The sequence below is a fragment of the Spea bombifrons genome, chromosome 7, assembly GCF_027358695.1.
Source record: "Spea bombifrons isolate aSpeBom1 chromosome 7, aSpeBom1.2.pri, whole genome shotgun sequence".
Taxonomy (NCBI): Eukaryota; Metazoa; Chordata; class Amphibia; order Anura; family Pelobatidae; genus Spea; species Spea bombifrons.
Genome location: NC_071093.1, coordinates 12,745,705 through 12,817,793, shown reverse-complemented (window position 1 = coordinate 12,817,793; position 72,089 = coordinate 12,745,705). Strand labels below are relative to the sequence as shown.

Sequence of the window (72,089 nt, the reverse complement as noted above, 5' to 3'; positions counted from 1 at the left end):
TTCCAAAATGTTTCACTTTAGACTTCTCAGCATACCAGGGAACTTTTGGACTTCTGCTACCTGGAGCCTACCCTTGCCGGACGCGGCCAGGACTGCCCACTGACATCAGTGGGTGTTCCCGCTGACGTTGATGTGCGGTCCCGCTGATGTAGGGGGTGTTCCCCACTGATGACAGCAATCAATATACTTTCCTCCCTATAGAACATATATATAGAACTGTTATCTATTTGTGCTTTTTTTACATAGTGGTAATAGTATTTATATTTTTTCTATTTTTTAAAATCAAAACTGATGTTATCAATATATAAATCATAATGCCATCAAATGCTGTATGTTGCATAGGATTTAACCCTTTAGGTAGAACAATTTTGTGCCCCTTTAGAAGTCACAAGGTGAAACATGCAAAACAAGAAAAATTCATTGTTAACTTCCTTTTTCCTACAAAATTGTTCACAAATTAGCAATAAGCTACCCCTTCCCCCTTTCTGTCAACATCCACAGCAACAGGATAAATGTTGGCAGAAGGCAGGAGGACTTACTTATTACTGCTTATGGGAAAATGTTTGAAGGAAACAGGAAGCTTTTGTGTGAACAGAAATTATCATGTAAGGCAGCAGCTATAGTGTTGTGAAAAGAGGCAATGTAAAAGACATGTATAGATATATCATTGGCAATTTGTCTGTTTTCCAGCATTGATAAGCAAACACAACTCAATGCACAGCAATGGAGGTTCATACAACATTGAGATGATTTAACACTATGAAAAATAATGCTAAAGTGGGCTATATCTATATTGGCTTTAAACAGGGAGGCAGTTTGCTATGGTACGCTGTTTACTGATTTACTTATTGGGGATTAACTATATAAATAAAAGGTACTATGGGTCATGTGACCACACCATTGCTTTAGTTCTTCTGCGAAACATACCGTAATGATAAAATGATGGTCATTTAAAATATATATAGTAAGTAATCTATTTGTGCACCCATAGCACATGACTGTCCATACCAGGGTCCTGATTATAGTGACCAGCGGCAGATATGGATGTACAGGGCCCAAAATTGCATTGCTGGAAAGCCCCATGGCATCACAACAACATCCATGTAAAATGAGTAAACTGGCAAGTGACCACTCAGTCGTGCACTAGCCTCAGTCCTTCCACCTCAGGGGTTGACCTTCACACAAGATGCTGACCAGCTATAGAGGAAGGCTTGTGGTTCATTCCTACACTTTTATTCTCCACCTTTCTTCCCGTTCTTGCACCGATAAATGTCTGCATTCCCACATCCCTCTTCCAACTTTACTGCACAAAATCTTTATTCCAATGATATTTATTTTTGAGAAAACAAAATGTATAAACATACAATACAATTGCTTACAAAGTTGAAATATCTCTAGTTGAGTTAATACATAGAATAATTGAATACAATTCCATATGTACAAATAATTTCATAATTTCCTAAACAAGAATAGTGTATATTCATTTCCTAGACATTATATATATATATATATATATATATATATATATATATATATATGTGTGTGTGTGTGTGATTTCTAACAGCAATCACACTCCTATCATGCCCAGGCAACCAGTAAATGCTAGAACCTGGGCATGATAGGAGTATGATTGCTGATAGCAATCATATATATATATGATTTTTTTATGTCCAATTTTGATGTGTTACCTACTTTTAATAAAAGTGTGGTTCTTTTTATTTTTTTAAAGGTGGGGTAGTCATTTTTTATTTCCATTTCGGCCAAGTTAATGCTGAATTTTCGGATTTGGTCCAGAATTTTCATTTTGGCGCATCCCTACTATACTAAGCCAGACACTGAAGTGGTAGGCCTACACCACATCAATGTTTGGCTAGTATATAGTGATAGGGGTTATGCTGCATTATTGTCAATGTCTGGCTCAATGTATTATGATAGGGATTACGCTGTACCCCTGTCAATGTCAATGGTAGGATATCAGCTGCTGGCACATCTTTAAGGAGGTACGCAAAAAACTATTGTACAAATTGAGACAAAGCAATGCCTGAAATAGACTCATATACCAAGATTATTTCTTTTTGAATGGCATTCAAGGTTTTATAGCTTCTTTTGGAGTCTAGCAAACTCATCTTTTAAAGCAGTATGTAAACTAAAAAACTCAGCATGTACATTAGTAATTTCATCTACTCTAATTCAGCAGTTCTATCTCCCAAACTTTTAATTTCTAGTTGAATAGCAGCAGTAAAAGAAGCACTATCTTCTCTAATTTGCAATCTAAGATCACTCAGCATACCTTTCATAGCTTCTCTGTAGGGAAACCTTTGTACTGTGTCAGACTCGGCAGCTTTCCTTTGCCTGGATGTCTCTAGCAGGAAAAATGTCACCACCACCTTTGACAAGGCCTGATTTCTTCATCGTGTCCGTGATCTTTATTTGCTACAGAGTATCTCTGCTAACTTTGCTCCCCGGCGGAGCTCAGCTTGCATTTGCTGATCTCTGTGGTCAGACCCCACCCCCTTTTTATCCCCTTTCAAAATAAAATTGTATCAGGGACTTCTGTTTTCAGTGTCCTTACACCTAACCCATCTTGTTAACCTATTTCCACTGGTGTGCTCCTACCCCCTTCAAACATGCCCTTATCTCTCATATGTAAAGAAAAACATTCTCTAGATTCCACTTCCCCATCTAACTACCGTACTGTTACTCTTACTACCTGGCTTCCATCCACAATACTCCAAAGAGACGTGCCATGTCTCCTTGCTTATTTTCTTGGAGCTCTGTGTCCTTTTGACCAGTTACTTGTCCTACTCATGCATCCAAGATTTTATCCATGTTGTACAGTACCTATTCACTGGAATTCCCTATCCAGATTACGTCAAATCGTATCCTACATATTCTACTTTAGAATTCTCTGAAAACCCCACCTGTTCAGAGAAGCCTTCTGCCTTCCTTCCCATTACCCTGAACCTGCATCCTGGGTAAACCATACATCCTTCCCATCTTCACTCCACTGACTTCTCCATGTAACTGGTGCTACAATCAGATTATCACAACCCAAGCGGTCACTTCTTTTGGTCACATTTACCGTAACCTCCTAATAGATTGTAACCTCAGAAGAGAAGGGCCTTTTTCTTCTTCTATACAAAAGGTCAATATAATAAATAAAATTAAATTACATTGCGTATACATATATATACAGTACGTGAAACATATTGTTTACTATAATGTGTTATTTTTTCAACCAATAAAACCTCTGTATGTGAATGCAGCATTTACACTACAATAAAACCCCAGCACATGCTGTATAACTATTAAGTAATAATGAGTAATCTTACTCAGTCTTATAGTGATTTATGCAGATACTTATAATGAATGGCTGTGCTGCATAATGATGCCAAGTATCTATAAATTTATAATGTGAATTCTGCACTGTTCCCGGGGTACTGTCATTTCATTTTTAAAGGTTTTTTTTTTCCTCTGGAACCTTTGCTTGTAATAATGAGACTGGTAAACATGTTAAAGCCAAACAAACTCATAGCACTTAGCAGAAACTTATTCGACATTAAAAATAAATAAAAGTGTAGAGCGTTAACTGCAGGTGTCCACTGATCTTATCCATGGGGGAAAAAATGATTCTATTCTTTTACAAACCTCCTATGACTATGGGCATACCCGGGATCTGCTCAGGAGACTCCAACTTACCAAGATGCCAAGCATGAAAATGGTCTTTATTTTGACTGCTCTCCGAGGAGCCCTATAAAAATAATGTCTCTGTCCTTCTCAAAAGGTTATCAATGGAAATAACACTGGATTATTGTGCAGCACTGTATAATGGAAAATAATGGAAAAGTAGAACTATTACAAGCAGAAACAAAGCATATCAAGTCCTAAATATTAGTTATAAAGCAGTAGGCATAGCTATACTTGGTTACCTATTAGGAAATACTACTAATAATAATAAGATTTGATGTTATGTATACACGATATTTCTATATCACAACAAGGCGACATTTTTTATGAAGAACTGTTCATGAACAGAAAGGTGGGAGGACAAGGGTAGATAAACACATGACTAGTCCTTGCATTAAGGCTTTTGGGATATGGTAAAAAGCAAGTACTGAATGTGGATATTTTTGATTACTCTATATATTTATGTATTTAGTTTATTGAACCATATATATTTAAGGACTAATCTCTAAAGTTTCTAGTGACTTTCTTTTCTCCACATTTCATTAGAAGATTGTTTATTGTTTTGCAAATATTTTTCTGTTCCTATGGCAACGGAATAAAACACATGGTTATTATGCTTAATTTGTTTCATGATATTATATATTTCTCATATTCTCATATTCCTAAAATTGTAGTAGTAATATATTAAAATGTTGGTTCATTGCCTTAACTAAATTAAATATTTACTGAGAAACATTTTTTTTCTTTTAAATGAGGTCAACATTGTGAACGTTTAAGGTAGTTTTGAAAATTCTATCTACCAAATCCTAATGTATTTCTTGTGAAAGTGAGTTGAAATAGCTTCACTTTACCTTAGTTACAGACTCGCAGATGGTGTCTACCTTTATCCCAATGTCTCTGCCCAGTTTAAGAAGGAACTTCAGATACAGACCACTCAGTCTCCCTTGCACCTGAAGGTAGTAGAAATAGACCAAAGGTCTATAGGTGGTGTTCCCAAACTTGACTTGGGAGGACACATCAGTTGAATTCACCTGGATCTTTAAATTCGACAGTCAATAGAAAGTTCACTGGTAGCTTCTGCAAGCTGCTATACTTAAAAGGAACTTTCCATATGAGCAGTCATAGCATGTCCCAACCGAGCTCACAGATTATCATCAGATTTAATAATGAATGAACTCCGTTAAACACAGCAGCGATAGGGGTAACACAGGAACTAGCAAATTGTCCTAGGCTCCTAACCTTCATACCTGAACATAGTTTAAGTGCTTCTCAATTGCCCTTAGTTATGCTTGAAAGTTTGAATTATTAAAAATAATATTCCCCTACATATAATGTAAGATCAGTTAGTTTGAAGGGACAAATACTAATGTTCAATACCTGTTCTGCTTGTGCCATTAATACCGTGTGAGACTCAGAGCCTAGAAAGGATTCAAGCATGAGGTTACACAGTCAAAGAGAGAAATGGTGACACGAGGATGGCATTAACTTGGATTTCCTAAATTAAATTTACAACACTATAAATTATGAGTACAAATGCCACAAGCTAAGATATCTTAATGAACACAAATAAACTGCTGGCACGGATTCTTGGAACGAGGATACAGGAAATGTTCACTAAGGGCATTTTAGCTAGTACAGAGGATTCCTCCTCGGGTTACACATAACCTCTCAACTTAATTAAACAAGATATTTGTGCCATGATGAGAATGAATTACAAGGCCAATTATAACTATGACTGCAGCCAAGTACCTTCTGATATGTTATGTAAGGTTTATGTATTGCCTTCTACGCATAGCTTTTTTGGTGGGATATCCTTTCTTTTAGAGGTATAATCTTCTTTTCGTCTTCTCTCGCCCCGTACCCTAGTTTCTATTCATTCTCAGTAGCTCTAGTTGATGAAGATCATATAATATTGATTGATATTGATTAGCAGAGCATCAAACACTTAATATTTCTAAAGCAGTAATGCAGTTATTATGTCACGTTCTGCCCAGGCTGCGGAGCTGCATATCTGTCTTGTTTTAGTTTTTCTGTTTTGTTTCGATCCATTTCTGGATTTCCTTTTGCTCTGTTCTGATCCTCCATTCCTCGCTTCTGCTTCAGCTCTTTGCTTCAGCTGTGTTTCCTTTATAAGGTGCGCCCCTCCCGTGTGTTCTGTTTGTCTCAGTCTACAGTCTAAGGTATGTCTCAGTGCTATGTGTTTGGTTTACATGTTTGGTTGGTTTACATGTTTGGTTTGTTTCGTACCACTGTCAGCAGGGATTAGCGTTAGGACCCACTGTCATTGGAGTACTTTGGCGTAGTGGTGGGTTAAGCATACTATGGCCGTAAGATGTGACGGAATCTCCAATAGTTATCAGTCAGTCTTAGGCTAGTTTCTGTATTCGTGTTTGTTTGTATCTTATGTACCTTTGCCCTTCTTCCTTGTATCATCTGAGGATTCTGGTTCCTCTCTCCTCTCCCCATGTCCCAGTTAATATGTCCTATCCTTGCTTAAAGGAGAAGCATCCGAGGATTCCGGCTCCTCACTCCTTTCCTTGTGTTCCTCGCCTTGTTCCCTGTCCTTTGTTGTGCCCTGTATCATGTATATCTTGTCTAGTAATGTTTATTCCTTGTCTGGTTCACTGTAGTGTCCTGTAACATGTATGTCTTGTCTGGTTATGTTTCGTGCCTGGTCTCCCTGTCCCTTGCTTGTTATGTTTCTGCTATATCCTTTGCTTAGCTTCCATACTCCCTGCCTGCAGCATCCTGCACGTGACTCTAGTGATATGTTTCATGCCTGCTCCAGGGTGTCTGCAGGATATCACTTTACTTCATTCTGGACTTCAACCGCTGCTATATCAGGGCGCTGGTGTTTGGCTGCACAACCCTAGGTGCTCAACACCTGGGTGAGTGTGGTCACCCTGCAACCAGGCCCTGTCCAACTCCACTACTGCACTGTGACTCCTGCATACAGTATTCGGGCGCGCTGGGTCCTTTCAGTCATCTGTTTGGACCCAGTCCATGACATATTAGCATGGTTTATGAAAAAAAAAAGACATTTATCAACCATGGAAGTTATTATGATTTTAAATATACACACCAAACCTTTTTATTTTCTGAGAGAGATTAACCAATCAGGAAGACATTTTTGTGTGAGTACGGGTAAATATTATCAGACAAGATATTGAGAGCATATCCATTTTAAATATTTCTTAAAATCTTATTTTTCTGGCAGAGGGGTCCAATACCATTATATAAAACATTTAAGGCAGATCTCCCGTTGACCGGTAGTAACTGTCGGCGTTGGTGACCAGGGTCTTATTCTCCCACTGCCAGTGCAGCACTGTAGAATGTTTTGTGGTTAGTAGGTAAAATATAGGTTCCAGCTTCTACCCATATTAGAAGAGACAGATACAACAGTAATAGCGTGTGTTACGGCAACATGTGTTTACGGTTGAAACTTTTTTTTTTTTAGAAAAGTGATTTAATATGCACCCACGCACACACACTAAGTAAAGCAATGCATCTCCCACCACATGGAAATATTCATTATACAGATAATCGGTTCCATTTCTTCTCGGATACTGAACTTTTGCCCTAAGTTAGGAACCCCTCTTCATAAACAGTGTTGGTTAATTCGCCCTTGGAGAAAGGTATGCAGCTTATCATTAAACAGTGATATTCCCCTTGTCCGTGAGACATTCCATTGCAGTTATTTTCTCAACATGTCCACAAGTGGCACTGGTGTGCTGTGTTTCCTCTTTCACGAGCAAACAGCGCTGGTAACCTTTAATAGATACAGTCCCTGCATCACGTGGAGGATGAGACTGAAAAACAGAGAACCAGTTTAGTTGCCTATGGAAAACAAAATAGTTTTTTTGTAATTAACTAACCAAAGGGAATTTTCAAGTAGAGTATCAGTCCTCTGGATCAGGTTTAAACTCCAATATATGTAACCCCAGAAACATTTTTCCCAATAGTCATGCGAAGCCTAAACAAAAACCAGTATGAATTAGCATGTGTACCATTATAATGTAATATTGGGCATTGGTGGAACTCAGATTATACTGTATAGTGTCTATTCCTAATTAAACCGGATCTGTCACTTTTCCCAGTCTTTTGACAGCTAAGTCCATTAAATATACTCTTGTAATGGTGTTTATAGATTAAAATAGAAAATCTAAAGAAATATAGAAAACATATAGAAATGCATGTGTAGCATTAGAGCAGCAACTTTCACTTCATGTTCTTGGGGTCTACATGGTTTTTCATTCCCAGTAGGCTCTTAAAACCCCTTTGTTAAGTTGCCCATGCATACCAGAAACAACAAACCCAGGCATATTTTTCAACCTTCATGGGTCACATAGTCAAGTGAGGGCAATGAGTTGGTATCTCTCTAGTCACAGTGAGAAAAGAGGTCTACATATGGAATTTTTTTGGGCTATATGAGCAACAAAAATATGCAAATGATCACAAGACTAACTAAACAAGAACAGGCAACATTTAATAGATTCCTCTAATGGGAATCCAGACCCAAATGCAACTCAAATATCACTCATTTATACCATCACAGAGAAAAAAACATATCAGCATAACAGACAAGTAAGAATCATAAAAGCCTCAAATTGATATTGGATGCAATTTTCCTCTGCATAAAAAACTAACTACATTTGTCAGCCTTCTTAAACCTCATTAATGAATTGCTGTTGGTATTCTACAGGCACAGAAAGCAGGGAGGACCACGTCTGGACTAATATTTTCTCTTATGGAGAATAATTATAGGCAGTTGAGTATGGGACAACCATGCTTGTACCATGCTTCCACTTCCACTGTTTACATTTAGTGTATTTATAAATTATATATTATATATTATATATATATATATATATATATATATAATATATTATATATTATATATATATATATAATATAAATATGGGTTAATTATAAAGAGAGGTCTTGGTATGAAGTTCTTCATAAATCATTTTTTGACTCATCATTTTCTAAACGGGTATTATACATTTGTTAAAACTATATATATATATATATATATATATATATATATATATATATATATAATCAGGAGCAGCTAGATTTGCACTATGGGTTCTGCGTTAATTTAAAATGGCTTTGTCTTCGTTGCAGAAATGTGAACGTTCTGTACATTTATCTTTGATATTCATCAGCTACGCAGAGAGATCTTACACTGGATGTCTTATATTTAGTTGAAAGCTCCTTAAAGCTGACGCCGATTCAAAGCCAAGATTAGGGATCAAATTTCTGAAGTATCTACTCTATAACAAGGCATTGGACAAGGAAACATACAGCTTCATAACTCTTTGTAACTTGATAAATAGCTTTTTAATCGCCAACTCTTGTTATGCCGTGCTGTGGTTATGTAACATGTCATATTTTTGTGACTCGTCAATGTGTACTTTAGTGTATCTCATGCTTTTTGTAAGCACCTGACAAATTTAGACATGACTTACAATGGCTGTGGGAGGTATTTTAATGAAATATGTTGAAGGCCTCTGAGATGAAGTTCTAATGAAATAAGTCATGTGCTTGACTTGTCCCAGGGCAGCCCTGTACTATGAATGTTTTAGCACTTAACACAATGCTTAACTATGAGCAGTGAATAAAATCTGGGTCTTAAGTATTTATTGGTTACTCAGCCTTAGGCTGATTGAGCACAATGGGATTTGCAATTCCCTGCCAGTGGCATGCTTGATATAATTCAGTCTTTATAGGCAGGAAAACCTTATTTTTTTTCTAACAAAAAACGCCTATGGAAAATGTATTCTACAGGGCTTTGTTAAAATATTGCTGTCCTGCAAGATGCTTTTTATGTATTCCGATTAAAAGAGCCATCTTGGGTTTTACTTGCAATTCCATCTTTAACCACTGGGGATCCAGAGTTCCAAAGACCTTTATACCCTACCTAGATACTTTTTGTGCTGCTTTTATGGTCTTTCTATGCAGTCCCTTTTGATGCATGTGAGTTGGACAAGAATGAATGGTGAGAAGCAAGTGTGCTGTTTAAGGGGGATGTCCACAAGTGGTTAATATCTTACAAGTATACGTTTAAACAAAAATTTTACAAATAGTTCTGGTTTTATATGATTTTAACAGCTTCATATTAGCCATTCTGTATGTGTATTAACTCTGTTATCTTAGCCCACTTTACAAGACAAAAGCCATGACTCCATATCATGTTGAGGTTAACAGTAGAATGGCTCAGTCTTAATCACATAGCCTAACGAAAGTTTATGAAAGGAAGGGTTCCGTTGGACAAGCAGAACTTTATTAGCATTGTCATAAACAGTCGACTCAGCGTGACGTTTGAGCAGGGAAGATCGCTATAAATCTCAGTAAATTTTCTTTAGATAAATTATAAACTTTTTGGAGCACAATTAAATAAAATCCCATTTTCTTCAATGTGTATCTACATTAAAGCATTGTATAAAGTAATCATTTTAAGGAAAAAAAAATGGTCCTCCCATTAGCCAAATTTCTTTGGGTTGGCTTTCTCCTGGGTCACTGAACTCCTCAGTGAGAGAGATAAAGAAGAGGTGTTGTTAAGAAAGTGTGGGGGACGCTGAGCTAAAATAGATTGCTCTTAGAGATACAGTAAACAGAAGCTTCCCAAAGACATATTAACAATAAATATGACCCTCTATGTAACTGGAACCATCTTGCGGAAGGACTAGAGGTGAAGATATGTGCAAATCTAGTAATATTAATAATTAAATATGAAATTAATGTAGCAAACTTGCTCTCAGACACTAGCCATGAATAACATACCACCAGCTGGGCATCCCTCCTCCTGGCTCCCACCGTGATTATGTCTATCACAAGAAATGCCGCAATGCCTATGCAAATTAGTAATATATCACAGGCTCAGCGTGAATACATTATTTGTAGAAGACATTGTGGTAAAAGACGTAGCGTGGTATGGCGTTAATAATATTAAACTGTCCATGTTGCATCTCAACTCTGTCAAGGAACTTGGAATATTGGTTATTTCATTTGCCTTTATTTAACCCTTGCAGCAACAAGAGGCCGATTGTGCATGTCTCCTTATTTACTTGTAATTGTGTCGGTCAAGGGAAGAGTTAATCTCTTTGCTCTGCCTCTCTGACAATACTGTGCATCACATCCAGGCCTGGACAAAAGCCTTAACTTGAGACTGTATCACCCGACCTTTCAACTGCCCTTAACCTCTTGCCTAGTTTGTGGGATATGAAACAAGCCACTGATACAGAGCCTTCGACAATGGGAAGGCTATATGATAAATTAATCTTTTCCTCTGGCCAACCCATGGCTGGGGAAGTCACTGCTGCTTTCTGTGAGCTTGCAGGTCTCTGCAATAAAAAGCAGCTGCAGTATCTAAATGAGTCTCAAAGGAAATAAACCAAATAAATGACTCCTCTCTTACCCTACAGAAGGAGATAGATAGATAGATAGATAGATATGCAGATAGATAATTCTCTATTAAGTGCACAGCCTCATGTATAGCTTTTTGTTACATCTATTACTCCCCTCCCCCACATCGCTTCACACCCCTTTTCCATGCAAGGCTATTTTACCGTTCATTTATCTTTTAATTTATTGTCTACGTTTTTACTACAGCTTCGCAGAAAAAGAGTCAGAACTCATACTGGCATGAGATTCACCCAGCTTGTAGAGCAGCCACGGTAGAACAGTAGATCACTAGACAGATTGGGGTGACAAAAAGAGAGGTTAGCAGCTTTGTGGAACATTATTTTCTAAAATAAAAAGCTGCTGTAAAACAAATAAGGACTTCTCTTTTAAAAATGCATTCTGGCCATGATTGCCAATAAGAAGACAATTTTGTTTAGGGAAGAATAGCCCTACACAATGCAGGTGTGCTCTGCATTTAATGCATGAGAAAGAATTAAAACATATTTTAAAAACTGCAATTACACAAAACAACCACAGGAGGCACAAGGAATTGAGTAAAGAGAGTTTCATAGGCAGCATTTGTACCCCAGCTGGATCATTTCTGTTGTCTGGTAACTGATGAGCTTGAAGAGAAGTTGGGGTTTTAGGTTTCTAACATGTGGGATTAGCTGTTGTACAAAATTCGTTTTACACTGGAAATTCCTGGGTGTCAAATCGCTTCATGTTTCTTGGCCCCGACCATTTATATTTTGGTTATGTTTTTTCTATTCCAATAAAAATCGACAGTTTGGGCTAACAGAGTTGCAACTCCAGATTTCACACATGAAAAAGGAAGAATATCAGTGAATTTATTTTGTCTTTGCACTATTGTTGTGTCATTTCTATCAAGGCTTTATTATTCCATAGTGACCAAAATAAATTATTTCCATAAAACTTCTATTCAGCCAAACTTAACACAACAACTCTCTAGCTTTTGTGTTTCACAAAATATTGGTTCCCAAGATGTGTCATTCTCATGTTTAGGGGAATTCAGTGGATTACATGAATACTTAGTTGTATTGCTGTTAAATTTTACCATGTTAGTTTAAGGCCATCTGTTGCTAATTAATGTAAATTCGACCAACGGCCAATGGTTCAGTGACAGTCAATGCTCTTACAGTCTGGGAGCATGTGGCCGAATATATAGATTTCCAGTAGTGAATGGCCCTTTTTACTATAGACATGTGAGCTCAATGTATGCTTCTGGCACTTACCAAAATTAAAAAGCCAAACACTGGAAAAATTAATATTATCTTAACATAGCTTTATATTGGGACTTTCATCAATCTACGCAAATTACTTGATGACCTACACATTAGGATGGTTTATAATATGTATATATTGCTTATTTTATCTGTGAACACCACTACATTGGTTTATTTATTATATTTCACTGGAAAACATAGGACCTACTTAAAGAAAGTTGCTTAGTATGTTTTACTGTAGCTGAATATCAAAGATAAGGAGGGACCGCAATCTAAAGGCAGCCACTAGTTGGCGCTTTTTGTTAACGTAAGATTACTTGCAGTATTACAGTGTAGTTGGCTTTTTTCATGTTTAAAATATTGTGTTTCTATATGAGGAGAAATGTTAGAACAATAGATCATAGTCTAAAACTAAGGGGTTAAAAGTAGGGTAAGGAAGTGTGGTAGATAAGTGGAACAGTCTCCCAGCAGAATGTAATTTGGTAGTTTAGCATAAAAGTTCCACGTAAGTATTGCAGAAATGTATATCGGGTGGATGGATCACACACCTTTTACAACCATCTCAGTGCACAGGGGTATCAACCATAAGTCCCTTATATGAGTTAGGACAAGATGTTGCATCGGTCAATTAATGCCAGTTAATGAAAACAGATATTATTTAAAAAAATAGAATGGTTAACTCAAAACATGAATCATTATTATATTTTATTCATATAGAGCCAACAGATGGTGTAGCTTTGTACAATGTGCTTATACATACACATGACAAATCAAGGCAGAAAAAGAAGGGTTGCCCCTGGTTGCTTTTGCTTATATTATTTTTATCCATTGACAGCTGAACGGTGTATATTTTTGTTGTTATTATTATTGTTATTATTATTGTTATTAATACATGTTTTGTAAGACGCAGCAGAAGGATATGACAAAACTAGAATTGACAGACTAAGAAAAGCTAATACGTTAGGTAAATAGGACCCTCCTCATAAGCTTATACAATTCAAATTGCTCCTGTAGGAGAAGCAGCATCTGATAGTTTTGAAAAATATTTATGTAAATGTTGGCATAAGTTGATATAGAAATAGAATTTGTCGGCATTGGTTCATCTAGTATTCACATTTTAACATATTTCAAACTACATTGCTCCTTTCCAGCATGCAGAAGAAAGCTTTGTTGTGTGGTGTGATCATGCTCCAACCACAGTTTTTCTTTTGCATGGTGTGCATCCCCCACCATGAGACAAGGTTCCTACCTTCACCTGGGTTCGGAGACAGGGAGACACTCACCACTTTTGTATTAGATCAAAAGGTAAATATTCCCCTGAATCTCACCTAAAGGTTAACTTTGGCTAACCCCACCCTTGCCTATGGCTATACTGGCTCTTGAATGAAGCCATGCCCCCCAGGAAGATGGAGAGGCTACTTTAGACAACCTTGGGAAGTTCTTAGGTGCTGAAGTAGAATTTGACAGAAAATAAGAACCATCTAGTCTACCTGCTTTTCCTGATGTAAAGACTCAGACCTTAATCAGTCCTTGGTCTTTTCTCAGATTCAGGATAGTTTTATGTTTACTCGGTGCCTTGCTACCACTTTTGTTGTGAGGCGTATCTACCAACCATCCTCTTTGTAAGGTAAAACTTCCTTCCATTACATCTAAGCCTCTAACCTGCTAATATTAGATAATGACTTCTTGTTCTAACATTTCTCCTCCTTTGAAATAAAATTCCCTCCTGTACCTTGTTGCTAATAATGGCCCTCGCTGTACAACCCAGCCCCCTGCTTGCTTTTTCACATGGTTGATTGCATTGCCTGCTTACCTTTAAGTCCTCAGAAATAATTAATCTCAGTTCCTCTTCTCTATTGTAGCTGACAGAACCTTCTATAGATTTATTATTGTTATTATTATTGTTATTATTATTATTATTATTATTTTGAGTCATATTCTGTAGTGCTGTACAATGAGTAAAGAGGAGATAACAAGTAGTATATAAGATAACAATTTGAATTACAGAAACAAGAATTAAGGAGGCCCCCGCTCAAACCAGTTTACAATCTAGAGGGAGTTAGGGTGTATTATACAAGAGAAAAAAGTGACTGTTAGTGATGGACCAACCACACTAGTATAGTCCAAAGGCAGGAGAGGGACCAGGAAAATGTGGGAATAAATGGGTAAGTTTGTAGGTGTCCTTAAAGAAGTGTATCTTAAGGTCTTCACCAAATGCAGGGGGATGACAGATAGGCCGGGGAGGACATTTTATGTGAATATAATTTTATGTGAATTTCCTACAGGACGTTTTCATTCTATTCATGTTGTGTGTATTTAAGACTCCCCATACACAAAGTTGTAAGACCCAGAGAGTCACATTTATTTGTACCTCATTAAACCTCAGATATTATTTCCCGTCATTATTTCTAGAATAACTGATGGTGCTCTGTTTAAGTTCCTGGTAGACACCTAAAACATACAACAAAATTTCATATCAACTCATAAAAAAATGAGGGTTGAAAAAAGTCTAAGGACGCCTTTATTTTGTGGTTATTACACAGTTACAGGAAAGCAGAAGGATAGAAGTTTTCCACCCACAGAACAGGAGGCAGGAAAGACATTGGAACCTTCCTCTCAGTAATATTAGCGTAGGCAGTAAATGCATTGGAACTAGATATGATGACATAATAAAACCATGTGTCATGCAAAAGATCTGTGCTGATGGAATTTAACAAATTAGATCATTTTTTTCTATTCCTGTAAACATGGTGTACATTAGAACAAGAACAAAAGTTCAGTAGGTAAGTTTAAGTTAACTAGTGACCACTGCATGTAAATTAATTAAAAGGGAAGCCGGTTGGATAACCATGGGCCCTGAGATAGCAACCAAATGGTCCTTATATAACCAGAACTTCTAAGGAGAATTGTAAAAATTAATCCCCTGTATTCAAGCAGGGATTTCGATATACAGGAAGAAAAACACTGGTTGGATGCCCAGATAGCAATAAACCACAGTAAGGAATCATCTGTAGATCATGTGACCCTGGCAGTCAAGCCACTCATCTTGAGACCCTGTAATTTGGTGTAAATCCCATGATGAAACCCTGAAAATTGCCAGGTTTGTCCACATAAGGTATATGCCAGATGATGCAAAGGTGTTTTTCTACAGTGAAATGATTAGGCCTTAGAACACTAGTGCTGTTATCATTAAAGTGGCATAATTCTATAAATATGACAGCATGTGGCCCTTAATGTCACTGTACTATGATGTATTATGAGGATATTCCACCTCTAAGAAATCACCCACCCTAAATGGTCATCGTAAACACTGCCAGATGCATTCCTTACAGGTCTGGAATACCCCTAAAATACAATTTACGATTGTATGGAACAGTCGACATTTAAATGCCATCCATATTCCCCTTCCGAGTTCAAAATTATAGAAGAAGGATGAATGCAAAAGGACAATTGCTCAGAAACACTGCTTTTTATTGAAAGATTAGTTCTATTCATTGTATTGTGATTTTTAAGCACATGAATAACCTCAAAAGAAAATTTTCATTTATTATGTATTAACGACTGAGGGAAAAGATATGCAAAGGTGAATCAAAAACAACCACTACTCATCTTAAACCTCAGTCATAAATATTGACAACATAGAGAGGGGAATGTCATTAAAATCATTATCTTTATTTAGCTCTAGAGAAACTATTGAATAGAGTATTGTGTAGCATCAAATTTACAACCACTGCAAAAGAATCCTACTCTAAAAGGATTTATTCTATATTTCAGAATTGATGATGATGATGTTTAAGTTGAGCAATAGAGTCAAACTCTGGTCTGCCGTATATTTCAATGGCAGATGTTGTGCATGAAATATTGTATTGGGCCAATAACTTTTTATGGTTACTTAGTGATGAAAACCTGCCCTATTCATGCTTTTGATTCCAAATTTAGAATACAACCCTAGAGAATAATAATCTCATCTTAAAAAATATATGATCTATTGAACTTCTGAGACCTTTGCCAAGTTTTCAGCTCAACTCAAGTTCAGCTGCACCCTTGTGCTCTTAAAACAGTTACTGATCCTCTATCATTCTATCAGTCAGGACTGGTTATTTCAGATGCCCCCTTGTACAAATAACACTAGTATACCCACACAGTGAGAAAAAGTGTGGTAGGCACACCATAGGCAATGGGCATGAAATGGTTGGGTTATGACTGAAAGTGTACAGAAACTGGATATAGCTTCTACTCTTTTATATCAGCAATATATGCATCACATAACATCTGACAACCTTTCATGGTTAGGTATGCCCACTGCTATAGCATCATGTCCATGGAAACTAATGCCCAGATTTGAAAAAGAAAGATGCAGAACAGGGCGATAATACTACAAATTAAAATATTTATATAAATGATCAACCATACATTATATGTTTTACAACAATAACTAATAACTGGTTTTAAACAAAATATGAATCTGCAAAGCCTTACACTTATTTAATGAACACATAGTTCGTTAGCAGCAAGTAGAAGTGAATGGGATAACATACAAAAAATATATTTTATCCAAAAAATCAGTCTGGGTAACAAGTCTATTACCTTGATATTTGTAGTATTAACGATTTCTGACATATTTCTGGCTCATTTAGTGAATTCAGCTCCTAGATTTGTAGAAATTATCTCCATGCAGTTAAGGCTATTTATTATATAAAAAAATGTCTAGCTGCCAAACCATTGAGGGAAAACATCAACAAAATGATGTGCCTAAAACATGCCACTTCTTTCTATATGATCAGTTTGTTATTTCATGGGATGCACCAACAGGAATGCTGGAAACCTTGATGCTACCAGTAAATCATGAATCTGAATTATCAACTTCACTGAAAGTAGAGATGATGATGATTTATGATCCACAATCAACAGCTGACATATTTACCTTCTCGTGAAAAACACTGGAAATAGGGTGGCTTTTTTTTAACATATCATTGTTTTGTCTAGATTCTAATGAATAAACAGTGCTGTAAAGCTAATAGATGCTGTAAAAGCTTTTGGATATAAACTTTATCAGTCACTAAGTTACTGGCTATAAGTAGTTTTTGATACATATGACTAATGTCATAGAGTTCACAACAGCTAAACTTAACATAACAGCTTTAGTATTCAACATTTTAATATTACGCAACATATGTTCCTGAATGGGTCATCACCAAAGGGCTAAGCTTTCTTGATTCTAAACTGAGTTTGTTTTTGTCCAGCACCTTTTTCCATTTGACTCTTTAGGGTCCACCCTAGAAGTAAAAGGATAGATCACATTTGAACCGCCTTTCTCACCATCTATGAACATATATATAAAAAAAGAGCTCACTGATGAGGCCCAGTAGAGTCTATATTCCTGGGCTGTTGCTTTGTCTTTCGTTTCAGATGTAGACTAATCCTAACCCATATGTGCAAGGCTGTACATACTAACACCTTAGCATGACTGGCAGTTCCTATGGTGAGAAGGCTTTTATATGTATAGAGATACACACATGCATAAAAACAGCCACAATATTAAGGATATGTCTATTCACTGATAAAGACCTTACAGACAACTGCTACAATGTATGATGTTTCTATGCGTAAATGTGGTGTTAAACCCATTATCAGGATTTATCATGCTCCTTAAAACTGATATTTCTGTTCATTCATCAAATGAATACATCTTAGAGTATGTACAATTGATCCACAAAATATGTCAGCTGAAACATCTTACAATTTATACATTGACTTTGCCAGTTTCATGACAAACGCCTCTCACTGGTGCTGAATATAATGATATTGTGTGGAAAGAGAATACATTTGTAATACTCTAAATGTACTATTTAACAAACATTACCAAGTGTACTCCATTCAATAAACCGAGCAGACAGTGTTCCAAAGATGGAGTATCAAGCTCTTAATTACTATAATTACCAAGTGATGTGGCTCTCCTTGAAGAGAATGGGTTAAATATTTAATAATTACAGTAAGAATCTTGCTTTTTGGCATACAATAAGTGGTATGACAATTACATTTCTCTTCCGTATGTTGCTTGTTTCTGTATCTGCTTTTGTTAAATATTCAGTCAATAATATTTGTTTATGAGGGGCAGAGTATTCATCAGCACAGTGCACAACATGATAGAAATTAGGCAGGTCTTAGCCAAAAATTGGAGGTCTTAGCCATGGGAGGCACAAGCCCACATATGTCCATGCTTTGGAACATTCAGGGCTTCACTCCACCCACAGATCTGTCACTTCTGCCCTCTATAGCCTAATGTATATGCAAATAGCAAAAAAAGTAATAAGAGAATATACTTGTCAACGCTTGCATTCTAGTAAACGAAAGGATTTGTTAACGTATAAATAACACATGCTTGTGGTGGTCATTTGTTTGAATGCCGAAGAAACCGTAAACATTAGTATAGAAACTCATAAAAAGAAGAACATCTGGAGATTTTATTCCCTGGTGAAATCTCACCTTCTATCTGAAATGTATCTTTAAGTTCTCCTTGCTTGCATAATTGACTTCATGTGCACTTGGCGTCTGGGGACTGCACTTACTACTCTGTCCTATTGTGTGCATAAATCCCCCTATTATTTCTAAAAGCAGAGCTGTCCCTTAAGGGCCGTCGACCTACCATATTGTTAACATGAATCTGAAAATGTGTTGTCTGATATATAAAGATGCACAACCTGTGGCTTTCGAGCTGTTGGCAGACTACAACTCATGTCACACTCAACCAGACCCTGCTTAGTTTTCTTATGGCCACTGTGAACAGAATAAACTGCTTTATGCTTGCATTTCTCTATATTGTAACACAGTAGCATTTTCTCACGTGGGCTGTTTTACTAGGGAGGATTTGCCCTATTAGGAAACTAACCCCCCCTAGCAGGCTCCTGTTGGTGGTCAGAGATGTGACGTCATATCCAGGGCCACCATCAATCTCCCTTGTAACCCATTGTGCGGCGAGACCCCAGGAGAGGTTTGGTCGCCCAAGAGGTAGATCTGCCCCCTGGTTTTGTACCAGGGGGGACTATGTATTTCACTCTGCAATCAGTGTCCTTTAAGTATAATTTATGTTTCCTCATATTAGGCTAAGAATTAAAGGTTACCGTTTAGGTTTAGTCCATTAAGACTAATCAACAAATTTTAAGTCTTCCGGTATCGTTAAAAAAAAAAAAAAAAAAATCACACCTTTTTTGATTTGCCCCCGAATACAGCATCATATATCTTTAGTAGATGAGTTTACATTTTGATGAACATCACATTCATGTCTATGCAATACTTCAAAGAAGATGAAAATTAAAATGGCATCAAATGTTTTATTGTGGTATTAACTGACCTTTTACCCAATTTTAACAAGGTTTTTCCTATTCGATTGATCTTGTTGGTTCTTAATGTAGGATTTGATCAAAAATTAAAACACCAACAGAAATGTATATTTATATTAGAAACCGCCATGCATGGTTTTTTTTTGTAAGGATTTTTCTTCATGTTCTGAGTTAACACTGGGGGTCACTAAATATATTAAGACATTTGCTTCATGGGAAAAAGCAATCTTTAGGAATAATAATTTCTTGAAACTATACTATGCAATATGGGAACCTCGGCTATCTAAATTCCTCTCATTCTAAAGGCATACAGATACCCTGCTCCTTCCCTAAAACTCTATAAACACAATAAATAGTATAAATACAGCTTTAAGTGAGTTATACTTTGTCTTATAACCACAATAATCCTTACTATATAGTATCTGAACATATTGCCTTCTCCCGGATGGTTACGAGCGTGAAAGCATGGTTAGTCTGATTTATACACATTGTATATCTCTTCCTACGTCTCGCCCATTGTTAAGATTCCTATATATTATGTGTTACGAATATATTTATTGATGTATGTTTTTTTAGATTTGTTCTGTAGAATTTTGAAAATTGTAATAAAGATCTAAATATAATAAAATATGATATGTTTTCTTTGTTTATTCTCTACGGACTAAATTTAAAATTACACCATTTGAGCGCTTAAGAAAATGATGTTAAGCTGCACTGGCCGGGTTGATATCTTAAACTGACAGACTCCAGACGGTTATTGCATGGACAATACCCAGCATATGTCAAATGATTTGCAAATAATTTATGTCACCATATCTGGGATTATTGTTTTTGCAGAGGACATAAACTGTGTCACTGATATTAAATAGTGTCTGCAGGAAAAAAAAAGCCTTGCTCAGCTTTCTGCTAGCTGAGGATGCAGAGCTATCTGCGAAGAGACGAACATGCATATGGACCATCATTTGTCCAACATCTTACACAATGTGAAGGTTTTTACTTGAAATGCCAACCTATGTGGCAGATGATGTATGTGTTTCTTCAGTCCTGTGATTACCAGCACAGAGCTGTCGTGCACTGCTCCTCACCTCATCTGTTCCACAAGCTGCACTCTGAGGTGCGTGAAGCATTTGTAGCAAGATGGCTTCTGACACGCAGCAAGGCGGAAAAAAAACCCATCCCACTGTGAATATTTGACTTGGCTACCTCTAAGATGAGGGTCATGCTTCAACCTGCAGGAATGAGGACGGATAATGATTTTTTGATGGAAAAATTCAAAAAAACTAAAATATGCTCATAGACAAATAAGAGATTTATCAGTATTGATTCTGATTTTATTGTCATGTTGAAAGTCCTAATACGTGATTAATTTAGAAGATGCCTGCATCTACACCAGCATTATTTCCCTATACACTTTATTGTATTTTTTATATATTTGTTTAGCTATTTTAGCACAAGAGGAGGAGAAGGTGTTGCTAAACAGTTTATTGCTATTTACCAGTTGAGAAAATCACAAGATTAGCAAATACCAATAAAAAATAGTTTCCTTTCTATATGATGCTATTTAGAAAATAAATCCCTGATTTTAAATAATTGATTAATGGTTGCTTACATTTTTAAAACAGCAGTGCTACCAGAGGAGGTAGAACCTATCGGCTTCAATATTTACCAAGGGTAAGTTGCCATGGTGGCATTTTAAGAGAGGACCCTTGTGATTTGGGCATGTTGAGTGAAGTGAAGCACGTAGAAACTGCATCTCTCCTGCAAACCCTCCTTCTAATTCTCCCTATAGTGGATGGACCTCACAATGTTTCAGCCTCTGTTTTGAGCCTCAGCACAAATTCCTGTCGTGGTCGCGCAAGAATGATCAGCAAAGTCAGAGCCTCCAGTTGATGAGAGCTCTTAGAGGCCTATTCACTGAACCGAGGGTTTGCAGGTAAAATAAACATTTTAACTCCTGTGGGGTCTATTCACTAAAGGGAGAGTTGTCATGAGAGTTTGGAAGAGAGTCATGTTTTAGCTCCTTGACTTAACTATACATTACAAAGGTGCAACCACAATAAACTTCTGCTGGAGGTACACCTTTACTGGTCCTGTATAATGTATAGTTAAATCAGTGAGATTTCTTTAAAGTCTCTTCCCAGATAAAGGGCCTGTCCACCCCTTTTTGTAGGAGAAACCAGCCATTATTGGCCCTTTATAATGTATAGTGAAGTGAAGGAGCTGAATGCACAACTCTCCTGCAAACAATCTAGCCAACTTTCCCTTTAGTGAATAAACCCCTTATATTACAAAGGTCGCATCAGTGACCATCACCAGCAAGCAGCATTGTCCTTGTTTGAACATTACAGGTCCAATAGAAATAAAAATGACCAAGCGATATTTATAGTGATATTTCTCCCATTGCTCAGATGCAGTATTGTAAATAAAAGCAGGATTGAAATTAGATCTATAATTATTAGTTATAATTATTTTTTTTTAAATTCAATGAATGTGAAGGAGAAGGTGCCTCTTTCGACACATTGGTTTAGAGGTCTGCCATAAAGGAGAGGAGCCAAAAATGTCTGTTCATTTCCTATATGTAGTGTTGGAACACATTATTAGAGTCTACATTTGGTTTGGGTTACATAATATATATATATAAATTCTGATGTAAGATTATTTTTATGAAATTGTATATTTTGTATTACAGTTATAATGAAAGACAATGAAAATGACAGTAAGTTGAAAAGAGATTGCACATTGGCACAAAGAAGGTTGTAGGAGCTGCAATCAGCAGGAACTTTGCTCTTATTACTTTGCACACAGATTAACACACAGAAACTCACAGAATAACAAACTAACATATACTAACACTAATCTGTAACACACATGCTCACATACACTCACTCTAACACAAAAACTCATTCATCTTGTAAATAACCTATATTCAGTGTAGAGGTGTGAACCCACTAAGACCATGTTGTGAGAGCAAGCCAGCCCAGTTCATAACAGCCCAGGAGAGCAGAATTTCTATTTCTATATAACCCACAATATAGTCATTCTAATTATTATTATTATTATTATTTGATTAAACTGCTTAATAACTGTATATGATTTCAGGTAAAAGTAATTGTTAAAATTTGTATAAATAATAAACAAATGTTAATTTCTGTACAATAAGTGTATAGTACTGAGTAAAGGGGAATTTTTTTTTTAAGTAAGGTAAGGAGCCCCAACTGGAAAGTATGTTCCAATACATGTATCTCTATGGGTTTAAGCTAAGCCTCAAATATAAATTAATAATTATAAATGCACTTGACCTCAAAATTTGATACTGTCCAATCAGTTATGATCAATTATGCATTAACTAAAAAAAATACAATTAGTACAGGATGAAGAGTAACACAAAGTAGTGCAGACAGTGATACTAGATAGACTTCCAGCTCCCATAAGATGTCTGTGCAGTCATACTCATAATTAGAGCCAATAATGCATAATGATATAATGTTTTCTAAGCGGGATACAAAAATCGCTGTCTTTTATTTTATACAGTCTAGAAGTTTCATGAACGAATCATGTAAGTTCACCATAAGAATGGTCTCTGTTAAAATTGTTAAAATAAGTACATTTGGTGTCATTCTGACTACATTGGTATCACAATCCTGGGTCATCTGTTTGTCATAGCCAAGGCCAAACTCACGTTATGCACACAGGCAAAACCCGTGTGCACCATATAATGGGCAGACATGGCCCAGGCATGATGCCTGGAGACTGTATCTCGAGAAGAATATAGATACTTTGGAGAAAGTTCAGAGAAGGGCTACTACAATGGTTCATGGATTGCAGGATAAAACGTATTAAAATCATTAAAAGTTTAAAGGTCTTAACATATATAGACTGGAAGAAAGACATGACAGGGGGGATATGACAGGCACATTTAAATACTTAAAGTGAATCAACATGATAAAGGAAGAGACTTTATTTAAAAAAAGAAAGACTACCAGAACTAGAGGACATAGTCTTAAGCTAAAGGGACAAAGGTTTAAGCGTAATATAAGAAAATATTACTTTACGGATATATAGGATAGCCTTCGAGGAGAAGTAATAGAGGTCAATACAGTGAAGGAGTTTAAGCAAGCATGGGATAGGCATAGGGCTGAGCTAGATATAACATGAGGCCAGGAACTAAGAAAAGTATTCAGAGGTTGGGCAGAGTAGATGTGCCAAACAGCATCCACCTTTCTGGGAAGGCTTTTCACAAGATGATGGAGTGTGTCTGTGAGAATTCGTAACCATTCAACTAAAAGGCACTGATCCACTGATGTTGGACAAGGCGGCCTGGTTTGCAGTTGGCATTCCAGTTCATCCCAAAGGTGTTCAGTTGGGTTGAGGTCAGGGCTCTATGCGGGCTGCTCAAGTTCCTTCATCCCAAACTTGCTTTGTGCACAGGAGCCCAGTCTCACTAGAATAGGAAAGAGCCTTCTCCTGGTGCCGCAAAGTCGGAAGCGTAAGTTATAGAACAGGTGATTTCTAATAATATAGTTTTTTTAAACGGCATGTCTACTTTAACAATTGGGGGTACAATCTAAAAAAGCGGAAGAGCATTTAGATAATGTGGCAAAAATACTAAGAAACTTTAATGATGCTCTTCAGCCTTAGACAAATCATTAACTTCATTCTATCTAGTATGTTATTTCATTAAACTTTAGGTTATCTGTTATATTCTTTCTTCTAAATGTCTAAAAAGTACACTTTACACCTTTTTCCGTTATCTATCAATGTCTATGTGTCACATGACAAGTGTTCACAGCACAAAAATGTAAATAATTATTTCTGAGAAGGGTTTGGGCATCCAGCAATACTAGGAACCATGTTGCATTTAAAAGTAAAATGTTCTAGTACTTATGTTAAAGGTTAGAAATAATCAGTAAGTTAGTAGCTATGCCCAAGAGGCAGAATTGTTTAAAATTTCAAGACTATTTGGTAATATTTAAGTAATGCAATTCAGTTAGCCTGTAAAGGTATAATCATTACCAAATGTGCTTATTTTCTCTCCACGGCTAACACGGCACATCCAGCTCAGTCTTTGTTGCACTGGAAAGCCGCTGAGACTGGCTTTTCATAATGTTTAAATTGGTGAGTTAAGATGGCAAATCTTCTACAAGATCTCCAGCCAAGTCCCACTTTCGTGAAAACCCCCCAGAAAGAACCAGAAAAAAACAACAGAACAAAACTCTTCACAGGTGCTTACATATAGAAAAGCAGCCCAACCAGTAATACTACTTAGTAATTACGTATTAGCTGAATATATGAAACAGAGATATTGTTGTTGATAATGGAACATCTAGCACCAGATAGTGGTTAGGGAGAATTAATAAATATATATAGCATACAAATCTCCAGCTGGAACTGGACTACATCCAACAAGAGCCATAGCAGAACTTTGGTGGACAGAGCAGCTGCTACTACCTACTTTATTGGTAGGCCATGTAAAGTTCTCTGAAGACTAGTATGGCAATGATTCTTTAGACGTCATTACAAATGTAATTATCTTCGGAAGGTGGGCAGCTGCTTGCGGATCATCAAACATAGAGAGCCACTAAATGCCAAATCTAGGTGGATGGACTGGAAAGCCTGTATCTGCAGTCAGTCTTTGTTTTTCAAAGTTTTTAAGAATAGACTTCACACAACCAAACAGACTAATTGCATTTTCTTAAGTTTTATAAAACATTACAAGCGCGTAGTACCAAAGAGCCCAAGTACGTGTCCATCCCCTACATACTTATTTTTGTGATGTGTTTTATGTTAACTGAGGATTGATATCACAGGAAACAAAAAAAACTAAATAAATAACTACCATACTATATGTTATACATACAGTAATGAGAGCTTGCATAAAATAGGAAGAATCCCCATGACCAAAACCTCATAGATTCCATATGGCAGAAAAAAAGATTATCAGGCCCCATAACAAATCATTAATCACATAAATGGTTCTTACTAGTATTTAAACGTTTTACTTAATTTGGTACCTCTGGCCTGCTGCCCACTGGTGCCAAAAATATTATTTCTTACCCGGTAGGTGATAAATAACTTCAGTGATGATTAATACTGTGAATTTCCAAACCTGACTAATGCAGAAAACTTAGAAACCTGCAGAAGTGTGTGATAATTGTTGTGAGAGCCGTGGGAGCTGTGCGTTGCTTTTAAGGAAAGAAATCCACAGGAAATGAAGCTTTTCGAGTAGTCCATCTGATCCTAAGAGGCATCATTAAGCTCATCTCTGCAACGTTTCCCACTTGGAGGTAATCTGTTCTTCACAACACTGAGCCTTAACTATATGCAAGAACAGTTTGTCCTTTTTCAAAGGTGATTACAAACTGCTGTTTATTATGTTCCCATGTCTTAGTATTGTTACACACATAAGACATGGTACCTGGATATTTATATACATAAAATCAATGATGCCGGTGTATACTGAAAAATTCTACTAAAAACAAAATAGCTCTTTGTTTGATCAAACACATAAGAAAATAGCATATTGCAGAGAAAGCGAAAAAGGGTGTTGTTGGTACACTTTATAATTTCCTTCCTTTCTATTTAATAGAATAGAGTCCAGGAGCTCTGAGTTTTATTATTAGTTTTGCTATATTCACGGCACAGGTGATATCTCTATACCTTGGTTAAATTTGTTACGTCGCTAGCTTGTGAAGGATGATCTCTATCATCTCGTAAATTAATTAATAATGGTTGGTACATCGGAAAGGTGATGGAGCCTTTAGCCAGACCACCTTGTCAATCATGGTACCCATTAAAATGGGTTATTTTGCATAACTATGATGTGTATCTTGTGGGAAAAATCAGCCCCAGCTTGTCAAAAACTTCATAAACACATTAGTTGAATCGATGAACATCAATTTGTGGATCAGCAGCAAAGTGTATGGAATATGCCTAAAATAATTTTTTAACCCACGCGAGTGCAAATAATTCACACGAAGGCTAATGGAATCAGTTCACAATTTTTCATCTTCCACTTGGTATTTTATTGATTTTGCTGATTATATAAAACATACCTAAACCTTTGCTATAAGACAGATTTTATAGTTTGTGCATTCACCATAACATTGTTAATGATTCAAACCTTGTAAAATTTACAATATTTATATTTTATGCAGTCTTCATTATTCAATTGCATAGTAACACCAACAGACTATATTTTATTTATTTTACAATATAATGTGGATCTGGCATCTTATTAGAATTCTGCTTACCATAAACTGCCTACGCTGTGCACTATTAGTCTGTTTAAGGCCTCTTGACTAGAAGTCAACCCATCGCATTGAAACAAAAAGTTATTTATTGGCTTATATAGCGCCATCATATTTGCGGCAGTGTATAATAAAGTAAACAAAAAGTTGTTTTGAATTTTTATCAATTTATATAAAACAAAAACACACATTTCTTGCCATCCAATTCATATGTGCATTCTGTAACAGAAATGCTTTCTTAGTAGTCAATCAATGCCCCGGTCAAAAGGTAAGCAGCTGATGACCCGAGTGACATGGCTACATTCTAAGTTGTTGACCTTTGGTTACTTTATTAGGCACCAGGGAATTTAAGCTAATTACTTCCCAGTCAAATGTAACCATGCTGCAGTCAGGAATCAGAGGCGACAAGAATAACAAGAATTGTACTATATGCAAAAAAAAAAAAAAAAAAAAAAAAAAAAACGATAATTTTCCACCAACAAGCTGGCCAAGGTGAGCATACCCACCAAATCACAGATATAGCTTTGAAACCCAACTTTTAAGGGTTTTACAGCTATTTTAGTAATTAAAGTTCCAGCAGTTAACTATTTTTAACGTACCGGGTTTAAGGCCTATATGGCCACTGCCATAGATTGCAACATCTTTGGAATGCTAATCTGTTACAGGAGCTAATCACCTTGTAAACACGCAAACTCTCTGAGTGCACTCTTGTTAGAACCAGAAAACAGTAGTTTTACCAAGACTTACTGGATCATGTACCCACAGCTCTAATCCTTAGTGTGTAATGCAAATTATCCCTTCTTTGTTCTTTTGCTGGGAAGCTCTGAAGTCCACATCTACTACATCTGTACAGAGCTTAGCGAGGGGAACTGGGCAAGATCAAAGAAAAGGAAGTGTAGTCTTCATACAGTTATCTTTAATTTATTATCATGCAGATACAGTTTGACTCAAAAGATGCTTCTTTGTGCAGTGACAAATGTGGAATACACGTATACGGTTATTGTTACACGATATAATATAACGTTCTGGGAAGAGAACGTTGTGGAACCTTTATGGGAGTACAGGCCCCTTTGGTAATCTCATAGATAAACTTGAGGAGCTATCTCTGTCATGATCTTCAAAATAGTTTTGTTCAATCCTTCTGCAGAAGCCAATGAGATTGCTGTAGTTCTTCACTTTTTCGCGGAGTTCATCATTAGTCAGCTGTGTGGTGAGGATTGTGAACAGATGTCCAAATACCAGGGCATCCAGCTCAGTGGGTCTAGAGGAATTGGATAAGAAACAGAACAGCACAATGCTGGAGTCAAAACCATCTGTGATTTCTTTTAATGAGGTTAAAACACGTAATATAAATTCTGGAGATTTTCCTCATCATATTAACTCATGTACTGCTGGATATTACAATAAGTAACCTTCTAATACTGTTAGTTAATAAAACACAATGACTAAAGTATTGTGACTTAGTACTGAACATATCTGTGCATGGAAACTTTGGTTCGACTACCCAACTCCAATTCAATGGCTAAATGTTTTGTCTGTCTTACTTTAGACTGTAAGCTCTTGTGAGCAGGATCATTCTGTCCTCCTATTTAATGCAATGTAATATGAAGACCCTTTTGCTTGCAGTATTATAAAACACTGGCAATTTTAATAAGAAAACATTTCTAGATGCCCTTGGTTAATGTGCAGAGTTGGGAGTCATAACATCTGCATGCTATTCTAAAACATGCAATTAAAAATGTATAGAAGTGTAAGAAGAATTAACTATTTCCCATCCTTTTAGCCTGTAGAACGAGTTACAAGAATCATCTTTTTCCCAAGGTTCTGTACAGCTCCTATGCATAACAAAACATACTCGAAAAGTGCACTTCAAACACTCATACATATGCCTCCTGGGCTTTTCATGTGTCTAAAATTCCCTGGCCAGCGAGAATAGGAACGACATAGTGGTGGCCCTCAGTTCCATTTCTATTGTGTTAGTGTCCAAACAAATGGTAATAAACATCACAGCCAAAATCAAAGAGGAACAGTGGTTATCTGAAAGAGGACACTTCCACCTGACAGCCGTGAATGTATTGACCTTGTCACCCATCAGTGGCTGTTGTCAAGTTTCTGGAGTTGAACAGTGCATATTTGCCTGCCACACATGTGCAAACTAAAATATTTCACCAAACAGCTTTCATGGAAAGGAGAGGACAATCCCACAGAAACTGTGATGTAAACACACAAAACTCTCCAAGCAGAATAGCCACATTCATTCTAGAACCGTATGCAGATTTAGCCAATAAAAATTCAGGGTCTCATTATTTGGTCATTCAGAGGGGGAAAAAACCCAACCAGAGGACGAACCTAATGGTCTACGCAGCTCTCTAATAAAATGGCTTTTGGTAATCCAGAGACAGCAATTTCAAGAGTATTGGCTGAAAGTAAAGTTCAGCCCATATGCAGTTTATCTGTGGGGAACTCAAGTTTATGGCATACAATAAACCTATTCAGATTGTTTACCTTTGGGTCTCCTTGAGGGGGGGCTACACAATAAAAACAACTCCAGTTCCAGGGAGTAAACTGATCGGGGAATGTTAAAAAGATGCCATAATCTGATTTTTTGCCCACAGAAAAATGAAGTGTGCTGGCAAACAGAACATCTTCCATCATCTCATATTTTGTATCACTCACCTCTGGCAAAGCAGAAAAACGCACAAAATTGTATTTTACTAGTAGTTACTGTGTATTTTATGGTCTGTTACACTAGATGGCATTTGCAGCTTGGGGGGGGCATGGGAAAATTTAAAGGGGCCGCTCATCTATCATATGCATTACACATATGCATTAAGAGCTGCATTAAGAGCTGTACCACTTCTGCTCGGAGGCTGTTACGGCTATCTACCACCCTCTCAGTAAGTGCATTGAAGTGGATATGATGGCTGAAGTGTCCCTTTAAGTAAAAAAAAAAAAACCTGACAAATTAATACAGAATACACTGCAGATGTTCTGACGGCATACACGGGCTAGTTGTATATTTGATCAGTAGAAGTCAAAACCAGCGGGACATTCCCCCCCCCCCATTTTAGAAGACCAGTGGGGTGACTTACTGTTTATTGAAGAAATAGGGCTGCGTCCCCAGCCTTTGTGACAGGGCCTGGCAGCATTGATCAACATCTTCATATACCTGTTGTACACATGAAGAGGAGAACATGGATCATCCGCAAAGCCAACAAATGATTGTGTGAGTGACCTTCAAGACACACAGTGGTGTTGTGGCACACAAGTGTTTAAAACGCAGTATAGAGTTGGTTAGACAAGTTAATGCAGAATCGTAATACAGGTACAGGTTTTGCAATAGAAAGGGCATATAATAAAATGGATTCAAGGGATTTTGCAAAAGTAAATATATATATAGAAATGTATACGCTAAAACAAAAAGGCGAAGGTAAAAATAGTGACATGTATTGCCCAACACCTTTACCGCACTGACAAGGAATGCAGTAAAACACGTGCATCTGCAAGAAGCCGCTGATAACCATCAGAAAGTTAGAGCGCACAGAGAAGCAAATATTTCTTTAATTGCAAACGTCCGCGGCACAGGACCGGGTTATGTGTGGTCCCTGCGTTTGCCTGGAAATAGTTGGAATGCTTGCTGCTTGAAAGGTTTATATCCATGGAAAATCAGAGGCGCCAATTAACTATTACAGCAAAAACCATCAGTCTCTTTAAATGAACATTATAACCAAAGCTTAGTTAGACATAATTATATTATAGAACCGTCTCTTTGCCGTAGGCATTTGCGGGAGGTAGTTATTCTGCTTAACTAACAGACTGCAGCTGTCAAAGCATGAGTGTTACAGTCACCGCTAATAAAACAATTATTTTACAAAATATTATTATCAGTTACATAAATACCCAATGAAATGATATCAATGCGACTCATAAATCTTCTATAGCTTATACTTGGATTTTTTTTAAAATTTTGCACATTTTGCCTTAATTGTGTATTTTTTTTCTAATCTGGCATGGCAAAACACAAAATACACATAGATGCAGAGATACATGTACATACAGACAGGAATATACCAAGTCCTCTAGCTTGGTTGTGCTGGTGGCAAAACCAAAATAATATGTTTTATTCTGAAGATTTTACAGAATCAAGAGTAACATGAAAAGAACCAAGGTCTATGCCCATGATGCACCTCAATCTGACTGAGCATTATGGGAGTTGAAGTTCAGCAACAACCTGGAGAGATAGGACTAAGGCTAACTTTTATAAAATTAAATTGCTTACAACTTCAAATATCGGATATCACAGATTTGTTATTATGGTGTAAAAAAAAAAGGCAACAGCAAGAACATTTCTGGAATATCACTTGGTTTTCTAGATCATTTTTCTTTTTTTCGTAAAAAAAAACATTTTCAGCTCTACTGACCTGTTCCAGAGACTTTCCACCCCAACCAATTGCTTTCATTTTGCGTTTTATTTCCCATTTCTTTTGAAAGACTAGAATGTAGTTTAGAGGCCATGAGTATGGCGAGCTGTATCGAGGCTGTGTAATCTGTGTAGACATAGAAATCAAGATGACCGCCACTAAAAAAAATGCTTTCCTTCCCCTCACAGTAATATGGAAACATAACTGCCTGAAGAAATGATATGGCTAGAAACAGCAAATATTTGCTTAAAATATAATTTCTTATAAATATACAGAAAATTGCCCACAGCTATCTTAAATATTGCCAGATGTATTAGGAAACGTATGTGCCAGCAGAGAGAAAGTGAAGAAAAAAAAAAAACACACTGTATCAACTAATGGTATAAACCTCAATGTTTCATTTATGAGTAGGGACCTACAATTGTGAGCAAAAGTGTTTTCTCATTAAAATTTAACCAAGATAAATGGTTCAGAGCTACTCACCTCCTCTAGTGTAGCTTCATCACACCACTGAATATACAACTGCAAGAAAATAAAAACATAATGTTCATTTTGCATAGCAGAGAAGAGGGAACAGTTTTACTAGAATACACAATGATAGTTTTTATGGACAAAAATATGAAATTACTGATGTAATTTCTCACGTTCAGAATATTTACTTTTTAATTTACACATTTAACAGCTTTTAGAACCTGAGGAAATTGTGGAGAAATCAGAAGGCACATGAAATGGCCTTCAATGGTGACTTCTTCATATCTAGAGCTTTTTTGGCCCTTAGTGTTTGCAAGAATTCAAACCTTAATCATTCCTGGGTCTCATCTTATATCCAGGATAGCTATATGCCTATCCCATGCACGTTAAAATTACTTTACGCGATTAACCTCTATCACCTCTACTTGGAGACGGTTCCACTTATTGCCATTCTCTCTGAAATGTAAAACTTCTTTACGTGACCTCCAAGCCCTTGACTACCTAGTATAAGGCTATGACCTCTTGTTCTAACATTCCTCCTCTTCCTTTTGGGTATTTAAATATTGATCACATCCCTTATCTTCTCCTCTCATAGCTACACATTGGGGTTCAGTGGCTAAAGGTCCAACCCATTGAGATTCTGCTGCAGGAATATCTTGGCCAGTCCTGTATAATGTACAACCTAATCAGTAAGATTTCTTCAAAGCCACCTCACCTACTGAATTATGCATTATAGGGGGCCAGATCAGCCGTTGGTGGAGAAACCTGCTAGTGTTGGCTATTCACAATGATTAGAGTTAAAGACACAACTCTCCTGCGAACTCTCCCTTTAGCAAATAAACCCCATTAGTCTTTCCTGATCATTTTTATCCTGAAATAATATTGAGGCAGAGGACGTAATTCAGCGCTTATTTACATACACATTATAATCGCAGGACTACATGTTCGTTTTTAGTAAAACAGAAACCCTACTCTTCTTACGTGCGTTCACATTGTCTGGTTTGGATTATAGCGCATTTACATGTAGAGATCATGCCTCTTATTTAATGTTTTTTTTCCGGTGGACAATTATTCTGTCTGAAAGTTGTGTGGCTTTGTGCCAATAGCAGATTTCCTCGGAGGCTTTGATCAACATATACTTGCTTGTGGCTGGAATCGAGTTTTATCCACACCCCGCTTCTGATAGATGCGCTGTACTGGCCAAATTGCTAGCAAATGCACAGATCAAAAGGCAGCTACAGCTTATTTCTACGTTCATTTTTTCTGCTGGTCAATAGCAAGCTACAAATGGTTGCATTATTACTGCGCCATTCATAAATGTAAAAATACTGCTCCACATATGTAAAAATACCTTACTACACCGAATGGGCCCTAAAATAAAATTCCAAAATTAATCAATGGATACAATCCATTCAAAAATCACGGAAGTAACCCGGAAAAAAAATAGATAAAATAAAAAATTGCATGGAAACAGGTGATTGAACATGCTGGGATTTGCAGTAAAGTGCAGACTAACTACAAAATGGTGTTCATATTGTAACATTACTACAAATTGTAACTAATCATGTAAACAGTGTGCTGAACACAACTGTTACAAATGGCAGATTGCATCATCTCTGACAAATGATTACTACAGAACAAACATTTATACAATCTAAAATAAAAAAAGAATTGTTCCTTTTCAGGACAGCGTGCATAACGTTTCCCTACGAATGAACAGGAATAGATCCAAGCAGCTTACTGTACCTCTGCTGTCAAAAGCATATTATTGACGAGTTCCATGTATGCCTTCATCTCAGCTTTCTGGACCTCGTCCAAGCCATCACTGAGCGAATGACCCTGTATTGGGGAACATAGAACACAGGTGTCCTCCTTGAAAATACCAAAGTGTTTGATTTATACTCTGACCTACAGTAACCTGTATTTATTATTAATCATAATTATAATGATAATAATAATAATAATAATCATATTATATAGCGCCATCATATTCTGCAGCACTGTACAACAGGACATTACACGTAGGTTGTAACATAACAATTCGACAAAACAAGAGGTAAGGGCCCTGCTTTTAATCCAAAGAGGTATGATAAAGACCGTCTACATTAGAGATTCTAATCAGAACAGTGCAAACACCCGGAGATAACTGCGACAGAGATTCCATCACTGTTTTATAAACACGGAGGGTGCAAGAATGAGGTCTTAGTGTGATTTATACAAACATACACTGTTTTACTTTAAAATACAGACACTGATTATAACCCTAGGATAGCCTGTCAACACAACAGCTAAATAAAGCGCTTACATTTTATTATTATTATTTTATGTTATTTTGCTAATTGAAATAACTTGTGGTGGGTTGACCACCTAGCATATTTCACAAAATTTGTTTTTACATAAAGCACTATATGTAAAATCCTTATTGACGCAACTGTACAAACTTTTTAAATGAGTTCATTAAAAGCAGAAAGCCAACAGATGAGCAAGCATTACGCTACACTTAGTTATACAGGTTAAGGGCACAATACGCTAATCAGGCAGCCTGCAACAATTAAAACATCACAAATAATAAACTGGTAGAAGATGCAGTATAGTATACACATAAAACAATATTTCTGCATAACATCAAGTAGTGACGATATCATATAACCTTCTGAAAGATATTAAGGTTTTCAGCATATATATGGAGCCACTTCTGGTGTAAAAAGTATAGTGTATATTCTCGCACTTTGCGGACTACACCCAGAGATCACTGCTGTTCTGCGACTCACACAGACTGCTAATCTTTGGCTTCATTTCTGCAAAATTTTGAACATGCAGTTTTTTATAAATTGCAAGCATCTATATTAAATAATGACATACTATTTTACTTACCTTGGCTTTCACAAACTGAACTATAGGACCCAGTTCGGATATAACTTGATTGCCAACATGGATAAAAGGAACTTTTCCTATAAAATAAAGAGAGATGATTTTCAAACATAAAATACATATGATATACACCAACACAAAATAAAAAAACAAATGTGGAATAGAAAATACATATAAACATATACAAATGTTTTTTGTTCTTGTAGGTTATTGTAGTAAGAATGATTTTCATTCACATAAACAATGATGTTTCAACCCAGTTTCTGACAACATAACATGTTAAAAACTGAGAACTAAATACACTACATCGTGTTTTAAGGATGCAAAATCATTATTAGTCCAAGAGATATTCAATGGTCAGGGTTAGGGCTGGTAGATGCTCAACAACTGCTCTAAAGACATATTTTGACTACTCCTGACATGCTGCTTCAGATGCTACCTTTTCATGTAATTGATCTACTGGTGTGTGTATTAAAAAATATGAGGAAACTGTATATTTGTAAAGTCAATTATGCACAAATTATGCATAAATTCAATTATGTATGCAAATGTGTGTAAGGATGGGGCATTAAATCATAATATAATTTTACTACACCAAATATTGTCCCATCAAAACCTTTAATAAGAAAAAAGGACTAAACTTACAATGAGAGTTTCACTTTACTAACCATCCCATCTGGTAGCAAACCTACTGAAAGGTTCTAGAGTGCAGTACTCTTAGAAGAACAAATTAGATTCCAAAGATGTAAGAGAAGACAGTTCGGTCATGTCAAAAATAGGCTGTTTCCACTTATCAACTGCAAGCCAGGCAAATGGGCATTGATATAATTAGGGTTGGTGTTGTTCTAAGCCTGACCCACGGCAGCACCCAAAGCCACCACTTTACGACCTACCTGTACGGCTGGTTGGGTATAAAGAGCTATGGAGGCTGTGCTGGTTATCCACAGATCTCCATGGCATAAATGGGTCAGTTACATGAGAGATCATTGATCTCCACAACTAGCCATTGAACAGTGGGACCCAATGAAGTGACCTGCCCTGCTTATGCAGCAGAGAGTCTGTGACCCCCTACTTAGACCTGGTTGACCTAGGTCAGTATACAACACTACATAGTATTATAGGAAGTAAAAAGTATTATAGGAAGAGAATTTGGGGCCAGTTGATATCTACCTAGGTCAGTCAAAAATAAAAATCTTTGGATACATCCACATCAGGATATTGACTTGAAGCACAATGCGACCATGTTACCACGGTCAAATAAAGCAAGGTGGCGATGACAAAGTCCTAACTGTTTTAGCGGATATGAGCTGTAATAAAATAAAAATTAAGCCCACTAAAGAAAAGAAAACATAATGCAACTGGTAGTAAGTTTTTTTTAAAGCGACACAAACTTTGCATGGTTCTTTCTTGCAGGACTCAAGTGATATCTGTAAAACTGTTTGAGGCATCTTCACCAAATGCTTACCCTCAAGCACATGCAAGAAACCTGCTGTTAGACCTGGTTCATGAAAAGTTCAGGCAAACAGCAGGCTCTGTCATGGTTCCTTTCAACAGATTCCCTCTTCTCTTCCTCACAGTCAGCCTGAGGGTAATGGATGAGGTGGCACTGCACCAACAAAGGCCTCATCTGCATCAGTACTCTAATGTGTATTACAATAGAAACTGCAAGGAGTCAAAGCTCCCATTCACACTGTACGACCAAGTTAGAGGAGTGGACAGATCTTTTCATATTCTGGCATCCATACTCAACACTTCAGACCTCCCTTACATTATTCATCCCAAGGGTGAAGATAACATACCTCCACTGTGATAAATCAGTGCATTTTTCCCCACGCTTCAGCATCTGTATGATCAGCTTCATACATATGACTCTAATTTTAATATGATATTGCTTCAAAAAGAAAATGTAATGTAAGTAATGTTTTTGCCTACTACACACCAAAATGCACTCATTGAATATTCATAGTATGGACCTTGTACACAGACTTTTATAAATCTTGAAAATGCAAACACAAGTATTTCATAAAAAATGCAGAATGCTAAATTGTATATTGAATTTTCACGATTACCTACTCAGCACTGCTTCAGTTTTGCAATTTATTTTTGATATTTAAATGCATTCGAGAAAATGAAACCCTAAAAATGCTAAATTAAGATTTCTGTATCACAGATACAGATTCAGTGTCACAGATACTAACAGCAGCATTGAGTCGTGACCCTTCATTCTATTAAAATCTACTTACAAAAGGCGCAAGGGAAGAAACCCTACAAAAGAGCAAATACACACTAATATCAGGCTACATTTTCGTTATTAATTATTCACTTGTGCCACAGAGATACATTTATTCATTTGTCCAACTTAGTCCTGAGATTGGGTGTACTGTCATGGCGGTAGGATCGTTAACCGGAAATCAATTCATCAATTTTGTAAAAGATTTCGCTAATCAAAGTGTTCTCTGCAATGGATTGGGTTGAAAATATGACCCGCTGATAAACAACAATGCTTCGCTGTGATTTTCCTATTACCAGTACGATGTATTATATATGTTATATAACACCTCTTACAAAGCATGCAGACTGTGATTAAGTTGTGTAGCTGTGTAACATCTACTATACAAGTGTAATGAATTTAGTATTTTACTATAACGCAAAGACCTCAAATATGTGTATGCTATAACGAGTCTATAGACTAAAAGCTGCAGCAGAAAAAAATATGAGTGCTTTAAAAGAAATATGTCACCTTTTTGTCCATATTTTGCAATATTTCACCCCTTTAATCCTTCCTTGGAAAAAAGTTTCTTATTAGTTTCTCTAGAGACTTAAACTACATACTTATAAATACATATATATATATATATATATATATATATATATATATATATATATATATATATATTATACAAGCATATACACACACACACAGACTGTCATTGCATCATTGTCTGTACTTACATGAAGGTATTGCAATGAGTTTAAATTCTCTATATGATCATCTAGGCATCAGTTGGATATGCCAGCATTTGCTCGAACCAGGCTTCAGCCCATAGCTTTTCCCAGCCCAGCTAGTCAAAGTTTGGGAAAAATAGCAAACCAGAGCCAAGCCAATTCAAACTCATCTACTAGCATTACAAACTTTCCTTATAATTCATGGCGTTCATGGATTGGCTGAATGGTTCTTACCTGCTGTAAGAATGCCCAGGCCTGGTATCTACCTCCTTCTCAAATATAGTAAATTGGGACTACTAGGATCGGTATAGTGTGCCCCAGGGCTACTGCTAGTTATTTAATGACGTGTTAGACTTAAGTGAGTAATGTGTGACGTCCATCCGCAATCCAGATTTAAATAAATAGCCTCACTATGACCGTGCTTTATCAGGTTTGTCAGCACCTTCTAGGTTAAATCTAAGAACGATCTGTGCAGGCCAAGGTCATCACACAATAGCAGGTTAAACTGTACAAAAGCCCACAAGACACCCAAGTATGTGCGGGCTTCTTTAATAGCATCTCTATTACAATCACAAAGACTAAACCCAAAAGAGAAGTCTGTATAGTTCAATGGCAGCATCAAACATGAGACAGGACTCAATTTATGCTCCCTCTAAACAATCCACAATAACGGCTATAAAGTTTTTGTTTTCCTCTAGTCTGTCTCTGGCCATAAAGCCTGTCCTTTCCGTCGGAATCTCCATACTGATGCCTTTTACCCCAAGACGCTGTAGGACCTTCATGTGTGACTATACCTGGTGGAATTGAAGCTAAATGCATTTGCCATCTATGATAGTAGCCTCTACATTTAGCAGCTGGCATCCCTATGTAGTCAGAAAAACCAGTATATGACATGTAAAATGTGCTTGGAAATGCCACAGCTATACCTGTAAGAGAAACACATTTTACAACAAAACCTCAAAAGAAACTTAAAAAAACAGTTGAGGTGAGCGGAATAGATGTCTTAAACAAATAGGCTGGCCTTGGAATGACCATTAGTAAATGATATTAATCTGTTTCTTCTCCCACGGTATTGGCACAAAGGCCAGGAGCTTTAACTGCTTTTCGATACTATATCTGAATCACTTGGCCTCAGCAGGCTTAATAACTCTTCCAGTGTTTCCTTGTTCAAGTTTTCCCATTAGCTTCCCTATCAATTGATGCTTAGAGAATAGTTAGCTCAGCACCTTTCCCCCGAGATCAATATCCTCTTTATTGTGACACCTACAATAGCAGTAGAGTGGTTATTATTTTTAGATATTTTGTGGATATGCAGAGCTATCAAACCACTGTTTCTAATGCGTTACCAAGCCTTGTAATAGTGCATAGCTCAGCACCGCTAAAGATTATTTTTTGACAGGGCACTCAATGTTAAACTCAATATTTCATTGCTAGCGTGTTCTTGGGGAAAGCGCTGAATTATGGCTGAGATTTAGAATACTGGTTTCTAGATTCTATATCAAATAAATTCCTGTTCGGTTTGAAAACAGAATTGTTAATATCATTGTTTCTTCCAAGCGAAGCTTGATTGTTATTGTTATTTTATCATTGGGGAAACATTCGTAGAGCAGAGAGCGTAATCTGGAGGTAACATGGTGTGAGGGTGATTAGTTGTGTGAATACATGGAGCATTATTGCCATACATTTTTCTAAATCCACCACTCTGCGTTCACAATCTGGTAATCACATAAAACATGACCTTGCCTCCTTTTCTATCCACCCATGTTCTATTATAGCAGTATAGAAGGCTGTATATGCATTACTTTTACTGCTATGCGCCTATGACTCTATTACAGCTAGACTATAAAGAATTCAAGAATAATCGAAACATAAATAATAGTTTTAGTCCATGAAATGCCCATAATCACAAAATGCAGGTGAATAGAACCAGAATATAAAAATTGTGATCATTCACACAAAAACATTTCAGTGCAAAGCTTTAAAGGAGATCTTATCACCATAACAACCAATGCAATGTTTTTTTACCATTCCATTGTTGACTGGGTAATAACACTTTTAACCAGAACTGTTTTATATGCATAAACCCCAAAGTGCGTTATATATAAATAATTTGAAGTTTGGATACAAAAAATCCAAACATCACGTTATGTTTATCACCATAGCACTCAACAATTGGGACCTTTATATTGGTTGCTTGGGCAATAAAGCTCCTTAATTCTTTACAGCAATATACCTTTAGCTACTTCCAGTATGTTCTTTGGACATTACAGACTTCTTACCAGTGCTGTGTTACTGAACGCTGGCCACAAGCCAGAAATGTATTGAAGATCATTCAGACACAGGAATAAAGTAGTACATTAAAATAATTGTTCTTTCAGCTCACAAACCCCACATGCTTTTTGGTGAATGGATTGTCGCAAAGATTGTAACATGTGTTCCTGTTTCACAACACCATATAAATCGAACATGAAGATTTTCAATTTTTTCCAATTACACGAGAATCAATTCAAGTATTAGAGAAGGTGACTTTTCCCACTTATTCATACACAATGAAAGGAGGCCTTAGGGTTTCAATTTACAGGATCTACTGACTGTGACTTATGTACTCTAAGCCTACAAGAAATATCTTAGCTTTCCTAACAGCATAAGGCATAACTGAAAATAATATGCCTATATTTATCATGTTGCAGCATTTTCAGGAAACAAGAATTATAAGGTCGGGAAGCAAAATAAGCATGTAGAATAATGCAGATATATTTATGACTGGAGAACACAGGTGATGTTGCAATGGAATCTGGAACACAACTAAAAATCCAGCAAGTTAAATGAATACATGAGCTTACCAGATGGAGACATATATTCGGCATTTGCCCTACAAGCCACCTGGACTGGCAGATTGCACATTCGTAAAAAGGCCTGAAAGACATTGAAAACAGAAATAAAGCATTTGTTAGCTGATGGCGAAAACATATAAAAAACAATATGTGGCGGCTCATTAAACGTGTTTACCGAGATTCTGCACTCTATCTAAATCTGTATCATAAGCACAAAACATAAAGCATCACAAACTCCATTCTGCAGACAGACAGGCACATTTACACTACTGCATAATGCATTATGACAATGGGAATATATATATTTTTTTTTCGGTGGGGGACAAATATTTTCGGGACAAATTGGGATAAATTAGGAGACTGACACAATATTTTCCCAAATAGAAATGGCCTTCAGAACAAAATAAAGTAACCTGTATTTGATGTAAGAAACAATAGCTAGAAGTCACCTAGGGGTTTTATATGTTTTTTTTTTTTTTTTTTAATAAAGGATTCATTAAAATGGGGAGAAAACATATTTAAACATCCTGGGACAAAAGGAAAATATACCTTCCTACTGCACTAAACGTAGAGCCAACAAACACTCGTTATTGGTGCATATGATGTGCAAAGTGTTTTGAATGGGTTTCTACGCTCAAGTATTAAGTGAAGGCTAAGTTAGTTTTGAAAGTTTCACAGAACATTTATATGCGCTTACATACTTTTAAGGGTTCGTTAAAATGCTCCAACAATATAACATACTGTTAATAGAAAATGAGGCAGAACCAACTGAATATCCACATAGCAGCCAAAAAGGATATAAAAGATAGTAGGACCTTCAAGATTCTCCACTTTGGTGAAGAATGGTTTGTTATTTCTAGACTGGACTGCCCTTTTGGGCCCAGATGTGTATCTATACATTATCTGTGAAGCAAATGGGACTGCCAAGTTGTCAATGGTACATTAATGAGCAAGAACTTCAATCAGGGGTTTAAATTATGTAGGTCTATGAAGTCAGATCTATCAGTCATTTGTATTAAATACCTTGTATGTATAATACATTTTATTATAATTAGCCTAAATTATGTTAATTATTTTTATGCCCCTAAAGGAAACTAAATATTTCATGAAGTATTCAAGATATGCCAAAGATAATCATAATACAATCTTAAGAACTAAGTATCTTTAATACTCTTTCTTCAATGTATACAGTGTTGACTCTACTTTTTTCTAGAATAAGGAGACAGACAGATAGGGGGGTAGGTTTTGTGAATCGACACAGGAAGGCATTCAAAAAACACAAACAAGGGTTTATTTAAACAGCCTCCACACAGGAAAGAGGGCAGACAACTTACATAATATTGTTCGAGATAAACACAATGGTCAGTTTACATGTGACAAGTAAGGACTATTTCTGTTCTAGGACTCAGTACTGAAATAAGAGTCTCTGCTGGCAGCAAATGTCTTACTTTCAGTAGGTTTGGAGAAGACAGTAAACACAACAGGCTTTCGCCAAAGATTTTCCATAAGAGCTAAAGCAATGAGGAGAGTTTAGCAAGCTTAGGTTCCAGTGACTAAGGGTCGAGGTGACCTGAATTCAGCCTCAAAGCAATCAAAGGAATATTATCTTGAATATACTCTAAAGTAAGCTTGGGCCCAACTCATAGAAATTTATGGTGTGGCCCATGGATAACTATGACACTGCAAAGCTTACAGTCATTAATTCAGCTACTAGTTTAGGTTTCATGTAAATTTGAATTGACAAGGTTATCTCTTCCACGTTAACCATATGCAAATTAAGGCATTGCCGATTTAAACTTTAGGGCAAAGCCATGAAAGCTAAACTACTCAATAACAGTGAATATTCTATAAATCAGCGAACAACATCGTATGTTAATATTAAGTTCATTTACCCCAAAAGTACTAATATATACAGCATATATAGGCGGCGGACTACAAAAACCAAATGGAAATTAATTTCCATAAATGACAGTGTTCCATTACTTCCAGAGAAAATATACCAGTGTAACACCCAGCCCTAATGTCATAACTTAGACCAAACAAAGAGCATTTTTTCTAGAGATAAACATTTAAAATGCACACTTTCAAATCAGATTTTAAGATCCCTAAGCTTTGATACTATGAATAAAGGAAAATTAATATATGGGCAATAAATTAAGTTGATCTCAAGTCTAGTCCATGTCTGAATTACTTTATATCTATTGTGTGCAGTTTCATTGATGGCTCAGGAGACACTGTGTCTGCATTACAGTGGTTTCTACACAGATGATCTAAAGGCTTTCAGACTTTCAGTAATCAAACAATGGATAATAGACTCAGACAGCTCAGAAATTACAAAAACTGTGCTTGTGCAGCCTAAAGGAAGCAGGGAAAAATATCTCCGAGAACAGAGTTAAAGCTAAGACTGTATAGCCATTAGTCATTTACCCAATTTTCTAGAGTAAACTGCAAAAAAAAAAAAAAAAAAATTTTTTTTAGATTTTATTCACAAAGAAAATAATTAGAGATGAATTCCAAAACCTTGTTACCAAACATAAGGAAAACAATAAAAATTTCACCTGCTTTTTTAAGATATAGAACAGCATGACTACATTATCCACCATAAATGGAATGATGCAGAAAAGAGGTCGAACCTTTACTAAAGAGGCACCATAAAATCTTTTTATGACATCATCCATTACAGATGCCAAAGATGATTAAATTACTCTTCATTTTAATCTTTAAAAAATGTATTTTTATTTATTCTTTCTAACCATGTTTTTTTCAATTCAAAACTCTATCCAATTTACAAATAATACTAATGATCTTTTCCTCCTAACCTACTTTTTGTCAGAGTGTGCTTCACAACATGGTAATGTCTCCTAAAAGTCTATTCTCATTACATCACTTTGACTCTGGCCCTATGAATCACTGTGTGTGGCATTTGACATGGTGGAAGCACATTGTTTCCAAATACCTGTCCTTAAGTACTATAAAAACCTCCTGTTTAAATAGCTTGAGGACGCTTCTAGATTTAAAATTTAAGACTACAATTAATCACAAATTGAACTAAAATACCTTCAAGGAAGAGATTACTGCTTATAAGGTTTTTTTCTCAGAAAAAATCATCTCGTCTTATAATCAAGTTTGTCCTTTATTCAGACCTCAGATTTGCAGCACCGCCAAGCAGCCAACTAAGCTTACTCTCCCTCTCTCACAAGGTCTCCCCACCTTCTCCATCAACTGTTTCCTTGTCCCTTTCTCCTTTTCCGCAGGTCAGCTTCTTCTCCTGCCTCTTCTCTCCGTTACACAGGTACTTCCATAAAGGGGTGGGGCCTCCACACACAGCCTCTCCCCTGATTGGAGGAACAAGGGAAAGGTTGTCCCCATGGTGCGCCTTTGCGGAAGCACTCCAAGAGGCCAGAATGTTGCAGATGGATTGGCGGGGAAAGAGATGAAAAAACGGTTCTCTTTCTTTGCAAGTCCATCTGCAATATTCTGGCCTCCTGGAATACATCTCCAAAAAGCCTTTTCTTTTTTTCTTTCATTAAGATCCCAAGTTTGTCATGAATCAGGGCTACCCTATAATCAAGCAAATTATGGTAGTTTTCAATTTGTATTGGCAAATATGAATATCCTAGGAGTATATTACCTTTTGTAGGTTACTTGGTAAGACAGAATAGTAGTCCTGCACAGCTCTGTCCCCAAACACCACCACATCAGGGGAAAAAATATCTAAAAAAATCTAAAAGGCCCTGAGAGTGTTTACCCTCCATGGTGCAGAGGCGGATCCTGTTCCATTAAATCGGCAAAGAACAGAAAACTTAAATACTTTAAAACTAATGATATTTAGTAACTGAGCCTACATAGTGTCTTGCTTCCCATAATAAAACGATTTTTAGTGCTTTTGCTTGATGGGGTTGATGTGATAGCATGCATCACTTAATCAACTAATATGGCATAAGCAGGGCATGAGAGGATGAGCAGGACATGCTGTTCAGAGTTTTTTGTTACTGTTGCAACTTCAAAACTTTGGCAGTCAGGCAGATTTCGCTATACTGTAATAAGTTTGAGAACTTTTTTTTTTTTTTTTTTTAACTAAATTGTTACTTTTAGCAACGGTTGCATATTTACCTCTTAGTGGATAATTGTTTCAGTTTTTGGCATATGTATATGTTTAGTAAAGTATCAATACTATCTATAGTTACAAAGATCTAGATGCTATGCCTCGGAAGATGCATTTGTATAATGGAAAAATTGCAAGGTAGCAATTTCACTGATTTTCCCCCCATTCTAATTACTTAAGCCTTTGGAAGCCGACATCATTAGTGCCAGCTTTAAAGGGTGCGTCAAAGAGCCTTGAGCACCACCAAGACCAGTATTGGAGGGGCCTACTTTGCACCACTACACTGTTCCTTGGAATACAACAGACATAATCCTATATAGTTCCACCTTTTGTTTTATTATGACGGATGCAGTTTTATCCTGTGAACACTGGAAAGTGAACATAAAAACTGCCCATATCCCATCCTGCACCAAAAAGGCTTAAATGTTAGTATAATCACTTTGTTTTAATTTGCTAAACATGCCATGAATCAGAATTAATTCTAGAAATCCTCTGTAGTGCAATTAATGTCTTTTCAATGGCTTAAGACATACGCCAAAAAATTACAAACTGGTTGCAGATGATGTGAATCGTGAAAGTGGGATGCTTTTAGAAGCCGTCATTGAAATTTGCTGCCTAACCTTGCAGGCATAAAAAAAAAGAAAATAATTATACATTTTTTCCCCTTTCGTGATGTACAACGTGTCTATTATAATTAGGCTAATTGCTGCATCTATAGCTCAACACAAATACGCTTCTTAATTGCGTTTGTGTCGATCGTCAAGAGGAGAAATTCTTTTATACCTGTGAATTGAATTTATAGGGAAGTCAGGTTAAGTTTGGAAAACAATTTATTTTGTGCCGCCGCTGAACACTTCAGTAATGGGATAATGTAATTGGCGGTGGATTTAGAAAGCCTAAATTCACTTGTAGCACATGGGAGGTACTGAAGATAAATGAAGATTCTATTTATTTAGCTGTAATTTCATCGCAGAACTGCATGAAAGATGCAGACACTCTAGTTGCAACTACATAGGCAGGGGCTTCTAATATGATAATATACCTGCAAAGGGGCTTGTGGAATCGTTGGTTAGCTTACATTGATTACATGCTTCTTAATAGTAGTGTTCGGGACCCAAGGAATGACAGTTACCATCTAAACGACACTTGATAGGTACTTATCCAGTAACCAACCCACAAATGGGTTTAGTGAACATGGGCAGCGGGGAGAACGGGGCTTGGAGACAGGAATCTAATAACCCGGTAGCAAATTCCACGAGGCAAAAAAAGCTTGCCAATTATGTCTTGCGTGATAAGCACATTCCTTTTCCACTTTAGTTGTTGTTCCAGCTGCTTATCTGAGGAATTTATTTGCATCCCGTTTATGCCAAGCACCATCTCACAGTAACATTTAACTTAAAACCACGTTTCCAATAAATCTATGCATTAGATCCTTAACCCCCGTCTTTCACTATGAATAGACTTACCTGTCCCCAAAGCTTATTTTATCCAACAGAAACACTTCACTCTTTGGGTTTGTGGAGTCTTAGGGGTTGTGAACGTTTGTATAGTATTTCTTACCTGACTTTTATAAATCAATGTATTTACTTTATTAAAGAAATAATTATTTGTAATAACTTCCTTTTATTATTATTATTAAAAATGTAATTCCTTCTTATTCCACAAGAATGTGGTTCTTTCAGCAATATTACGCAAAGCTACCAAGCCCATCCTATCTGCTGGACCTAAGTGACTTAAACTGACTATGATGTCATCAGTCTACGCACAATGCGTTATCAAGTACTGCTTCTTATCAAAAGGCAACTTTCCCACTGACAAGTGAACAGTGAAGCACACATGGTTTGCTTCACTAGCCAATAAAAAAATATGACACAGGGCTGTTCAATTGAAGGGTTATGCAAAAGCCTACTGTACAAGCAGTTAGGGATTGTGTTTTCAGTTTGGAACCTGGTATACCAAAACAGATCTACCTATACTCATGAGGGGGATCCAGAAAATCTGAACTTTGAGAGTATATTTAAATGTATAACCTGCTATTGATGTCTATCAAAAAAAAAACGCCTCTAAATGACCTCTGATGGATTCACCTGCTTTTAAGAAGAGATATCAGCCCAGCTCTGTGGACAATCAACACAAAAGCAATAATGAATAATAAATCACTATTTTGTCTCCTTTACATTGCAAAGCCCTTATCTGAGATAAAATATATATATTGTTTTCCATTCAGACACAACCTCAGCTGTGAATGGCTCTCTATTCCCATCTGTCATCATTCGTCTATCTTTATAGATCAAAAATTTGCACAATCCAAGGTTTGAATCTCTATTTAATGAACTTTATATACAAAAGTAAATTGTCTGGGGCTATTTGAATCTGATATTTCTGGAAAAAAAAGTGCCCACAAATATCCATGGATACTATCAGCCGTCAGAAAAAGCTTATTAAAGTAAAGCATGCATTTTCAATACACACAGCTCAATTTATCATGGCAGTGACAGATACGGCAAGAGTGCTGTAGTTGGAAAGTCACTGTGTGTATATTTATATTTATTTATTTATAAGTACACACAAGACAGAGGTCTGGAAATAAATAACTAAGGGTTACCTTCCAGACTAATACTAGGCCACCCATTATTAAAGGAACAGTTATGTTTGCTTCTCAGATCACTGAAAAGAAGAAGTAGTCCATGACTATTCACAAGAAAATTATTTAAAGATGAATATGTACTAAATTATCCATTTTCATAGATACATGAAAAAGAGATTTACATACACACTTTGCACCTAAAAATATTAATCTCATTGTAACTACTACTGCAATTAATTCCTAGTTTATTGTTATTAACATTTCTCCAGAGGATCTATCTAGGTTTAAAGCACCAGCGCTACAACAATAAGACGAGGACACAAATTAACACTAACATTAAAGTTAACAAATGTATACAAATTCAACAATAAAGTAACCACACCCGTCTTGTCTCGTCAGATGTAAATAGGCTAGTACGGCCCAAGAAAAAATAATATGGGTGATTTCTGACCTGATTAAATATTTCTGGGCAGAACTGGATCATTTAAATTAATGGGGGTGATGTTCCCAATGCTAAACTTACTATAAAACGGAATACTGCATGTTTTGTAGAATTACTTTCAATTTGCACTTCTGAGGATTTTTCATTCATTTTTTTCATCTGTTCAATTTGTGCACACATACCGTGAATATATTATCACATAAATATCTATATATGTCTTAAACATGCAGGTATAAATTACAGAAGCTGTGAGCTTGATTTTGAACAGGGCCCGAGTCTTTTGATTCATACTCAGATATGATTGCTATGCCTCTTTCCAACTACAGCCTACGCAGCGAAACGGTATGGAATTACATGAAATGTCAAAAGTGTCTGGCAAGCATCCCTGATGGTTAAGAGGATTTAGAAAAGTCTTCCTCAGATATAAGCAATGACATTTATTACAACTCTACAACACTGTATATATACATATATATACACATATATATATATATACACATATATATATATATAAACATATATATATATATATATATATATATATATATATATATATATACATATAAATATACATATAAATATACATATATATATATATATATAAACATATATATATATATATATAAACATATATATATATAAACATATAATTTTTTTTTTTTTTTATTATTATTATTTTTTTGGAAACTAAAACCAAAAGGTCCCAAATCAGTTAAATAAAATTCTAAAAAAATACGTTTTAAACTGTTTTTTCATCAATGAATGAAACTTTATATAGTATTTCTATTAGTAATTAAATTAAAAAATGATATAAAAAGTCGGTCTCATATGTATCAGTTAAAAGATGAGATGACCTCAGGATGAAATGAACTCAGACTAAGCTAAATAAGTGAAGTTGCGCTGGGGAATAAGACACTAATGGGCCTTCCACAAGTCTTTTTTTTTTTTGACTAAAGACCATTAGGCCTAAACATTGACACAAAGACCACAGACAGTTCATTTTATAAAATGTACTATACAAGAATAGAAAATGAAATAGACAGGCAAAGCCATTATCCTCCTTCATTTAAATAGTTGGTATGTTGAATAAAGCCAGACACAAGACATGGTTGAATGTTCCAATATTAAAAATTCATAATTTTTATATAGGGAGATACAATAAATGAACAATGTAGCATGGTCTATCTTTAAAAGTAATGTACAGGTATAGGTTGATGAGCGGATCAATGTCACTTCACATCCAGTGAACCTCATTGGATGATCGAGGCAATACAATGGCATTGCTTGAATTGAGAGATTGTTAAGAGTTGGCAGAAAACTTAAAAGGCAGGTGGCTGTAGGTCACAGCTGCAGATTTTTAACAAGGTACAGCAGTGAAGCTTTGATTTGAAGAATAAATCATTACCTGAACAGCAAGACAAGATGCATTGTCAGACAGCAAAACCTGGTCACCTGAAAAATAGCAAAAAAAAAAAAACAACAAAAAAAAAAACACAACAGTATTAACAGTGAGAATGAAAGGGCTCCTAACGAAATAGCATCAATCTGTTTTCTCCAAGATAAGTAATTCTCCTTTAAAATTACATATTTTAATTATTTTTATAAAAAACTTGCGAAAGATAATAAATCGATGGATGGATAAACCACAGTATATACCGTATTTGCTTGATTATAAGATGCCCCCCCCAAAATTTCAATATTAAATTTAGAAAAAAAGAAAAAGCCTGAATATAGGACTACCCTATAAGAAAAAAAGTTTTACTAGTAAATATTGTAACATGTAAACTATTTTTTTCATATTTAATAAAGGCTATGATTGAGAAAAACGCATTTATTTTTTATTTCCTTTTATTTGCCAACCTGCACCACGCCTTGACACTGATATGCCTTAGACCCCTATATGCCACTCTGCCTCCCTGATATGCCTTATACCCCCTATATGCCACTCTGCCTCCCTGATATGCCTTATACCCCCTATATGCCACTCTGCCTCCCTGATATGCCTTATACCCCCTATATGCCACTCTGCCTCCCTGATATGCCTTATACCCCCTATATGCCACTCTGCCTCCGATATGCCTTACACCCCCAATTTGCCAATCTGCCCCCCTCCGCTTTATATGCCCCCCTCCGACTTACCGATGCATCCCTAGACTGGTCCCACTGTGCTCCAGACTCCCTGGTGTCAAGTGGGGGCAGCCAGAGGACATCTGTGCGCAACCACCAGAAGGTCACGTCACGCCAGCGCTCTTTCAAAGAAGCCCTGGCGGAAGTGCCGGTAGCAGGGTTAGGTTGTCCGCGCGCATCCTGTAGGCATCCACCGACCTCTATTTGAGGTCTGATTATAAGATGGCATTGAATATAAGACGAGGGGTATTTTTCAGAGCATTTGCTCTGAAAAAACCTCATCTCATAATCCAGCAAATACGGTACCATAGTTTATGAATTTTTTTTACAACCATGAGTTACTTCTGTGCCCTTTTTGATTACAGTAGACCTGTCATCCAAAAAGCTTGCTAAACAAGGCCTACTTAAAAGGACACTCCAGCCATCGTTTGCACTTTAAAGCATATTTTAGCTGCAAGGTCCCTTTAAATTAAAATGCTGCCTGTCTTGTAAATGCAAGAGGGGATTCTGTAGAATCCCTTATATGCATTTGTCACTTTCCCCACGCCCAGCTACTTTCCATGCAGGAGATATGCTCGGCCAAACACATCTACTGCCATGAGACATACTTACCCCCAGACAGCTCCAGCGCCGGCTCAGCAAACATCAAGAGAGGTGTGGATTCCACACCTAGATGGGAACACTTTCCTGCCACTGATCATGGTGAGAATTGTCAGTCCATAAACGGGGGTTACGTTTTAACCCCTTGGTGACAAAGGATGTAGTACCATATCACAGAAATCCAGCAGTTGATGCCAGAGGATGAATCACGTTAAGCATCGGCAGAGCTAAATCCCTGCAGGGACACAGCAGATCAATTGACAGTCTGGTCTTCCTCCAGCTAGCTGGGGCAAAACTGTGTGGCTCCAAGCGGAGTTATCTAATGTAAGCGCCCTCAAAGGTAAGCGCTTTCACACTCCAGAGCTTCTGTTTGGGCATCCCTTTCAGGAGATTCCCTCATTCTAAGGACAGGTCTCCTAGCTGCTGATCACACTGTTTAAATCTTTGTGACAAGCGTTACAAACCAAGGGCTTATCTTACATTTCTGCATGGAGGGAGGCACTAAGCAAACACACTCTTTTTTCTGCTTACTCCACAGAATCAAAATTACAATCTTCTTAATTTAAATTGTGAAAGTAACTAGAACAGTAAGTCCATTTCATCTGTCTGGGATGTCATTTGTGCCCAATGGCGAGACCACATACAAGATTATCATATAGCTGGTGTGCATGTTTCGCTAAACTAAGATCCCGGATATAGTTTTATAATGAAACAGACTACAGATATATGAGACTCCTACCACACAGAAACATGATCAGAATTTACTGAAATACTGAAGTTACTATAAAAAAAAAATAAAAGCAGATTAAAATGCATTTTTTTAAAATTCTGTATGTATTATATCCAGGCCTTTTACACATCTACCCAGCACTAACAGGATTATTTGTGTAATAAAGATCCTTCATTGTGTCACTGCAATAATTGCCTGTTACATTATTTATAAATGTTTGTTTAAGCTTCGTGTAATGTGGTTGCTTTATAAAATGTTTACAAAAGGCAAAGAAAAATATACCACTGCTCTACAAGCCAACTGAAGTACTGCATCACACAAAACAAGCTTGCACTTGAAATTGTGAGCAGTGTTAAGATGTGTCAGACAAAAGAGGGATGACAAGATCACAGCAATAAAAATTCCATGCCTAAAAGACTATGGGCTACCGTCTATTAGTCTTCATTACTTTGCAGCCATGTGACAATTGCAGCAGGCTGCAGAACCCAAAATGTGGGCAATAATGTAATCTGATGATATATGAAGAGCTGCTAAAGGGAGCATGGACCGCTGCAGCCCGTGTATTTTAAAAGATCCGTGTATATCACATCCCCAGCCATTAGCTATGACACTTCCAATATGTGCTGGCTCAGCTATTTTTTTCTCCAGCAGCAGTAACCATGCCAACACAGCCTGTATCAGAGTCGTTTCATATTGCTTGTCAACACTCAAAACGAGAACATGCATAGCATGCACTAGAAATCCTTCTGGCTCTTAGAGGGTTAAACAGTAGCAGATATTGTTAAATTAAATGGGAAACGGTAAACGAAAAAGAGCAGCAATACTCACTTTTCAGAGGTTGATAAAGAGTGGCGTTTTCAGGCCATGGTTCTACAGCTGCGATAAAATAAAAAGAGAGTTTTAGAGGGGGGGGAAATAAAATTCCAACAATTAAAGACCTGATTAGACTAGAATTGACAAACCGATACATTAGGTGGAGAGGGCCCTGCTGGCAAGCTTACAATCTTGAAGTGTGTAATTTTGATATTGGTAAGCTCAGGGCCATCAGGGGGTACAACCAGTACCAATGCATGGGGTCCCTGACAATGAGAGACACTCAATGGCTCTCATGGCCTTCTATCCAGGACCAAGATCTTCCTGGCATTGGCGCCTAGTGGCCCCATTACAAGCATTAATCAAGTTTTAAGGTTAAAGGAAGATATTTGTTCTTGTTTTAGATGGAACATCCCATGTGTGAGAGGGCGACACGGCAGAAAGAACCACTTCATCTCTCAACCCTCTGAAGAATAAGGCTAATTGCATACATACGATGTTTGCTTACCAGGATCCTTGTAAGCACTTTATAAATAAAGGTACATTGTGCTGAAAGCAAACATGGCCTGATGTGCCCTTTCCTAGAACCACCAACGACAAACAGTCACATATTTTAGTGGCACTGAATCTTAGTGAAAAATGAATGAAAACAAGAAAAGTCACTTTATACTTGATTTCTACACAGGTTTTATACCACACATCAATTCACTACTTCAGTCCATAAGAAAAAGACAAGTATGTGATAGAGTCATTCTTCTCAAAATGATTGACAAGGGTAAATGTTATAAAAGATCCATCTTTAAAAAAAAATGTCAGATTTGTCAAAATATCAACATTCTACCTAAAATTGTGGATTGTGTGATTTTCTGACTCATAGTAAACCGCAATACATTTCTTTCTCATAATTAAGTCTGGACAAATCAATATAGAGTGTCAGGGTCAGAAAGATAAAATATAGAATTTATGAGCTAAACATAATTCCAGGAAATATTCCAAAATAGTCTACTGCCATTTGTTGAGTAGAGAAAGGCATACTAGTCAATGAGAGGGTAGTAGATGAATGGAGCAGCCTCCCATCGTAGAGTGGGGGAATTTAAATGTGCATGGGATAGGCATAAAGCTATCAAGAACCCAAGACAAGACCAAGGATGAATCAAGGTCTAAGTCTTTACATCAAGAGAAATGGACACACTAGATGGGATGAATGATTCTTATGTGCCTTCACAGGTTTCTTTGTTAGACCAATCAGTTAGGTTTGGCACCATAAATAACAATACTTGGTCATAAGACTCTCTTTGTGTACTTTGATGGTTTAAAAGAATCTCTAGCACAAGAAAAGCTTATAAACATACTTTGTAAAGTGCTGCATTATTCCATGTGAGGTGAAGAACAGTTTGAGAGCAGTAGGCATTGAAATTACACACTGCTACAGCTCTGTCATATTTCCAATCCATCAAGTTGATTAATGTTATAATAACTCCATATAAACTTATCATTCACGCTGTAATGAAGTCAAACCCAGTTTATTCTTGGGCAACGCACTCCTCTAGGCAGTAATGCAGGTAAATAAAACAGCTTGGAGAGCTAACAAATTTTCTTGCATTTTATATATTCAATTAATATACGTGAACTATTTCAACCCCTTGGATGTAGGCCAAATGAGCAATGGTATTGCTTTGCTGGATAAGCCACGCTCCTTCTGGACCTCAGGGGGTTACAAGGTACAGCTTGAAATCATATGTGGCGCTGGCTGATTATGACAAAGACTATACAAACATGTCTTCTAACGCTTCCTCGCCCCAAGATTGTATACATTAATTATAAAAACGGCCTGCGTACCCTTCTAATGAGATCCTACTACAGAAGGGCATATTTTGGGAAACAAATGCACACTAGAGAAACAGAAGAGCTGCATGCTTCCACATCAAGAGTGGAAAGTGTTAACACTAAGTGCGCAAGAAGTGGAAAGTGTTAAAGTTTCTCAACACTTTTTTAATGATGACACATAATGTACATCTTTAAAATGTAGAAGAAAATTTAAATACTTACCTTAGGCAGAAGCTGCAGCTCCAGATCCTTGGCCTTCCTCCATGGTCTAAAATTCACATCACTGATTGGATGCGTCAAGTAGCCAAAGAGAGGCAGGAAAGTAAGCCCACTGAAATCAATGTATGCAATTTCTACTCGTGTGCATCGTTCCCTCCTGGCAGTACACACTGTATATAAGTATACCATATATCAAAAGTTGTGTACAGCTGAACACATCTCCCATACAACAAATAGCGTGGGGATGGGGCAGTGAAAGGGGTAAATGGATGTGACAGGATGGTGCAGAATCCCCCCATCGCATTTAAAAGAGAACTCGTATGTAAATTTAAAGGGACAGCTCAACTATAATATGCACTGAAGTGCAAAGGATGGCTAGAGGAACCCCTTTAAACTCTCTTCTCAAAATTACCAAACACTTCCAAGGTCCTTTGCACATAAATGTAAAAGAGGGCTGCCTACATCATGTGTAAGACACTGAACACATATTCAGATGAAATGGCACAAGAGCAACAAAAAAAAAAAGTCTTCCATTAGTTATGATCAATAAAGGAAGTATTAGCTAACCTGGTAATTATATGCTGCCTGAACATCAGCCTATTCCTCCCACATTCATAAAAGGGCAGATCAATTTCAGAAGGGATACCAAAAATCAATGGACTCAAAACATTGAGCTATGAAGGGTCAGAAACCGTGTCCATGGGAGTGATGACCCATTGGCTTTACCCAAAAAAAAATGAACAGTTTTGCTTGAGTGGAGATATTTTGCGGTCTGAATTACTTGAATATCTGTCAAGGTCTCTCAAAGCCAAGATAGGAATACAAAGCTTTGATGTGAAGAAAAAAACCCCAAAGGATAATATTTGTTTTTCCGTAAGGGAAACAATTCATCATATTGATACTAATATACATGTTCCTGGATATTTAACAGATAGAAAATTCATTATATATTTCACTTGACTAAGTAGAAGACATTTTCTAATAACTTCTGGTATTGCATTCCTGGTCTTATTAAATTGATTTACAAGACCATGAAAATTAGTCTTAAGCTATTTCAATAGAAGTTGCAAAGTAAGGATGTTTGTTAGCTATATCAATGATTAAATGTTCACTTGCCAAGTGGGGGGGGGGAATCTTCAGTGGACAATTTTATAAAAGAATCTATTACAATGTAATGTCTTACTAATTAATCAGCAAGGAAATTGGAGTGCTTATAAAACAAATAATCTGAAAAAGCAATCTACTGATGAGGGTGAAAAAATAAGCAATCTGGAAATATGAATGCTTTGATGCATGTCGAAAAAAAAATGCCCTAATTTTAGAAAAGAGATGACACCTAGTTTTTTTTCTAAGGACTTTCCATGGACACGTATTTAAAGGGATGGAAACAAACATTTTTTGTTGCTACCCAAATTGCTGTATTTTCCACCATTGCATTGGAGTCCAATGACTCACCCAGCTCTGGTCGCTAAATACTTTTAAGAGCATTTATGCTTTATCTGGGGTCCTCACCTCTAATATGGTTGCCTATGATATTTAAAGTGGATGGAAAACGTTCCTATAGATGAACAAATAGTAATAAATCACATTTCATGTATTTGCTTAGCAGAGGACAAAAGTCCCCTAGGTACCAACTAGGCTGTCTAGAATAGTCACCCACAAGGTTGTCTAGAATATCAAGGGCTTTAGGCAGCACTTCTTCTCTGCCTGAATACTTTATTTCCTCCTTTTCTAGGCTGTTCCGTTTGGGGAATATGTTGGATAGATACTGCCTTATCAGAACTAAGCATTAATCCCCCCCCAGCAGAAATGTACCACCCAGACCCTGGCTCTATGGTATAAAGTAGACCACTGCTCCCAGAAAAATAACTCTTGCATAAATATAAAGATAGAGACACACAAATAGACAAGATTGTAAAGGTATGCTAGACAGTTGAGGCCAAGTGAATTGTAATGAGTGGGTATCCCAATAAAAATGAGACCACGTCTTTCCTTTTAAAGAATAACATCTAAAGAGGCTTTTTGGTATCCTCAGAAATGGACATTTTACTCATAAAACATACATTTCTCTTTTTGCTGTATGAAGCCCAGTGAGAAATTTCACTGAAAATGATTAACTACTGCAAGGGCACTCACAAAATATCAATAGCAAGAAAGCAGAACGCGTAGTCGAGAACTCAATGGCTCCAGAAACACATATCTCATTAAAATTATAAAACCATGGAGCCGGAAAGAACACAATTAGAGATGTTTTGATTGGCTGGCTTCCTAGTCTGGACATGCCGAGGAGTTTCATAGCAAACAAAGAGACTTAACAGAAAGCTTCCCTGCTCCCTTTCTCATTATGCCAAATCTCAATGTACTCTTACTCCCAGAATGTTCTTTCCAGCTTTGAGAAGATACAGAAAAAAAATATCTATTTTAGAAAATAGGCTAAAATATTAGCATGGCTACCGTATGAAGCAGGTAGTCAGGATCAACTTGGCAATTTCCCGTTCAGTCATTAAATAATTCTAATAGCCGGGATGCCTTATTACAAAATGTCATATAAACCGGCCTTTGGACTATTAAATCCAGGCGTGCGAAGCATCAATGTTAGATGTGATGGTAAACTGAAAAAGTAACATTTTGTTTTTTTATCATTATTCATAATTGCAGAACTCCCACAGTTAAATGATCTCCCTAATCGATTTCACTTCAAGTTAATGTAGAAGATCCACTTAATATTTACTGGTCTAAATTGTCATCTCTTCCTGCACTAGAGAGAGGGAAAAATCACTTTAATAAGCATTGAATAACTAGATTTCACCTATAACGGGTGGTTTTGTGTCCCGGTTGAAATCCAGTAATATTATTAACGCCAATTAATTACAAACTTATACATAGTTAGCGACACGGGCAGAAACATAGATGTCAAATCTCCAGTCAGACAGCTCTATCATTCAGCGAGACTGTACTTTGGGATGGTTCCATGCATGATGGCCAATGACAGCTCCATTTCTTCATGCCGCTGACCTGTGTCATACCAGTGAAAAGATACACTGAGGTTTATTCACTAAGGCATGAGTTTGCAACAGTTGCCGTTTCATATCACTGACTTCCTTAATCACAATGAAAGGCAAAGCGAGTTTCCCAGTAAAATGTGTGATTTCATGAGTCACCCATTGATCCATCCATTCTGCAGGACCAGCTCACCCATTCCTGCGGAGGAATCTTGAAAGGCTTGGCCGTGCTGAAATCAGCGATAAACCTACAAACTCTATAGTGAATAAATTCCAGAACAGAGATGTGACAGAAATGCAATAATATAGAAACAGAATTCACATTCATATATTATTTATATCTGACTTGTGTTAACCCATGCGTTATAAGCACATCTGGGCACTCTCCGGGTTTGACCCGAAAGATCTCCAGGTGAAGCACCAGTTTTCCGGTCAACACCAGAATCCTCCGGGTCACGGGAGCGGGCCCCATTCCCCCTTTAAATGGGGGGGGGGTTCCCATGATGACAGAGGGACCGCCCACCGACATCAGTGGGCAATCCCGGCCGCATCCCACAAGGGAAGGCTCCGGGTAGCCGGAGCTAAAAAGTTCCCAGGTATGATTATAACGATCATTCCTGATAGCAGGATTGCCAACTTTGCCTATCACAGAAATTTTTCAATTTTGCTTGTAGCCAAAAAAACTAAACCGTAAATTGCAGCGATGAAGCATTACAATCTCAACGGGACTAATTTATAAACAGGGATTTCTGGTGCTAAGTGTGACAGCGGTATGCATTGCTAAATCACTGAGAACATCGAGTTTGAGCACAACATTTAATTCATTGGCCAAGAGTTGATGTCTAATTTTGCCTCAGAATTAGTGGCCTTTTAAAAGGTGAGATCCCCTAGAAAACATGTTTTCTTCTCTATCATGAAATACAGCACTATATACAGTAATATATTTTAGAATTAACAAAAACCTGATTTTTTTTTTGTTCTAACAAATTTCTATGTCCAGACCCAGCAGGCTGCCACTTGTCATCACTCATTGTATTTTAGGTGACTTCCCCTTCTCAAACACCACACTGATTCTTTACAGCAATGCTAAAGAAGTCTGTCCCTCTATAAAGGTTCATAAGTCCCACTGTGTGATTGAGACTGAGCCATTCTTATCGTTTACCACTGTAGACTAAGCTAAAAACACAAGAGCTGTACCACATACAAATGGCTATTATTCAGTACCCTAAATACAATACCTTAAACAAAATACTGCAACTATTTTAAAAAAAGAAAACAGCGCAATATTTCCAAAAGCGTGTTTAATCTGGTGCTAGAAATAAATACATCTGGTGGGAAATGCTTTACGAAAAGTGTACTCGTTTGCTTTGGGGTGTTTTCACAGCACGGAGCCGGCCAGCAGCCAACGACAGAGACAGGCATAGTCGCGACCCGGGTTACCTGCTATCTGGGACACAAAGGCATCGGTAACGAGAGACATTGCTCCGCACAATCCACATGGAAGGTTAAGGTCACAATAACAGGAAGTTCGTATCCAGGTGACAGCTTACCCCGGTAGTATTTCTGCCGGTATCCGGGGCAACGGCAGTCAGTTTACAATGACGTATTAAGGCGTGTTGGGTTTATGAGGAAGCGTTTACGGCGTTCAACGGCGTACAGAAAACAGTTATAGTACACATTAAATCAAATTTGATTAGTCTTTAACACGCTAAACAGTAGTTACGGTGATACGTCATAAGGAGGATGGACTCCGCAGTCGCCATCATTGTTTTGGGCAATTTCTATTTACTTCAATGTATGGGTGATTATTCTTCAAAAAAACGTTATAGTCTCCACATGCCTCTAACTATATGTTTTTGGATGTGTATGATGTTCCTGTGTTTATTTTACTACAAACATGTAACCTATTGCTCCATTTAAAGATAAATTAGTAATTATATAATTTGATGGCTATTGCTTCGCCTTTTAATGTAGAATTTTGTTGTTTTTTGAAAAGGTGGCATGCTTAATGAAGGAGCATCCACGGATCATAACAGTCTAATGCGAGGGTATAAAACATAAGCCCCCACAAACTATCCTTTTTTATTTCAGTTATAGCCTTTAAGAGTTGATATTTTAAGAGGATTTAGAGTCAGCTAGTTTTCTAGACATTTGTAGGCGTTACGTACCACTGCAAAATGTGTATTTAGAACATTTCTGGCAGTTTCCTTATACTTAATAAATGTATTGTTAATATTTCTAGGCTTTACTGAGTCAAGAAATGTATTCCTACTAAACCCCATGCCAATATTTCACTTCCAGTTTTGCAGCATCAAAAGAGTCGTCAGTGACCCCCAAAAATGACTCTGTCCTTACCGTTAAAGAAAACATCCAAAGGTTAAATCCATAAGATATGACCGTTATTTAACATTTTACAATAAAATGTAACATTTTCATACATGTGCAATATTGTCTTTAGATGTCTTCCCACAAGTGACTTCTTCACTTCTAGGCAGAGTTTTCCATATAAGTGAAACAAGATGTAGTAATGTGTTCAAATCCTTTATGTAACTGTAGCCCAGAAAGGTCCTGAACGCTCCCAACAGTGCTGAGAGGTATTCAAAATCCAAGATCATTTTTGTTTGCATTAGCATGTCCATTGTAATGATGTGGAGTGCCTCCTACAGTCCTTACTATTCATTGAGTATCAGAAAACCAGCACCAGACTGGTCCCAGGGTGTAAAGCATAGTTGGAACCCGCAGGTGTTTTATGTGTAAATAGCCATCTCGTGTCTTTGAAACACACATTGTTTGTCACTTGCCATCCCCTCCTTTTGCACAGCCATGTGTAACAGATAATGTATGCATGGAAACAGAGAGATGGCAAAGTGTTCTGACTCTTTCAACAGTCAGTTTTAGGCTATTTTAAACCATCTCCATAATAGGCGGTGGAAAATAATCCTTTTTAGAAGAGGCTACACAGGTCCAAGGTTTGTATAGGAGTCCATATGTCTGGATACAAAACAGGTACTTGGTTCCAGAAAACCTGACAGGTTGACTCAAGACTGGCCATTGTAGCGTGGGATCTGCGAGACACAGCTAACCACCATGGAAAAGGGCTTCAGTGCTGCCAATGCCAGTAGTGATTGTTTGATGTCACTGTTGCCCTTCCAGACTGTAAAATGAGAATGGCTGCTGAAAACGGGAAGACCTTATCCAAACGGCCTGGCATTGGCACAAGCATTAAGTGTGTAGGCACTAGACTATAACACCACACAAACAAAGTGTGTGTATAGGTGTAAGCCTGATTTTTTTGAGGGGTAAGTGGTGTGCAGACATTTGCAGAAAGCAGAGGAACACAAGGCATCAGGCAACATAACAAAATACTCTAAACCCAATAAAAAGACATTAAAGAGGTGTAACTTTGTGAGATATTTTCTACAGCCTAAACATTTTGATACCACCTCTGTTGCTGCTTTCCATACTCATGTTTACTAAATCTACCATCCAGGCCTATGCGGCATAATGAGATTCCTTCTTTCTGTGGTTCCTGTCTAAATCTGGTCTTGCTTGACCAAAGGTCACAATATTATGCTTACCCTTTTATATATTGTAAGCTCGTTTGAACAAGTTTTTTATGCGATGCACTACTTGTCATCGACTGAGTAACCCACTGTACAGTGCTGTGGAAAAGTAGAAATAGTGATTATTTATAAACAGCAATAGTATACATTGAAATTAGTCACTTGAAGAATGCTAGGCAAAGAGATAATACAGATAAGGATACAAGGTACTTTTTTAATTTCTTGTCAACTGTGTGAGATGAACTCTCTCATTTGCATATGCTGGCTATTCAATACATAGTTGGAATTGTATAGACCAAATAAGTACACCTACATACAGTTATATTGATCCTATTAGATCTCACCTCTGCAGCATAGGAATATATCTGATATATGCCTGTAAGTATTAGAATGTGTGCAAGCCACGTTAACTTTGCACTTTTATAATTCAGAGCAGGATTGTTTATAGACCTGCCCATAGCAGCAAAATTGTATTTTGCTTGCTGCGGTTAAGAGATTTTTGCTTACCTTAAGCATACAAAATATGTGGTCATCTCCTCCCAAATCTCTTTTATACATACTGCCATTATGTTAAAAAAGGATCATCTTTAAAACTATTTGCCTATGCTCTCAACTTTATTAGATAGCATTAGTCCACTTATAATATCTAAAAGATGTGGATCTCTGAAGCAGCAGTTCTTAGCCAATATAATTCAGTTGTCTGAGTGCTGAATAAGACAACGTAATGGTCCTAATTGAATGTCTCTCGATATATCCTAATCATAAGCCTTACGTTGCTAAATCTGTATTCCTGTGAACTGAGGTTATTTTACTTGAGATCACTTATAAACATTTTACATAAGCTTATGGATTGGTTGGACTTGGTGGACTTTTGTCTTTTTCAACTTAAATTCCAGCCTGGTGAACTTGTGTCTTTTTCAGCTTAAATTCTTAAAATGGGTTGGTATGTTCAGGGCTGGACTGGCAATGACAAGGTGGCCCTAGCACTTTAAGACCAGAGGCTGCCTGATGACATAAGTGCAGCCAACAGCTGGATATTCGCTTACCTAAGCATAAAAATGTGAACGGCAGGAAATATCCAGCCTTTGGCCACACACGCAGCACCTGATCTGCATACCTGGAAACCCTCTAAATAAACTGACTGTGAGACTCAAGAAATATTAAGCCTTAAACAGCCCACCAAACGTGTTACTCAAATGGCTCTAATATCAGTCCTCATGGAAACCTTGACTTGTCATTATTTATAGATACACTTAATTGAGTCACCTGCATTTTAGCAGCAAAAGCACCAATTGGAAGTCATTTGTGATATCAGCAGTGTACACTAGAAAAGCGTCAACTCAGAGACTATGTGACCCTAACAATCTTCCCCTTCAGAACCTGAGATTAGGATAAAAACCCTGACACTCAGGGTTCCCAGGTATGCCAATCTGTCATTGGAGCAGCAGATTGGGTAAGTTTGTGGCACAGTTGACCAGTGGTTGCTTGGTGTGCCAGGTATTTCCCTTCCTCATTATTTTATATGTATTATATTACTAGACTGCAATACCTATGTAATATTGCACACAATTTCAAAAACATTTCAGTCCATACCTCGTTGCATCTTCAAACCAAAATCATTATATACAAAAGTAAAAGTGCACACCAAAGATATCTACTGAAGACAGGAGGCAATTTATTCTCACATAGTGGGTATCATAGATACACACTCCAGGGGCTATATAAAAGCTAAGGCTAAATATAAGGTGGTCTTGAAGTTGCTTCTTGCAACCATGATCATCTACAACAATTGAAACTAAGCTACATGTTTACAGAATACTTCACCCAGTACATTTCATAAACAAATGGCTATTTAATCCAGAGTTACAAAATTAATTTGACTGTTGATCTGTGGAAACATCAAATTGCCATGGAGTCACAATGGAGTATCAGATTTTATAAATATGTCTTTAAATCAACAGCAACCAAAGCAGGGTGATCTTAAGGTTATTTTGATAGGCTTCTCTTTTCAACCTTAATGTTACTGTTAACATGACGTTACAAACATTACAAGCTAAATATTTTACAGCTCTTATCAGACATTGAATTCTTCCCTTGTATATTTTTTCTATTAAAGGTGCAGTGCGTTCAGCATTACATTCCAGTGCCAAGGAACCCATGAATTACTGTTTGTCAAGCCTCCTCCAAGTGCATCACCAAGCTTATTTCGCTTATTTATGCTATGTTTGCTTTTCATGCATTTTTCATGAGGAGTCGAAGCAAGGTTAAAGCATGTGGAATAAATCTGATTAACAAAGGCAAAACCATGTAAAAAAGCAGAAATTGACATCTAGAAACATAAAATAAATCTTCCACATCCACTATTGCTTCATATAACCTCTCAAAAAGGCACTTCATAAGAAAAATATGTTAATGGTGCCCTCAATATTAATGTAAAACACCTTGGTATATTGGCATTAGGGTATTTGCAATTTTAGAATGGTTTTCTTTGCTTTTTGTTTTTAACAGATGAAATGCAGGTGTGCATTAGAAACAAGGTATATACTGTATATATATATATATATATATATATATATATATATATATATATATATAGTCATGTGAAAAAGACAGTACACCCACTTTTAATTCTGTGGTTTTACATATCAGGACATCTGACAATCATCTGTTCCTAGCACCTCATGAAATATTGTGCCATGATTTATTCAACAAAAATAAAGCCAAAATGGAGAAGCCAAGTGTGAACACGAAGTACTCCTTATGATTCAATAGCTTGTAGAACCACCTTTATCATCATTGTGGAGGAATTTTGTCCCACAACATTGCTTCAGTTCATTAAAGGTTGTGGGCATTTGTTTATACACTGCTTTCCTAAGATCCCACCACATCATTTTAGGTTGAGGTCTGGACTTTGATTATTTTCTTTTTCTTCTCTTCTTTGTCTTTTTTTCTTCTTTTGTAGATTTGCTGGTGTGGTTGGGATCATTGTCCTGTTGCATGACCCAATTTCAGCCAAGCTTTAGCTGTTGGACAGATGTCCTCACATTTGACTTTGAAATACTTTGATATAAAGAGGAGATGATGGTAAACTCAATGACTGCAAGGCTCCCTGGTCCTATGAGTGCAAAACAAGCCCAAATCATCATCTCTCCGTCACTATGCTTGACAGTTGGTATGAGATGTTTGTGCTGATATGCTGTGTGGCGCTATGCATTATGGCCAAACATTTTTTGCTTTGGTCTCGTCTGTCCTAAAGACATTGCTCCAAAAGTCGTAGTTTCTTCAGATGCAACTTTGAATTCTTTGGAAATGGCCCTTCCCTTATTGGTGGGTAGCAACCATAGCTTCTCTAAAATCATTGCTGATGTCTATAGGTCTATGTATTTTTGCTATTGGTGGTGCTGGGTAACCTATGTATGTTTCTGCATAAATATTAATTAAAGATGCTATTCCACTTATTATTATTATTATTATTATGTATTGTTTTATACAGCGCCATCAAATTCGATAGCGCTGTACAACGGGTAGACAGGACATTACAAGTAGTATGTAACATAACAAATTGACTTATACAGATTCTGCAGACTGTAACTCAATTCAGCATTAGAAACATAATTTCTTGTAAATTGAATGTCCAAACGGTCGCAGGTACTGGTAGGCTCTAGCCATATAAACTGGAAAGGCATAGTAGGAGTTCCTGTGTTGTCTTTATGGGTTTAAACTTTCAAAAAAAATAATAACATCTATTTCCTTAGGATATCAGAGAGTTCAGTGAAATATAAAATGTATGCCTTTTAATGAAAAAAAGGGCAAAACATACATTTGTGTTTAGCTGCGCTAATAAAAGGGTAAGGGACTGGTCTGGAAGAAAAGTATGTCATGCTTGAATTCATGTAGCATGAAGTGGTTGAGGTAAGACCTGCATCTTGTGAACCATGTGCACTTAGTTCACAAATTCAGTCATCTTAGGTACTGCGAGTTCTATGTGCATGATTATAGTCCTGATTTATCTCTTAACAGTAAGTGTAGTTAGTTATTAGTTAAATAGGACATGTGTATACACTTTTCTTCCATTGATTAAGTACCCTTTAAAAACACCTACAAAATGTTTCTTGCTACCTTCAAGGTTCACCAATCCTCTGCCACCTTTTATGCATTATGTATGATCATTCTCTGTATCTTATAGAACCTCTGATCATGATGTAGTTCATTTTGCCTCTTATACCTCCTCTTACATACTGCTCCGTATTTAAGAGATTTTGACCCGTTCAGTATTTGTCAAATATCATCTTTCTACAATGTCCAATGCATACTATTATAAGACTATTGTAGACTTGTGCATGGCAAGCAAAATCGATTCTGATGACATTTTTGTTTACTTTTTCTACGTTTGTTTTTTTAGGTTTTCACTTTCCGACTGCTCGGTTCAGGCAAAAATTTGGAGGCATTTTTTTATTCTGAAATTACATTAGGGGGGGGATTCCCAAGGGGGGAGGTCGCTGACACCTTCTGTACTCACCTTTCTCTTACAGCAGCATCATCTGAGGGTTTAGAAAGACATCCAGACTTTATTTTGGACTGCAGGTTCACCACAAGCAGCAACAACAGCAGCACTGGATACACACATCCAGCAACATGCTGTGGGACTGAATCTCTTCAAAAATTGGACCATTTTTTATTAATTGATGCTCTGCGTGGGTTCAAGGGATTGGGAATTGTACATGTGCATCGTGCTACTGCCACTTCTGCTGGGAATTTCCATTTCCAACTCCTGCAGAAGGAGATCATACTTGTCATATTTGTCACTTGTCATACTGACAGGTATGAAGCAGCCCACCTCGCCAACAACCGAACAACAGGATGACAATGAACACCGAGGCTGGCAAAGCTCTCTGAAGGCTGGGGTGACCTAATAAAGACACCTTCCAGGGGCAGTGTCTGCTCAAAGCTGTTTTTTATGTAAGAGGGATGTGAGTTAACTTTTTTCTGGTGAAAATTACATTAAGATATTTCTTTACTTTTTTGTAATATTGTTTAAACCTAACCAGACTCAGATCATTATAGCTGCATGCATACAGGCAATCATTGAAACATAGATTTTGTTGTGTTTTGTTTTAATGTTGGTCTTGACCTTCTTCTCTTGAGCCATACATTCAGGTAGACCATAAAGTGAGCTGTTATCTGATGTGCAGCAATGTAATGTGATTTATGGCACAAAGGTTGATCTTTTACATCTTCAGGAATAGATTTAGCAGAAGACATATCAAATGTCAAGGCATTTCACCTCTTATAATCCATCACATTTAAAGTTTGTTTTATCATGATTGAATTTTATGGAATGGTTAAACTGACAGTATTGTTTTTATCGATACAGAACATGGCTGTAAATGACACAAAAACAAGAGGGTCACTAGTAAATACAAGCTACATCATATATGTAACTCCTTAAAGGTTTATTTCATGTATTGTCAAAATATAATTTATATTAAATCCATAAATGAATAACAAATAGTATATAATGAAAATAGTAAAATAATTTGTTCTTTCTAGCTTCGTTGTCATCCATTGTGAACTTAATAAGAGTTTTATTTTTATTACATGCCGGATTTATGAAATTGGAATTAGAATACAAAGATATAACTTGAGAGCGGATAAGAATGACTATTCTCATCTAGGCTGCCTAATGTAAAGACTCAAACCTTAACCAATCCTTGCTGTAGATTTAGGAATGCAGTCCCTGCCAGCAGTAGCATATGCCCAGCTGCCCATCATTGCCAGTCCGGTCCGGCTCTCATGCATGTTTAAATTCCTTCATGGTATTAACCTCTACTAGTTTTGCTAAGGGGTCATACCACTTAGTAAATGGCTTGTATTGTTTTTTATTGTATTCTTATTGCAATTTTTATGGCGCATTTCTCCTTGTGAGACTCTCTGATTGAGCTCCAGAATTTAGGGGCAGCATGGCTAAATGCTCGGGAACCTAAGTTTGTCTTTATTACGGGCACTGACGGGAAAGATCTGTTGACTGAAGAGAGTGAGATGGAATTTAATTTTTTATTCTGGGAAGCCCAAGTAAAGTGCATTACAGTAATCTAGATGAGAAAACACAAATGCGTGGATTAATGTTGCCATATCGTCCATGGAATTAATCATAACTCGCAATTTCGTACCTCTGTTGAACTTTTGAGTTCAGAGCCTTAAGATCAGTTTGGTGATCATGAAATATTCTTATTCCTCTCCCCTGGTTGCAAGTATATTGCAAATAGCATGAGAGACTAGATGGAAGATTGTGGAATTCTGCAGTCTAATTCTGTTGGTGTCGATGAGCATGATCCGGATGTTACTCTCTGTGATCTACCAGTTAGGAAAGGACCAATTAAAAACTTTGACTCCTAGACCACAGATGCGCTATAAGTGCTCTAAAAAAATCCCATGGTCAATGTTGTTAAATGCAGCTGAGAGATCCAGGAGGATTAGGATGAAATAATCACTTTGTCTTTTGCCATAAGGTTCTCATTTAGCACTCTAACTGGAACTATTTCTATGCTGTGATGGCATCTGAAACCTAACTAGAAATGATCAAAGATGTTATAACTTGATAGATGGGCCTCCAGATTTGCCACTACTTCTTTAAATGATTTTCCACAGAAGTGAAAGGTTGGATACTGGTCTATAATTTGTCATGGAGTCTAGATCTAATGAAGGTTTCTTTAGAGGTTTTACCACTGCTCCTTTTAGAGGATCCGGGAAGGGAACACTATTTTTTGTGAGGGCTGAAGTGAGTGTTTCAATACATGCAGATATAAAACAAGTTGGGGCAGGGTCTAAGTCATACATAATGGGGCTCAACATTTGTCTGATTCTTTTAACGTCCTCTATATCCATAAGTAGACCATAAACTGGAGGAATCTGCCATTCCACTGTAGTGGTTCTGATGTGTAACTGGTTGGCCTGCTGTGATAGAGGCCTGGATGGAAGAAATCTGTGAAGTCTGTGAGAAGGATCGTAAATTCTTAGTCTTGGCAAAAAGTAGTTGAGCATATAAATGCATGCTGGTTTGCAGAGCCTCCCTACTGTTTGAAACAGTTGTCTGGGTCTATTGCGTGACAAAAATGAAGATTTTATCTTTAACTGATATTCATTGAGATGATTGGTAAGAACGTCTTTATCCTCTGTATTATGTGTCCTGTGCCACCTTCTCTTGAGTTTATGGCTTGTTCTCTTAATTTCTCTGATGGTGCTGTCAAACCAAGGTACATTGTTATGAGCTTTGATCGTATGTATGTTTGTTGGTCCTATACTCTCGTGGTTTTGTTGTAGAGTCGGACTAAAGAATTATGGTCTTCGCAAGTAATCATCAGTAAGCTTAGTTGTATATTTGGTGTTATGTCCAATGGTGTCACCCCTTTTAATGAGTGGTGTTTGACCAGGTTCTGAGGCTAGGGTCTGCTCCATTGTGAATCAATGGAGAAGTGTATAGAGTAATTGTCTGACGATACCACTGGGTTTGATCAGTTCTATACACATAGTTGACATGGGGAAGCCAATGATTACCAAAGATGCATGGCACGTTATAATGTCTATATTGAAATGTAATCTATGTATAGTGTACAATATGTCAATACTTACAATACATCTGGCTGTTGAATGTTTAAGTACACCTTAGTCAGTATACTAAATTATTAATAAAAGCATTATTTATTTCTCATGGGACACTTTGTAGGATGCATCGAGAGGCAAATTACTTGCAAACATGGAATTTTGCAATGAAAAGCAGTCCTTAATTACTGCATCTCCGGATCCCTACTGTTTCAAACTTTGTAGAGGCTTTAAATTAAACCATTTGTTTACAATATATTTTCTTTGAATTTAATTTACAATTAACTTACAATTTAGCTTACATGTCACCATTTGTATTGATCTTTTGGCACATTAAAGAATAAAATAAATAACTGAAAAAAACAACATATCCTAATTGTGGTCATGTTTTATTTACTTATTTTTCTTAGGATCCAGTGGACTGATGAGACCATCACCACTATGGTCATGATTGATTCAGGAGCCAGCATATCCTTCATTGACTTAGCCCTTGCGCCGCACGCTGAGTTGTTGGATCTTCTCAGTTCTGCATATCTGTACTCTTAGGCTAAGTTTCCACTTGTTTTTTTTTTGCTAAAAACGCCCATAAAAACGCCAATTCAGCCACACGGCGTTTTTTTTAGTGAGAAAACGCTGCAGCCAGATGTTAGCTGTTCTTCAATAGGAAATCACACAATGCCATATCCTCTTTGGCGTTTTTCTGCTTTTTTGGGCTCAGTGGCAGTTTTTCAAAATCGCAGCATGTTGACACTCTGGCGTTTTTTGCAAGGAAATCTTGGCGTTTTTCTCCAATAGAAGTCTGTGGGAGAGAAAAACGCCATGAAAAAGCCATGTGGGTTTTTTGCCTTGGCGTTTTTTATGGCGTTTTTTTCCACAGTTACAATGCAGAGGATGGACCCGGTATCTGTGTGTCCTACGAGAAATAGGCTGGAAACAAACAGTTTCACACAAAACAAAGTCCTGGACTGGTTCATATTGAATTTTACACCATTTGGAACAAACATGACATTACAAACAAACATACCCAACTGGATCCTGCGGGCCAAAAGCAACAGCAAACAATTTGCACCATCATTTGGGGCCAATCTTCCTAGAGGAGCAGACATTCGGAATAAAGCATGCCTTACAAACCACAGAAAAGAGACAAAAGGGTCCGCCGGGGCGTGTTTAAGTAGAACTCTACCAAGTAAATGACATCAGGAGGGGGCAGATACTTGCCATTTATCCTAATCCCTTTTAGCTGGGTGAAACTTCTAACTTGTAAAGGCTGGAAAAACTGCCTATGGTCAAAAAAAGCAATTTCCACAGAAAGGCTAAAACGCCAGAAAAAACTCCAGAAAAAATGGCAAAACGCAGGTAAATGCAGTGGCAGTTTTCTTGGCGTTTTTCCTGGCGTTTTTCATCAAGAAAATAACGCAGGACAAAAACCCAAGTGGAAACTTAGCCTTAAGATTGATCTCAGAGGTGCCTACAATCCCATGAGGGTCAAAAAGTGGGACAAGTGCAAAAACAGCTATTTGTTCTTGGTACAGGCATTACAAGTATACTGTCATGCCCTTTGGACTCTAATGCCCTGGCTACATTACAACATTACCTGAATGATGTTTTCAGTGATTACCTTGATGTGTTTGTGGTTATCTGTCTCAATGGCCTCCTGTTGTTTTCCCCCTCTCTAGAACATCATCATGTACATATGCACTTCTCCTTACTCGCTTATGGGAGCAAGGCCTTTATGCCAAACTTGAAAAATGTACATGACCCAGTATCACCAAAAGTGCTTCAGAACTGCCTATCTACTACATAACGTAACAGGAACATATCTTTAAATAAGGGTTCCTAAAATAGTAAGTAATCCTGTTAAAACACACTGCCTTTCCCAACACCTTCCTGATATCCCATATTTTGATGTTTCCCTAGGAAACAAATATCCCACCTAACTCAATGACACATGACATTGCAAGAGGTGGATCTACCACTGGGACCCTAGGTGCCTTGCACTACTTTAAGGAATACACTTCAGTAAATTTTAATTGCCATCTGCAGTGTGCAGGCCATATTATAGCAAAAATACATATTCATCAATTTGTTCTCCACTCCAAGCACATAATTAATACAGTAGGACAGAGAAGCTTAATACATACTTCCCCACAAATACAACGTTAGCCCCAAATCCACATCTCCATTCATCAACAGTTTCTTTGCCACAGGTAGCAAAGTAAAAGGTTACTGACTTTCTTTGGTCCCTCAATTCCACTACATGTAATAAAAACTCTACTTCACCCACATTACAAACCTAGCATCATAATATCATAACCAGCTTCTTTAAAATATTTGCTAAGAACGCAACAGTTGTCCATGAATGACCCTGTACAAACACTGTCCAGGCATAAACTCTTTCTATAAACAATTACATGTTATTAAATGCCATTATTTTAATACTGATAAAATCACATATTCAAATATTTGTTCAGTTATAGACTGTTAACAAAAATATGATGCATTATTTTTTAAGAAAATCCCTATCAAAATTGTTGGGTTTTTTTTTTCTCTAATCTTCCAACATTGATTCATGATGTCCATATTAGTTCCACTCACCTCATCAATGTCACGTTTCCACCTACACAACACTGACATTTAGCCTTGTAGTATTGTGTCTCACATGCCACTAGTTACATCACTTTTACTTTGTTACACCCACACTTATACACATTGCAACAATGACCTTTCATCCCAAGACATTTGCTTTGCAACATCTCACCATCTTTATGTTCTATTGCCACAGTCAGTTTCCTTCAATGCAAGGAACCAGCAAAGATTGTGTATGAGCAAACACAAGTTCACGTGCAAACAAAACAAGTGAATCATATCTAAGATTTGCACCATAATACACGTGCATGGAAAACAATAGAATTTCTAGCTGTGCTAAGATAATTGCAAAGGGGTTTTCTAATGATCAGTTATCCTTTTAAACTTAAATTTGGATTAGCGAACTCAATGTGCCATTGGAACATAGGAGTGATGGTTGCTGATAAAGGACCTTTGTAGACCTATGAAGATATTCCATGAAAAATCAGCTGTTTCCAGCTACACATTAAAGAAAAAATAACCAACTATGCCAATCGTTTTAATTATGCCTAACACATTAAATTATTTGACTATGTAGACATGAAACTTATATATAAGTGCATGTAATGTTTTAAATGCATTTCTCACAAAAGCTTGATTACAGTTAATTAATGTATTAATGTTTCATCCTTAAGGAAATACTGGATATCATTTACAATGTTTTTTTTTTAATTTCTTCAATGCTCTTTCATGCTTCAAATTTAAATAAGTTTTAGAAAAGAGATGAAAAGTTTAACAGTATTTGGTCTCAGCTCATAAATGCGCTGAAAATTGATTCAAGCATAGGGTATCATTGTTGATGCGAGGCTTTATAGAATTAACCACAATTTATTCATGTAAAACACATATGTAATGTTATTTTATTGTTTAAATTTTTTATCTGCTGTCTTTAGGGTAACCCCAATATAATATCGATCTAAAACAAACATTGATCTGAACAACAAAAGCAAATAAGGTAATCAAATGCATTCCTTAAATGCTCGTTGACATGTTGTAAGTAAGAGTACACTGTGCATGTAAAACATAATATATAGAAAGTGCACCAATGAAATGTATTGGATGTCATTTAGGATCAGGCTTAGACTGGCCATATGGCAAACTGTAAGTGCCTGGCTGGTCAGTGCCCAATAGCCCAGCCAACATAACTTTTTATTGCCACTCATGCAAAGCAAAAGTGTAAGAGCATAGCCCAAAGTCATGCTGTCCAGGGCCAGGCCCTGCTTATAAAGATGTCATAGGCTACTATAACAGTAAAAAATGCTGAATATTGTAATTGTATTAAATGCTTGGCATCTTCAAAAGCCACAACAACAATATATTAAGGAAATGACACCCAATTCTACCATAAAAAATCACTAATTGTACATAATACAATTAACTGC

At 36.9% G+C, this 72,089-nt stretch overlaps 1 protein-coding gene across 1 annotated transcript; it reads right to left on the bottom strand.

The window, feature by feature from the left end:
- Window positions 1-27,830: 27,830 nt before the first annotated feature.
- Window positions 27,831-58,465, bottom strand: MTX2 (metaxin 2). Its single transcript, XM_053471366.1, has 10 exons — window positions 58,361-58,465; window positions 51,888-51,935; window positions 49,008-49,054; window positions 40,478-40,550; window positions 34,692-34,768; window positions 33,564-33,656; window positions 31,830-31,868; window positions 31,347-31,472; window positions 30,018-30,094; window positions 27,831-28,186 (listed from the first exon to the last, which is right to left on the bottom strand). Exons 1-10 carry the CDS (start codon window positions 58,398-58,400, stop codon window positions 27,976-27,978), a joined length of 831 nt encoding a protein of 276 aa, XP_053327341.1. The 5' UTR covers window positions 58,401-58,465; the 3' UTR covers window positions 27,831-27,975.
- Between the last annotated feature and the right edge of the window lie 13,624 nt (window positions 58,466-72,089).

Excerpts from the sequence above, each read along its gene's own strand:
- MTX2 (XM_053471366.1), bottom strand. The coding sequence starts at position 58,400 with ATGTCTCTCGTTACCGATGCCTTTGTGTCCCAGATAGCAG. Across the intron at positions 51,936-58,360 it reads CTTTGTGTCCCAGATAGCAG|CTGTAGAACCATGGCCTGAA; the intron begins GTAACCCGGGTC and ends ATTTTATCGCAG. Across the intron at positions 40,551-49,007 it reads CATCTTGTCTTGCTGTTCAG|GCCTTTTTACGAATGTGCAA; the intron begins GTAATGATTTAT and ends AATGTCTTTCAG.